Source organism: Photinus pyralis, unplaced genomic scaffold (genome assembly GCF_008802855.1).
Source record: "Photinus pyralis isolate 1611_PpyrPB1 unplaced genomic scaffold, Ppyr1.3 Ppyr1.4_LG5, whole genome shotgun sequence".
Lineage (NCBI taxonomy): Eukaryota > Metazoa > Arthropoda > Insecta > Coleoptera > Lampyridae > Photinus > Photinus pyralis.
This window is the reverse complement of record NW_022170596.1, coordinates 19249963-19321488: the sequence shown is the minus strand read 5'-3', so window position 1 is coordinate 19321488 and position 71526 is coordinate 19249963. Positions and strand designations below refer to the sequence as shown.

The 71526-nt window shown below is 36.6% G+C and overlaps 5 protein-coding genes across 7 annotated transcripts; 2 read left to right on the top strand and 3 right to left on the bottom strand.

The window, feature by feature from the left end:
* Positions 1-15136: 15136 nt before the first annotated feature.
* Positions 15137-37749, top strand: LOC116171259 (diacylglycerol kinase eta). Of its 3 annotated transcripts, XM_031487991.1 has the most exons (13): positions 15137-15214; positions 19950-20092; positions 20148-20343; positions 25027-25118; positions 25167-25369; positions 25422-25618; positions 25669-26690; positions 31341-32248; positions 32297-32683; positions 33026-33398; positions 33443-33630; positions 33678-34450; positions 35138-37749. In XM_031487991.1, exons 2-13 carry the CDS (start codon positions 20001-20003, stop codon positions 35441-35443), a joined length of 4737 nt encoding a protein of 1578 aa, XP_031343851.1. In that variant the 5' UTR covers positions 15137-15214; positions 19950-20000; the 3' UTR covers positions 35444-37749. The 3 variants fall into 3 exon arrangements, with proteins under 3 accessions (XP_031343851.1, XP_031343850.1, XP_031343848.1); XM_031487990.1 differs by having other exon boundaries at positions 31341-32683; positions 33068-33398; XM_031487988.1 differs by having other exon boundaries at positions 31341-32683.
* A 2803-nt stretch (positions 37750-40552) lies between these two features.
* LOC116172805 (cytochrome P450 6k1-like) lies at positions 40553-42771 on the top strand. Its single transcript, XM_031490085.1, has 5 exons — positions 40553-40838; positions 41007-41850; positions 41897-42109; positions 42158-42409; positions 42463-42771. Exons 1-5 carry the CDS (start codon positions 40806-40808, stop codon positions 42630-42632), a joined length of 1512 nt encoding a protein of 503 aa, XP_031345945.1. The 5' UTR covers positions 40553-40805; the 3' UTR covers positions 42633-42771.
* Positions 42772-47419: 4648 nt separating this feature from the next.
* LOC116171928 (cytochrome P450 6k1-like) lies at positions 47420-49326 on the bottom strand. The gene is made up of 5 exons (XM_031488975.1): positions 49217-49326; positions 48305-49169; positions 48047-48259; positions 47757-47999; positions 47420-47713 (listed from the first exon to the last, which is right to left on the bottom strand). Exons 2-5 carry the CDS (start codon positions 49167-49169, stop codon positions 47535-47537), a joined length of 1500 nt encoding a protein of 499 aa, XP_031344835.1. The 5' UTR covers positions 49217-49326; the 3' UTR covers positions 47420-47534.
* A 9229-nt stretch (positions 49327-58555) lies between these two features.
* LOC116171713 (cytochrome P450 6k1-like) lies at positions 58556-60504 on the bottom strand. The gene is made up of 5 exons (XM_031488693.1): positions 60474-60504; positions 59555-60425; positions 59295-59507; positions 58996-59247; positions 58556-58943 (listed from the first exon to the last, which is right to left on the bottom strand). The coding sequence occupies exons 2-5, from the start codon at positions 60423-60425 to the stop codon at positions 58771-58773; spliced, it is 1509 nt and encodes a 502-aa protein (XP_031344553.1). The 5' UTR covers positions 60474-60504; the 3' UTR covers positions 58556-58770.
* A 6134-nt stretch (positions 60505-66638) lies between these two features.
* Positions 66639-69711, bottom strand: LOC116170608 (high affinity cGMP-specific 3',5'-cyclic phosphodiesterase 9A). The gene is made up of 7 exons (XM_031487113.1): positions 69673-69711; positions 69453-69625; positions 69142-69379; positions 68697-69083; positions 68397-68648; positions 68057-68286; positions 66639-68011 (listed from the first exon to the last, which is right to left on the bottom strand). The coding sequence occupies exons 1-7, from the start codon at positions 69709-69711 to the stop codon at positions 66673-66675; spliced, it is 2658 nt and encodes an 885-aa protein (XP_031342973.1). The 3' UTR covers positions 66639-66672.
* Between the last annotated feature and the right edge of the window lie 1815 nt (positions 69712-71526).

Genomic DNA, 71526 nt, shown 5'->3' with positions numbered 1-71526 from the left:
TAATCTAATTACGCGATTGATTACTATTAATTAACAACAAATGTATAACAGTCTTGAAATGGATTAATTTATAACAGTAAATTAGTATTTATCACTCACAATTTATAACATAACATAAGCGCAATCTATTTATCACTATCGGCATCGATGTTGGAACTGCCTCAAGCACAATTCGATTTATATAGCAAACGCCAATCTTTCTCGAAAGTTATCGACCGCTTCCGAACGCTCCCGAATATTCTAAAACAAAACACATCATATCTCCCGGAAAGATTTCGTCTCATCCTCATCAGTTGCTTATCGCCGGTGATTAATGCGTCTCTACGTGTGCCTAGATTTCTAGAATAATCAGTGCATTAGTAATCCCATGAACATTCACCTTGCTGAAACAAAACTACTGAACACACGTCATATTATGTAGAAAAAAAGTCAAGTAGAAATAAGGATACAATATGACGGTAGCTCAGTACATTCAGAGTGTTCATTAGGGTGTCGAATTTTTGCATCTCGGCTTGTTCTATTATTTTAGTGTTAAAAAATAGTTTTTCTTTTGGATTTATTTAAGGAATACAGCATCCGTATTAAATTCAACAAAGGTTTACGAGCAAAATGTACCCCTATTGCGTCTCGTCGGTTTCATTGTTTACTATTTGCATTGTTGTCATAATAGCACGCCTAATTGGCGCACTGAGAATGAAACCAAACAGACATAAAAGTTCGCGTTATCCTTTGTAATCGATGGTGGTTGTATTGATCTTGTCGAAATACTGTTTCTGTTTTAATTTTTTTATTATCAAGAGCAATGCACGTAAACAAGTACGTTTATAACTCTGTCGACCGCTATCTTATAAAAGGTCTAAGTCTGCATAGGTGATACTTCCTTAGCCGTATGAGACAGCTTCCGACATAGCAGTAGTATTAAGGATGGCAATTTTGCTTGTGGCAAATTTCCTGATGGGGGAGAGAATTTTGCGAATTTTCCGGGAGCAAATAGCACGACGACTATTTCAGTACAAGCACTACGTAGTGAAATTTATACGGGGGACCAAATATCTCATGAAAATCTTTTAGGGAGCGAATTTTCCGACATAAATTTATGTACTACTATACTATACGGTTTTGTCACTGTAACCTGAGATTAGAAAATAGTTCCATCCGGTTGCAACAGAAACGAATTTCATCAGTAATAAAGGTACAACATTTCATTTCAACGGCGATAAAAGGCATATAATAATAATTAACTAATTAACGCCTACAATATGGCGAGTTCGTAACGTAAACGGACATCTTTAATCGTTAATTCATTTGCTTAATTCCCAACCTACGAATCAAACCACAGCCAGGGCAATAAATCAAATCCCGCGTACTTCTCAAACATGCCAATTTCGCGTTTTCCCCACTGCCGAGTGATCTCATTTAGCGGTTGTAATCAAATAGCCCTAACCATAGCGTAATTCTATTCTTTACACTATGCCCTAACTAAGATAACTGTATATGATAGAAATGCCCGACATCTCGTCTCCAGACATCCGAAATGCGTTAATAAGGCCATGCGCTACAGAAAGTCTATTCTATTCACAGGGCAGCACTTAGGCACACCAAAGACCCATTGTACCTGCCACAGAAATTAAACGACACAGAAAATACGAGCTTTGTTTCCACCACGGCTTACGAATACAATTCCACTAGTTTATTGGAAAATCGACCCTCGTCATTTCGATGACCAGAAATCCTTAAACTGCTCTACTCTAATGGTGGTTTCGGTGGTTAGCAACGCGCAACAAACTTTTGTTTCTATTGGCTATTTAATGATATTTGATAGTGATAAGGAACCCGAAAATTCCAAACGATTAACTTCACAAGTTATCATTAACACCTAACACAATTCATCAAACATCTGCCATCAAAACTATCCTGGTCGCACAAAGGATTACGAATAAACACACAATAAATTGATTGCCAATAACAAATATCTATTTCGAAACACATGAAATTATTGACCCGAATAGCATAAATCGTACACCCCTTTCCAACCGTCGTGAACCAGCCATCCTCGTTTTTACGTTGATTCCCACTTACGCCTAAAATAACGTGCAATTCTTCGAAACAACTTATCCATAATAGCAATAAGAGCACGTGCGCTAATTAAATCTCGTCCGATAACAAATCCTCTTATCGCAAACGACCAGATGTGTCTACATTAAAGCATATCTAAATTGAATAAATTGCGAACAATTCTAAAATGGAAAAACAACTACGCAAATACTAATTCAAATGAAATAAACTAATTATGCGCTTATTCGTAAATAATCCCCCGGGCTGCACTGAATCTCTGTGTCAATTAAACGGGAGTTCTCTGGGATATCATCTGGTTCTGATAATGAGTATGTTTAATAGATAAAGATAACACTGTACGGTTGTTTTTTATGGATAACTTGTCTACTGAAGTAGGAACAAGTTTGCCGAAATAGGCAGATAAGCAGAAATAGGTATCAAAATCCCAATGCGAATGTCACTTTGACAAATTATTTTTTGTGCAATTGGACGCGAAACAACAACTTCGCGTTCGCCATGGCGGCCGCGAAATTCACTTTCGCGGCCGCTGTCATAGCGACGGCCGTTAAAGTAAGACAATGGGCCGTATGAATAAAAGGAAGCAAATGCTTATACTTACAAAATTCAAAGTAAATACTCGTAACTGCCCCTTCATACTGGTCTGTTTAGCATGGTTTAGCAGCGCTGCACTGCGTCCTGTCCTTCTGCTTAGAAGCGCTGCTAAATCGCCCAGTGTGAAGGAGCAATTACGAGTATTTACTTTGAATTTTGCAAGTATAAGCATTTGCTTCCTTTTATTCATATGGGCCATTGTCACATATATTTTGACAATCAGCATGTAGGCAATTACAAATCTTTTGGATAAATGTTAATATTAAGCGTACAGTTCGTATTGTTACTTATACTTACTCCTGAAATAAAGTCTAAAGTGTTAGAAGCGTTATACTTTGAAACTGTAACATTTTGATTTTCATTAGAACTCAAACTGACAGGTACACTTGAAGTCCTTGTAGCATTTTTCGTACTGCCGCTTCGATTTTTCAGGTACTAACTCATAACTGCAACACAGCAGAATTCGCAACAAGTTTTATTTCCGGAGGAGTTCCGGATATCGAAGAATCACTTTCGGAGTCACACATTTTGACTTTTCTTTCACGAAAAATTATTCATTGTTTATCTCATTTCCATGGTAAAATGAAAACTGGCCGTCTTTCTATTTGCGAAGAAAATTATTATTTTTGAAATCTCATTTTTATTTATTGACGATTCTACGCAATTGCACAAAAAATGTTGTGTATACCACGGCCGCGTCATTCTTTAACGCCCTCAAAGTTGCCTTGCCTCGGCCGCAAGCGGCCTCGGCGTCAATCTTCTTTTCGGTACGTTAAAGAATGACTTCGCGGCCTAAGTATACAAATAACTATTATCAGAACGACAGTGCCACAATGTTGCCGGATCATTTCAAGAGGCGGAGAATGTGAAAACCTGAAAACCAAACAAACATACAAAACAGAATTTCGGCACACGGATACGGTAGCGATTGCCATAAAGAGAACGCAAACAATAAAGCAGAAATTAATTAGCGGTAGCTACGGGAAATTAAAAGCGGGAAAAGCAAATCAATACCCCTCTTATAATTACCGAAAGTAAAATAGCAAATGCTTACCTTTAAAGTGAACGAAACGGTGAAATGAATGGATTTAAAATGCACGCGACTGGCACAGTTCAGATTAACGATTTAAATACGGTACTGTTGCCAAAGTAAATTTCGGAGAAAACTCAAAAATTACGGTACTTATGAACGTAACTTGCAAAACTCAAAAAAAATCCCTAAATAACGGCCTTACCCTTTTGTAAAATTCCCGCCCCCTCATGGGGGTTTTTTAACTCATGACTTAATCGGATGTTGTTTACTGCAACTCTTCTAATTAGCAACGGTGGACAAGAAATGTTTAAATTCATACTTCTAATAATTAACCCCCATTGTTTCTTGGAATTTAACAGTTCAGGCAAAAGGTCTCTTGAAATTTTAAAGTATTAATTTTTCAAGTTTTCTACATGACAAAAGCTTTCGAACGCTACAAAAGCAATTTCATGATTCCCATGGGAACAGCTACAAATGAAACAATTGAATACGACCTCTTGTTTTCCTGATCGGGCGGCTCTACAATTAAACCACTACTTTCAACCTTCAATTTCTAACTCCTAAAATTGAAATAAATAGTTCCGGAACAACACTATTCGTAACGAAGCACCTCTAGATACCGGGTGTTCAATAAAGCTGGGAGCGGTCATTTATGCACGGTGTGTCATAAATTGAGGTTTGAAAGATGCCAAAAGTTGTTTCTTCAGCAAACTTGAGCAATTTAAACAGTCGAAGTCCCAAAGGCGCGTGAGAGGGAAGTTCATAAAACCTTCGGCCACCATTTCTAGTTTTCTGAAGTTAAGCAGACCTGGCGATTCGAAGGAATGCATGATCTAGCAAGCGTGTTTCATTGTGAGCAATATTTAATTGATTCCCATTTATTTTATAATCATAAACAAAAAGGGGATGAAGCGATGGGCAGCCGTGGCAACTTTACAAAAACATTCCGAATAACCCAAACCACTACATTCTAAATTAGCAAAATTCCTCGAAACGGAGCGTATATTTATTCAGTTTTGCCTTTTCCCCCATGCTGAATTTAAGATAAACATTTCGCTAACGCATTTTGAATAGTTTATCAATCGGCGGATACACTAAATTAGGTGCATGATTTGTTTTGTGCAAATTGGATTCAATTCCCCATTAAAGTCGGGTATATGTTGTTACAAAACGCCCGTCAGATTTAAGGGTTGCGAGTCGAAAACCTACAATTACGTAGAGAGGAACTTCCGCTCGCGTAGTTTTGAGAAAATTTACCTCGAACCTCGTATTTCTCGCTCATGTTCACCTCTTAAATATTACGTCAAGGGCTCTTTTAACAGTGCACGTAATTTTTCATTTCGCTATACCGTCGTATTTATCTCTCTACGTCGAAAACGCGTGCTAATATGAGCTTGCTTTATAATTTGAAAATTTCTCGTTAGCGTTTGCTTCTGAGATGTTTCTTAAACAATACAGACTCTTCTATACGTTTTTGGTCCGGAGCTTCAAGGCAGCATGTCTAGGCATTACGAAACATTACATAAAAGGCACAAGTCGCTAAACTTAAAATATAACGAGAAGGGCGTTTTCAATATAATCTCCTTTTCAAAGAGGCCCCTCTTGAAAGGAACTAATTCGAATTTACTTCTATAGGAAAAATCACTTTGGAGCGATACCTACCGCGAATAAAAGGTTACTGATTGAGCTCGAACTATTTATAAAAAAAAACGTTGCTTTGGGGATGAAATGTAGAAAATTGAATTATATCAAATGGGGCTTTTTCTTATGTCATCACAATCGATTTCGTAAAAAAATTTTAAGAACTCGATCGATGGCGTTTGGGCGAATTTAACTGAAATTGCCAGAACTGCCTCGAGTGGAATTCTTTTTAATTTTATCGGTTCGATAATTTAATATAATAAAAAAACACTTTGACAAGGAATGATATCTATTGGGATTCGTTGAACTACAATTATTCTACGTATTACTTGTTAAATGGATGCGGACACTACGCCACCCACAAAACAACTCACCAGCTAGTTCAAGACAAAACAAAATTGAAACTTACAATTCTCATCTCTCCTGGTACACATCCGGCATGTCTTTTCTCAATTTAAAAGACTTAGGGCCTCGATCAACTTCCGAAAATTCTAAAGAATTTATTACACAAATTTGAATCAAAACCTGAAATAAATCTTCGGCAACAATAAAAAAAATGTGACATGAAAACTCTATCTGGGTCGCACAAAGGATTCCAATAAACAACTAATTGATTCACAATGACAAACATTTAGTCGAAAACACGTGACACAAATAAACAAAATCCTGCAGGGAAGAAAAACTTTTCTGGACATAATACCTCGCACGCAAGCGGTCAATAAATAAAACAATCAATTTTAAAATTACTTACAGTTTTTTTTAGGAATCCAAATAATTAGGTCGTAAAAGGTTTGCGATAATCAGGTGCACTTAACAAAGACACAAAAACACTCACTGACAGCTCCCAGAAACTTTTTCATTCGTAAATTGAACTCAATAACTCGAACTGACTTTTCGGTGGCTGCTCTGACAGCAGACTTCCAGTAAGCCGACAACTGGTTTTCCTGAAAACGGACAAACCGTTTTCAAAACTTCCCACAAACATTTACTACTTCCTTGCCCAAAGGAGCGATATGAAATTACACGTTTTTTTAAAGTGCCCTAATATTACGTGTAAAATTACCAATTGTTTATGTTTTTTATGGTATTTTATGTAATTTATGTAACTTACAATTTTTTTAAAAAAATCGTAATATCACAGTAAAATTACCAGTAATTTATGTTTTTTACGTAATTTACAAATATTTTTGTAAAATTCCCTGTCATTTATGTTTTTTTTTAATATTCCATAAACCTTTTTGAATTTTATGAGTGTTTGAAAACAAAAACACTTGTTAAATGATATATTTTGGTGTATTAAATAAAATATCCAAGCAGTAGGTATTTCGCCATCTCGAATTAGATGCTGTATCATCTTCATTAAACCAAACTAGATTCAATCGTTTACGTTGGTAGTACCGTTGATGGTCTGTGGTAATACCGATCAAAATGTATCAAATAAGTATTACATTTATGTAACTTTACAAACATTACGGTTCTTTAAATAAAAAAAGTAAGTTACGTAAATTTCATAAAAGGCATAAAGGCACATCTTGTAAGTTTCGCGTAATATAACAGTTTTTTTATGTAATTTACAAATCGTTATTTTATAATCCACATCACTATGCCTAAGTATTCCCGGGCAATTTTCAGGGTACGTTTGGGCTTCGCAACCCCGAAAACCCCCGAGTAAGGAACTTGGGAAATTAAGTAATTTGGTCAATGTGTCACTTAGAGGATTGCAAATTGAAATGAAGTCCGTCTTTTCTGTATCATTTGAATTGCAGTAACTCTTTTTTATTTTATGGGTTCTAGATGCTTAGCCGACGCATCGATTGTAAGCTGTAAGCTCAAATTTCATATCTTAAATGAGAAATATGCAGGTTGCATTTGCGAGTTTGGCGCGGTTAAAAGCACTGGCTTGGTAACTGCAAAATATATAACCTTAAGTTGCGTAGGAAAGTGAATAACGACCCTAAAACCATATGAGATTGGTAGTAACAAAAACATTAACCAATAATCAACGTTAAATATTATGCAAATTCTTTTTTACATTATTTCTTAGGTATCCTATATTGCCTTTGACATCCTAAACAGCAATAAATAGAACTAACCCTTGCCTACGATTTTTTCGTTCATGGAATGGGTTGATCTTAACATCTAGCTACAGCTGAAGGGATATAATATAAATGTTATCAGGTGATTTCTTTAAGAGAAAATGCATTTGAAAACCCCGTCTTCTGGTAATGAAATTTTTTCTTGATTACAATGGGCTCGACTTCGGTCTTGGTTTTTTTACTGGTAAGTTGTTAATTTCCAAGAAGGTGATTTGCGAACACGAATTTTAATGAACTTTGTCACTATTTAGTATACCTAATTGTAGAAAATCCTCAGTAAGCATTTGCACACGAAAATATTTCCGAGACCGATTGACCTAAGTTGATTGTCGAAAATATCAACAGTTTTAGTTGTATTTTCGCCTCTCTTATGAACTATTTAATTAAAGGTCTCCGTCGATTTTGCTACGCCCCGAATCCGACGCAGTTTCTCATTGTGTAATGATGACTCATTCGATCAGAACATTTAATTTCGCATTCGAAGAGAGTTTTTCTTTTATTTAGATTTGCAACTTAACACTGAAGAATTTTAAGTTCCTCTTTGGTTTATCACGTGATACTAATCCTTTGCGTATATGAAAATTGAATTTCTCCGGTTAATCACACGATGACTTTTTCGAACTGCTCTTGTTATTCGAATTATCGTTCCAAAATCATCTACTTCCAATTTTTCACACCGAAAATTCCCTTTTTAACTGAAGTGACTTGCGATCTCTCCTCACTCGCTGAGAGATTCTATCTGGCTGATCTCTTCATTAATTACTGAGAAAACGTTTCACGTACACACACATGGCCAATTATCTTCAAAATGGCGATCTCTAAATTTTTATTGGTTAGTGTCTTTTTTACTACCAATGCTAGATGGTTCTAAAGGTCGTTAATCAATCTTGGAGACGTATTGAAACTGCGATAACTTGTTTTAACTAGAGAAAGTATTCCTCTTTACTTATTTTCTGTGGGAAAAAATTTGAATCCAAACCTAAATGTTCTCGCTACAGCTCTTAAAGTTATGAGAGGACCTTGCAATGCACGTATAGCGCGTAAAGAACCTTAATGGGTTTTCAAGTTCGTATACACCCTTAAACGCCATGAAGGTTACTAAAAGGATGTGGAAATTATTTAAAAAAACTCATGGGGAGACCATTAAAAAATAATAAGATCTCTTAGAACACTATTAAAGTTTCTTAAACAATAAATTAAGAATCGTAGAAATCCGTAAAGACTAATAAAGTCCTTAAGGTGCTCTTAATTGCCGCTTTAAAAACACCAAAATTCCAAGGGTTTTATTGAAAACTCTTAAGGCTCTTAGTCTTCAAAAGCTTTCAATACTCTCAATTTTTTTTCTTCTCTATGCAAGATTCAATACTCTCACTCTTTAATACTTAATACTTCAAGCCTCAATAGAGGAGTCTTTTGAAAAGATAAGTTTGGTAGAGAGACGAGAAATAAGAACCTATGTACCTATAAAGTTGCACATCTATTGTAATTAAACAATTAAATCAAACAAATTCTTAAAATCCCTTTAGGATAATAGTTTATTCCCTTAAAAAACTCAAAGAAATATCCCTACTGGCCAGATAATTATGTTTATTCTAGTAAACAATGTAACGAATAATTCTAGATAAACAAATCAAAATCGTCAAACAAACTTTAATTAAGACGCACGAAAATATTCGCCTAAAATGGAAATAATAAAGATATCATTCTGTACCTACCTACTTTGAATTCTTCAACGTCCAGATTTCTCATGATCTTATTCATAGACAAACGCCAGTATTAGGTACACAACGTAAGCAAAAAAAAAACACACACGCTGCAAATAAAAAATAAAACAATACGTTGCAATTTTGTGCGACCATTAATACATGGGAATTATCTGGTTAATTGTGAAAATCAGTTCTTAGTATTTGTGTAGGTACCTACTTAGTTTTTAGCACTTATTAGCGTGAGCACATTTTCACCCCAGTGTTGCCTGTTTGAAATTCCTCTTGAATATTTAGGTGTTGGTCTTTGAGGGAAATTTTATGATATCCTGGGAAAATCTTACAATTAAAAATATCCAATGCACTTTACTTATTCATCTCATCCTTAATAGCGGACTGGTATCCCACATGGATAAGAAATGCAGACTACCCTTTGTGTAACTTACGATGGAATTACTGTGGAGTTATATTTTAGAATTGCTTCAATATTGCAATAAAGAATAACAAGATCTCTAAAGAACAAAGCGTTCAAGGAGTCCATTTTCCAGCTAATTGGATTATGCTGTACGCCTAGCTGTATTGAACATGGTTTTAATTAACCGGATGTTTACGGTTATAGTTAATTAACTTAAAAATTTGGAAACTATGTATCTCTACCAAATAGGCGAACAGGGATGCCATTAAGAGGGTAGCAACCTCTCCGTAGCCATTACCTACACCCGAATAAAAAAACATCCGGAAGTATACCGAAAGCGTTCATTTCGGATTAATATTCATGTTGTTAGCTTACCCTCTCATTTCTCTGTGTACATGGGTTGATCAAATGAATGAAACTGCGTTATTACTTCCATGGGATTTCATATGAAAACCACATTCGAATAGTTTGAAGTAGAAAGGCAATATGGACAAGTGCAAACGAATTATTAGCTGCCAATCACATTTGACATTATGGGGAATTACAGTGATTAACACATTAATGAATGAAGGTATAATTTCGCTGTAATAAATAGAAACGAGCAAATTTGTTTCGTTATTTGTTGGATAATTTATATTTAAATATTCGTGCACCTGTGTTTTAAATGCTTTGTGTAAGTACGCCTGTATGCCCTGCGGTTAAATTGCTATACGAACTCGGCTTTGTTTGAAATTCGAATATTTTTGATATCTTTACATTACGAGAATTCGGAAGCATGATCAAACATAAAAATTTACCGCAAAGTTGTTATCGAACATACTTCTAAAGTTACTCAAAGGAAACCTCGTGTTTCACTTACTTCTTAAATTTCGATTTAAAAGTTTTTGCATCGCCTAAATGGGAACGAGATGAAGTACAGCTTGAGATGAGCTATGTTAGCGAAGTTAGTAAAGATTTCGATCTGCTATTACTGCGAAACTTAAAGTACCCTTAAACGTGTTTACAAGAAACTCAAATGAATTCAATTTAATTATTTTTATAAGTTAGGGGCCCAGGTAAAACCAATTTAGTTACTCCATTTTTCATTTTTATAATTCGCTCGCAACTTATCACTGGAAAATCTTTCTCGTCGTTTTTTTCTTTAAAAGTGCCAGCGGGACGTAACGTCGACCGTTTCTAATTTCCTGTTCAGTACACAGTTGCACAGTTCGAACAATAAAACTACTAGATATAATATTTAGGATAGACGTTCGAGTATGAAATAAGGGTAGAACTGTCATTAGATGTTACTTTTTAGGAAAACTTTTTATTTAAAGTTTGATAGTTTACCGTAAAGTTAAATTTTTCTGCCCAAAACTGTGGTCACTTTATTAAACTAACATCAGGCAAATAAACCTAATCTTTCTTTGAAAAAAAAAAAATGCTGAAGAGGTTTAATTTTTTCGATGTGCTTCCACTTGTTACAATAAATAAGACACTCTTGGTGTTTCCTCCTTTAACAAGCTTCCCCATTAAAATGTAATTACGTATTATATCGGTATTAGAACATGCATTTTCTCTATTTTAGTCCACTGATTCCTAGCTTAAATCTAATTTTGTTAGGATTTAAACAAAGTGAGAGAGATGAAACCACTCTTTTACAAACTCAATTGAACTTTTAAATCTAATTTTTCAACCCAATTGGAAACTTAATTAATTAAATTTACCTTCAAACTGAGCTCTTTCTAACTGAATTAATGCCCCGTTTCACAAATGATAATTAAGGTTAATCAATAATAAATAATAAATACAATAATCCATAAGATGTTTTTTATTTATATATAAAAGACCTGATCTATTAAGGATCCTCATCCTTTATAGTTTTGGCTATATTTTGAGCCGGAAAATGAATTGTCTGAAATCAACCGGAAAAACATTTTCTTATAGATTTTGGCCTGTAGAATCCATAACTTCAAACAGTTTGAAGATTGGGTGAGTAGATCAAAAGTTAAAGCCCCTTGAATGTTTTTTCGAATTTGGTTTTTTGCCTATAACTTTTGATTCAGAGGTCCAGTACGAGACGTTTTGGAATCTACGAAGCTAAATTAATAGGAAAAGTGGGCACAGAATTTTGGGATTTTATTCAATGGTCATTGTAATTGTTAGTTCTTTTTATTGCAAATTGTAAACTTTTGTCAGTAATTTAAGGGTTGTTATATGTATTCAATGAGTGAATGAAATTCAAGGAAACATTTTTTAATAAATTAAAAACGCGTAAGTACTAGACACATGTATGTGCAAAGTCTGTTATGTTATGTTAATTGAGCGGTATAACGTTTGGGCAACTTAACTCTCCCCGTATGAAAATGAGAAGATACGAGGGTTGTAACAGTAAAAGTCAATGTAGGTACCAAAAGAAATACTGGTTTATTCAAATAAATGGCAAAAATAAAAATTCTCTTCACAATGTAACACACAAATATTCAAAATACTCCCCTAAGGACTCAAAATTATAACTTGCGTTACACAAAAATCTTACTAACTTCAATATACGATTGAAATTCCCCAAGTTTAACATAGCCGACAGTCAAGAAGGATCGATTGCTGAATCTTAAAACAAGTTTCCATAAATAAATTGGAATTCCGGATAAAATGGGCCAAGTACAAATTAAACATATAAGGCAACTTTTACCTTGCATTAATTATACGGCGACGCCCAAGAAGTGACCTCAGTTCTCGCATCCAAAACTTGCAAGTAGTCAAAAGAAAAGATCCCAAGCCGCAGAGCTCGGTATAGGAATAATTGATTCTAGCTCCTCGTAATCGGAGGCAACGGTGAATTTTAGCCAAGGTTGCATAGTCGTACGTCAACAGAACGGTAAATAAAGCGTCTCTGAAGCTCGAGCTAGTCCTTACAGTGAATTAAATTTGAGTTTGAACCAAATTAATAACTAAAAGATCGAGTCGGAACTCCAACCCTAAAAAAAATCAAAGGTAACCCTCTTCGTGGATGCCATAAATGTACATACCTCTGCTTATGGGAAATCACAGATGGCGGTACTTGGCGGTACAATCAGGAAGATAACACGCAAATTAGATCGTCTCTACGGAGGTGAATATGTTCACTAATGATTCCAGAATCCACAATTTAATGAATCCAATTTGCTAGAGATTAATAAAATATGGATGATGGCAATTAAAATTCCATGCGTTCTAAGCTAACTAAAGAAAAATCAAACAAGAACGCTGGAACAAGATGAGGTATTCAGAGCGCGTTTTTACACTTACCACGCACTCAGGCGTTCGACACACAATTAAATAAGAATAATTAACAATTTTGCGGTATTCAGGCGCACCAAAAAACTGACAGCCTCAGGAAAATTCATTCTTTTTTTATTAAACTGTACTGACATGTCGAATTAGATTTTTGGATTTTCCGACGGTATAGCGAGTTACTTTGAATAACTGCCAAACCTTGTCGAAAGGCTTCACCATGCAACAATTGCCTGGTTGGCTCAACATTCGTACTAACTTTCTCTGAATACGCACAGACCGTTTTAAGATTTACTACTTCACTTGATGATGTAATAATTTAAATATTCTATTTTGCACACTTTATTTCGATACCGACGAATTGCGTTTTCACATAAACAGGCTGACTACTCTGAAATTTAAGATAAAGAAAAGGTCACGCTCTCGAACCGTCGCGAAAGAAAAGACCCCGTCTTGGATTGCTATGTTAAGCGATTTTCCAGAATCGTGTGAAATACTTTTTCTCTGGAATTTCCGCCTGAAACATTGAGGCGGCTGTCTTACCCTTTTGGTCGGAATGGTTTTAGTGGAGTTTTTAAAACAACTGGTGTTTAAAAATGACGTCTTCTGCATCGATCTTGTTGGAGGCACTGGAAATGCATGATATTCAACTATTGAATATCCACAAGTTATTTAGACCTATTCTCATAGATATTTAGATGGGCGGAGGGACAGACAGGCAAAGATTAAGGAAATTATTGAAAGATAGAAAGAGAAAAAAACGGTTTTTCATGTAAACGTACAAGGAATATTTCTTAATCTATACTGTACCTCCGTGATAATATAATCATGTGCCAATTAGCATTTAATGTGGAAGAATAATTACATTAGACACGTTCCAATGTTGTTTCCTTGTCTTCCTAAGAGGTTTGGTTATGGAGGGAGATACCTACTCCTTTTAAAAGCCCTACTAATATATTCAAGATAGTAGAGGACCAAATCGGCCTTCCGTTGTCCTATATGTCGAACATCTAATTTTCTGTTTGATAAAGGTAAAGTTTGGGAAACGCGTTCTCATCCTGGGTATCTTAAAAGTGGATTATCGAAGACTTACGGTCCTTGAAAAGGTATAAGATTATGGTAAGTTGAGTTGGGGTCGCTTGTTTTTGCGTATACTGCATTAATATTTTATCGTCCCTAGCTCTCGACGGTTTTTATTTATCCATGAAAGGGTCATCTAAATTTGTAAGTTGACACCTGTAAAATTGGCGTCGCCTTTGTTTCAGTTTATTTTCCGTGGATCGTGTTTAAAGCGTTTGAATTCTCATCACCAATTCATGAGGGAGTTCATTATTTATTAGGTCAATATAACGGCAGAATAGTAATATACTTTTGGCATCGATTATATCTAATACTTCATGTTAATAATTTATTCAGATCCTCGTTTTAGATCGTTATGGCATTTATTGTTCTTGAATTATTAATTAAAAACAGTTTACCTATTATTAATTCATATCATTTCAAAGTTTAAAAGCTCATTTTAATTGCTTCAAATTTCCAAATCGCTTTGCGTAGTTGCATTTATTACGAGTAAGTAAACTGTTAGGAACATTGTATTCGGTGCAACGGATCCAAATGGTATAATGCTTGATTGGTGCTTCAACAACCGGCCATTTTGTGGTTTGTCCATTTAAATAAGTAATAATAGTAACAGTAAAATAGGATGATCCGAAAAGGGACGATATACTAACTAACTAAATATAAGTGCATCAAAATAAGTGCACGCAGGCACATTCTTGCGTTCACCTACAACCTTAGAGCTTGGGATGCTCTATCTATATCTGTAGGATTTCCCCAATATCGTAATAGCCGTTCGGCTCCAGGAAAGATTACGGTTACTAAAGGCCGATTCACATTATCGATCACGTCAGTGTGAATCGGCCTTTATGCACAAGTTCATTTTAAATCTACAAGGTGTCATCCCGAATCGCAGTGTGATCGTATGATCGATGTTTTTTTTCCAAAAAATTATCTTTGAGTTTAGCGAATTGGTAAATTCTGCTATGATTACATTACCATTACCATTCATCAAGGCGATGAAGTCACTTTTGTTTTTAGGTTAATTTTTACCAATCCAACGCATTAGGTTAAAACATAGCGGATCTTCTAACTACAAATAGAAAATAACACCACTGTATCATACGGTCTTTATAGAGCCCATTCAGCAATGGCACCGTCTTCTTCTCAATAATTGAAATCCTTGCGAAAAAAATAAATGTAACTGTTTTTTTTGTAAATGACTGTGCTACCTTTTCATACATTGCCTAATCTCGTTTTTCTTTTACAGGCTGTGATATTCGATGAAATCGAACTCACCGACCTGTGCCTAGCCGAGTGCTCTATTAAAAACGTTAACCATAGCTTCCAGGTAAGATTCTTAATAAATAAGGTATCCTTATTTCTCATTCGTTTTTTAGCAGTTGTTTTTTCTCTAAATGCAGTGCAGTGCAGTGACGGGCACCCGATTTCACTAAAAGGCTACGATCTCCAATGTCAATATTTAGATTTAAATTAATTTTTAGTAAAAAGCGGATCAGCACGTAGTCAGAGAAAAAATTACTATCAAAACAGGCTTCCGCTGAAAACAACAGGACTATAACTGTCCAATGAATCTTCCGCAATCAAAAACCAGTATGTAATCAAGAGTTAAATCAAGGAGTCGTCGAAAATAACAAAATTTACTTCTGAATTCTGGACGTAGCGGCCCTCTGAATTCAAAAAAGCGCGTTCTGCAAATCTGTAACAGACAATAACATACACAAACAAATGAAAGAGGTAGTGAATCGCGCAGGACATAAAATATTGCAAAACAGCAACTAACGTCTGACACGGAGGCCATCGGATATCAAAGCTGCAATTAATACTCACTAGGAATCAATAATTTGAATGATTTAATCAATTCAAAACATAAACAATATAAATGAGCTAGTTCTTCGGAGTAAACACATAAATAAATAAGTAAAAATTATAGATATAGATCTCGGATCAAGTGTCGGTAACTTCAATAACTTTTTTACAAAGCAACAGTAGCAAATATCGGTAAACCAAGGATATGAAACGTGGAAATGCCTATGAATTTTCGGAGTCACACAAAAGTAATCGTCAGTAATGTAGCTCAAACCGGATCTCGATAAATATATTCTTCAGCAACGACACAGCTAATGTGAGTAAAATCAGACATATCGAAGAAATTTACAACAAGGTTTCGTATATTGCAGTTATTGGAACTATCTTGAAATCTCCAGGTATAAACTTAAAGTAGGCCGTGTAGGTAGAATATGCTGTTTGGTTTCACTGAAATGGCGCTGAAATTTGCCAAGTCGGCAATGTAGAAACAGCTACCGCGTTATTCGCCACTGTCAATCTTGTTAAAATGACGCGTTCAAGTAAAAATTGCAATTCGAAAAAACTTTGAGGGATTGAGTTGTTTATTTCCTGTATAAAAATTGCAATCTAATCCACGTACTGCATGGGTTGTAAGTAAAATCCAGGTAGGTCAACGTAAAAGGTAATCGTAAGGGAAACAAGGAGAAACCTTTAAGGTTTGACTACTGAGTGAAGGTATAGCCCTAAAAAAATAATATACGTAATAATAATAATGCTGCATAATAATAATGTAACATACTTCTTATTGTTCATACATACTGCTGTGTTATTTCGTCTGGCAGGACGAAATTTTGGGATTCTTAACTAGGATGGACAAGGGCGGTTTCCTAATTTAAATTTTTGTTTTGTGTCGTTGGTTAAGTACTTCAACAGAAATTATTGTTAAGAGAAAGAGGTCAAGGCTTTCTTGTTTACATTTTAATCTCATCTTTAATTTTATTGTGTGTTAATTTAATTTAAAACGCATTTCACAAATAATTTCAATAACAATATTTAAAGTAAATAAAAAATTTCTTCTAGCCTGAAAGAATTGTTGAAAGTTCCCATAATGCAACTTGCATTCCCTCTTTGAATTGCAATACTAATTTTCTGTTTTAAGAAAAATGTTCATTTCTGAGAATTTTATAAGTGATATCATTGTAAACGCTTGATTTAATTGACAGGTGGATGTTATTTATCGCCTTTTTTTGTATTTAAAAGACAGAAAATTCTATTTTTCCTAGTATTTTAATTTTGTGTTATCTCTTAATGTCGGTTAAAAATTGATTATAAAAATAATTTCTATACCTCTGGTTTAACGTGCGTTAGGGGGGAAATTTTCTATTGTCAACTGCTTATCATTGGCTGTTTTAATTTGTAATTTGGAAGAAGGGTTTCCACCTTAAATAGAACGGACTGAGAAGTGGAAGGGCTTTTTGCCACGGTCAACGCAGAACTACGTTTGTTTGAAATTTAAATCGCCTTTTGCCAAGTTGAGAGCAGATCCACGTCTGCAGAAGTTTGAAATTTGATTGGAGTTGTGAAGTTTTAATCGTCAGTTTTGTTGCCAGTTAGGGCAGTTTTTGAGTTGAGTGAAGATTGTTTATTTCGCTTCGGCGAGTTACCGCAGTAGTTTGGATTGTGTAGAGGCCAGCCAGTTTTGGAAGTTGGTGGAGTTTCCGTTTTACGGAGTGGCAAGCCGCGTTGCGGCAGGTTTGTGTTTCGGCAGTTTTGGAAGTTTGGACCTTCAGTAAACTGCGTCACTTAGGGGTGGTCGGCGCCGACTTAAGTGTTTTTTTTTGTGTAATTTTGAATTTTGTTGTTTTTTTCTTTGTGTACCGTATTTGGGATTAGCAGTTTTGGACTTGTACCGAATGTAAGTAAAATTAAGTCTTAATTTTAGTTTTTTTTCTTTGTAATAATTGTTTGTGTCTCTTGTAATATTTTCATTGTGTGTGGGACAATTAAATTTGAATTTTGTAATTTTCACAATAATTGCTGTGTATGTCATTCGAACGATTTCATTTCCTTTAATTTACTGTTTTATTTGGATACTGGCCCAAGGTCCATTTTATTTAATCAAAATTCTTAAGATCGATTTGGAATTTAAGGTATTTGGTCTAACCCACTATCTGGTAGAAATTAATGGTTTAACTGAGAAAAGAGTCGAATTCCTCCTCTATGCTGGGGAGAAGTTTTGTTCCGAGGAAGATAAAGGTTTGAGCTAGCTAGGTTTGTATAGGTGTTTTGTGTACGGTCTTTTTGGCCTACGGACACAGCATTTTTAATTGGCGCCCAACGTGGGGCCACAGCAATACAGATCCGTAAAAACGTTTCAATGGAGTCACCACAGACATCAGAGAAAGAAAGAGAAACCACTCCAAAGATGGATATGGTAAAGTCAAAACAATAAATCACTTACGGTAGACACGAAATCACAAAAGTAATAGCGTCTCGAGATGATTTGCGTGTACTCAGTGCGAAAGCTAAAACTTCACTGCCTGGAAAAGAAATATAACTGCGCGAACAAGATAAAAAAGGTACAAGGCGTGACTCTAATGACAAGACAAAGAACTATGTAAAAGAAACCTCTAACACTAGAACGGCCTCTAACGGCAAAAGAATTAACTAAACGAAAGATACCTATACTAAGATAATAATACATTTTCTACAGAAATTAACTTACATCTAAACTAGTGGATTACAACTTAAATACCTAGATGGCCTAAGAATATCAAATAAGCGCACAATTCAAATAGTTACTTAAGCGGGACAAATCGGTAATATCAATTCGTAATAAAATAACGTTACATATGTTATTTATTTATTGGTCTACCAACAAACTATCTTCGCCCTTTTTCATCCTTGAGGTCAACTCAGCACAGTACATTACATTATTAACGATAAACTAAATTTATAACTGTGCTTAAATAGATTTATTTACAACAATTTAATATTTATCCCTTACTTGCGGTGACAGGTAAGTTTATGACACATTTATAACACGAGCACGGATTTCACTATTTATTACTTCGACATCAACGTTAGGATTGAAACTAAAGACAATTCATTTTGCTATTTATTCTCTTTTGCTCTGAGATCTCGAATTTTAATATCATATTCTTTATCGCCGGTTATTAATTTTTGATTTACTTGATGGTGACGTGATGTCGCCTTGATATCGCTCTAGAAAATTTTCTAAAGTTTATAAATGTAGCACACCTGAAAATGGTGGCTTTATCAACTGAGTTTGGAGCTACTTATGAGATTATTACGACACTCTCTCTGAATACAATTAGTGTCTCCTTTATTAATAATGCGTATTACAAACGGATGCATTAATAGATACGAATTTTGCTGAAACATTTAAAGTATTTATACCCGAATAAATTATAAGTTTGAGATTAAAGCCGTATCAGCCCCAAACTCAATATAAATGTAAATTCCCTCTCAATATGTATAGGTACTTACCACAAACTCACTACCTTCCGCCGATTTGGTGTTATTGGATAGGTATTAATTTCGTAAAATGTACCTACTCTGAAACGAAAGTGCTCGTCTTTATAAAGAAACAAAATTGAAAACTGGAATTGCACCTCAACATACTATAATCATCGAGCTGCCAAACGCATGTTTCCCTTTCCGATCGTTTTTCTTTTCGGCCTGAAAATAGATAGATAAAAAATATACCTATATCACATTCGCCCTGACGTTCGCCGTAAAATCAATTATTTATATTGGAAAATAAAAATGTTCCATGTTACTTTTCATTAGTGAATTACTATCTATCAGTATATAATTATAATGGTTAATGCGGAGTAGTACGCACTGTTACGAAAACGGAAAGTTGAGATAGATAGTCATTGGGATAATGGATGGGGTAATGAAAGCATCGTAGGCTGAGACAAATTCTCGTCATTTATAAATGTGGCACTGCATTTTAGAAATTGATTATTCTTCGGCGTTACTTTTTGTTTTGATGTTTCGTACTGACTGAAATAGAGAAATTACCAGCTTCCCAAGTTTCCTTCGCAATTGATGTGTTACCTCTCCCGGGACGTCAGACAGTTATATTAAACATTCATAAATCCTGCTCGACCCTCGTTTGGTTTCAAACCGTTCTCAAACACCAGGTTCGATTTCCAACTTGGTGATTCATTAATAATTTTGACATGTACCGTTTAAAGACCAGCTTGATTATCTCCCTGCATTTTCAACAACAATTGCTTTTCTTTCAGGTGATAACTCCATTTCGTTCGTTGGTGCTTTGTGCCGAATCGCGTAGGGAAATGGAGGAATGGCTCGCCGCACTCACTGCCGCTTCGCAACGTCGCTTTCACGAGCCGGATCAGCCGGATTTTTTATCCGGCTATCACCATTGGTAAAACTTTCCGTTTGCGCAAGGAAGATAGTGCCATAACCGTTTCTACTTGCAGGTATGCCACCTCCCACGCACGCCCTACGTATTGTAACGTATGTAGAGAAGCACTGCACGGCGTAACTAGTCACGGATTAAGCTGCGAAGTATGCAAATGCAAGGTTCATAAGAGATGTGCTGCGAAAGCAATCAACAACTGCAAGTGGACCACACTGTCGTCGGTAGGGAAAGATATAATCGAAGAAGCAGATGGGGTAAGTAAGGTTATGGATGTTTTGGCTTCGGTAGGTCAGACGTGGGGCCATAAATAATATTATTTTGACGAGTTGTACTTGACCAAAAGTGTTTATTGGGAAATACGCAGTAGAAGTTCAGTGAAAAGCTTTAAAAAAAAGCAGGGTTGCACATTTAAAGCAGATTATGGCCCTGTATATCCGGTAATTCGTTAGGTCTGCCATTTATGGGTGTCAATTTAACTAGAAAAGATATACAGGAATGAACTCGGAATGGGACCAAAAGTGGTTCAAAGCATAAGTAGATTTGTTTGGTATTTGGTTTTGGGCCGCATTTAGAACTCAAGTGTGCGTCGAACAAGAATTAGTATGTAACGTAAAACGTGTCTGGAACTTGAACCCCAAACGAAATCAAAGGTGACCCCCCTTCTTTCATGACATAAAATTTTCCTACCTCTTCGATAAGAGGTGGATCCTTCGCGAAAAAATACATTAATTCTGTTTTCCTAGGGTGCGTTCTCCCTGGGAAACACGGTATATCAAAAGAAGGTACACGTTCAATAAACGAAATGCAATGTAGCGGTACTTAGATCTAAAGGGAAGAACGCATATAATCTCCACTAGGCAAGATCCCGTGCAAACTATTACTTCGGGATTCTCAAATTAAGGATTCAATCGCCAGAGATCAATTTAATTCGGACGACGGCAATTAGAATTCCATGCGTTCTATTTTACGCTTTCAGCTGTTTTTTAAATCAACATGTATTTGGATGCGGTTTACGAAGGACACGGACATGCAATCGACACTCAAAAATCAAGGCACTGACGGTTCTGCCCCGCGAAATTGCGTGGTTAAATTCCATCCATAGGTGGACCCATCTATCAAAACGTAATGCCTTAAATAATAATAATGCTTGGTAATGGAGAAAATAAATCGTTACATACGGTAGAAAGAAAGAAAAGTAAACCACGGCGAATTAATAAGTATTAAACGGTACTAATTCGTGTAAATTGTCTCATAAAAGCTTTAGGGTACCCTGTAAAAAAATGTTATTATTGACGAACCCATTGACAAGAATGTTTTTTTTTCTCATTTAATTCCCGTTCAAATTTCGATTTACATAGTCAGTGAGATTGCCCATGTAAATTTTAGTAGGTTAAAGTATTTTCTTGTGAGACAAAGTCAAGTGTATCTTTCACTTCTTCTTGGGAGTTGGGTGGGTGAATAAGGGTCATTAGGAAACTACGTAGCCACGATTTCTTTTGGGATAGAAAATCAAGTTAGGAAAAATGTAAGTGATATGGATCTCAATATATTCGTGTTTTTTTATCACGTTGAAGTATTTATTGCCTTACTATCGAAGGAATTGGAAATCAAATTCAAGTGTAAGTCTCAATTAAAAAGGAAAGGAACATTTCTCATTAAGATTAGCATTTGAAAACACGAAATATGTTTATGTCCGTGGGTCAGTAAATAATTTTGGTAAAACAATCTTGGTTCAAATTAACGTTAGGAAGTTCGAGAGTTTAATTAAAAAAAAGTATTAGTAATGATTAATCTTTAGCTCAAAGGATTCCAAAGCATCAGTTTTTAAACGTGTTCTTTAACAGTAAAGAATCCGAGTGCCAAAAACAGCCTACTCTCAAATGGATTTGTTCGCGGCGACCGTCGTGTGTAATCCTTCTTAATCGAAGACTTAATCTCCTAAACTCCGGAGCAATCCCTACCTATGGTTTTTGAATTAATTACGTCCTTTCAAAACGGCGCCTAGTAGTTAAGTGGTAACTAAGTAAAGCATTTTTAAGAGCAAATCGGAACTCGCTGTACTCCCCGAATTACACTTGTAAGCTTATATTTGTCACCCAGTCACTGCGCATATCAACCCCAGTGACGCTAAACTAGAAACTACACACTTCTTCACACATGTAAATTTACTAAAATATTTTGAATTATCAAGACTATTCTTTGAGCACCCTGTATAGACTCTACCTTCAAACATATAACAATGGGCATCCTTAGCGAAATTTAAGTTTAAATCGTAAAGAACCTGTGTTATCTCGCCCAACCCTTTCGAGTTTAGAGTTCCATGAAAAGGATCTCGTTTTAACTTGAAAAGGGGGGGGGGATATTGTACTAATACACATAGTGGTGATGAATAGATCCTGCTGCGACTTTTCAGTACACTTAGAGTTTGGGTACCCTTTAAACGGCGTTTGATACACATGTAATTAGGGCATGATTTTCTTTCTCTTTCCTGCAGTACGTCCTTTGTAGAATCAAACGGAAACAAACATGCCGCACGCCAAGCTATAGTGGAAGAGTGGCCCTGCATTCCGATAAGGCCTAAAACTATAACCAGAGACACTTTCTTGGAGTTTTGAAAGGCGGAATTAATTCTCCCAATCATTCAAGGGTTTACTGACCTACACAGCACATCTGGATGGCTCCATATCATTCAACAGTTTATTGGTCTTCAAACTAGTACATTCAGACAGAGTAGTTAGCCTTAGCAGAGCCATCATGCTAAGAACACAACATCGTGGAATCGCCTATCGTCCTAAGAAAACCGTTAGAAATGTTATTATTTACGCCCAGTACCACAAACCTCCCTAACTTCCACCTCATTTTGAGCTTTAGGGAGCACACATATGGTTTTTGGCAATCAAAGTGTCTCACAGGCATTTTACTCAGTGTGATAATGCCTTTCCAAAGCCCGCAACTGCCGTCCCACAGCGGTTTAGATCCCTTCCACTACTCTTTAGCTCAAAGCTTTTGATTCGCTTGTCATAGCTTTTAAGTAATTTCTAGGGTTTGATATGAACCTATTCAACCTATTAATTTCTAGAAATGGCTCTCTAAACTCCTTTAGACTTAAGAGTGTTCTCAACCTTTTCCAACGCTTCTAGGGATTTTTTTAACTCTAGCCCTATTGTAGCGCCTTCTGTTTTTTTCGCAGAACGCTTTACGTCATGTTTTTTGGACCATTGATCAAATTTACCGTACTGTAACCTCGCGCGCAACCCGGAGTTGTTTCCTGACCAAGGTCAGCGGTTTCGGAACAGTTGCAACAAGTTAATCAAATAGAAAACGATCACGCTCACTGGCAAACAGTCTAAAACAGAATTACGGCAAACGGAAGATCCTTTTATAAAATTTCCAAGATGCGGAAAGAGAAGGTTGGAAAATCCTAGGGAAAATCCGGCTCGCCTAACGAACTAGTATGAAAGCGCTCGAACACTAAAATTCTTTAATGAATTGCTTAACTCCTTGACGGGATAAAAATCCAGAAAACGAATTAGCGCGCTTCCAATAACATTAAACACAGCCTAATCAGACACCGTTTGTTGCAACGTATCTAATTAGCTACCGGTAATTATGTTTACGTAATTGGCAGGGTTGAAATTCAAAATTCAGTAGTCCAGATAATATCCATTGTTGATTGCAATTTTCGGATCAAGCGAAAGGTCTCTTATAAAGGATGAATTTTTTCCGATATTTAGTATGGGTATCTCGTAAACCGTAAAAGATAAAAGGTCCCTTAAATGGGCAAAGAATTGGAGATTTTATGTAGATTAAGTTTGCCTTTCAGAGTTTCTTGTAGCTCTACAAACGAAGTTATGGTGAAAAAATCGAAAAATGTCATATTCAAAAATGAGCCGGGGTGCATTTATTTTCAAAGATTTTGTAATTTTTTCTCAGCTTTTTAATGATGCTAAAATAAAATTTTTATCACTTGTGAGTTCCGAGTAAGTTACATCGACTTTCTTATTTCTTATGGACGCCATATTGTATTTTTATGTCATTCGAGACAAATTCATTTGTTTATTGTCTCGCATAGTCACCATCGACACGGCCATAAGAAATACACTGCAAAATTCGAAGCAAAAATGCAAGGTTGATTCCCAAATGAAATATTAAGTGTTTAGTATCGCTGATTTTGTAATTTTTTCTCTACCGAATGACATAAAATCCAATATGGCGCCCATAAGAAATAAGAAAGTGATAAAAAATGTTGTTTTAGTACAACTATCAGAAAGCTGAGAAAAAATCACTAAGGGTTTGTTAAAACTATTTGTTGATATCTTTTAAAATACATAAATGAACGCCAGTGCATTTTCAAAAATGACATTTTTCGGTTTTTTGACCATAGGTAACGCAGTTATTTGTGCAGTTAGAAGAAACCCCGAAAGGAGAACTTAATCGACATAAAATTCTGCTATTCTTTGCCCATTTAAGCGACTTTGTATCTCTTACGATTTACGAGATCCGCATAGGTACTAAACATCGGATAAAACTCACCCTGTATATTTACACGACGGCGACCTCGTCGTTTCAATCCTCATTTTCAACATTGGGAAAGTCATGACTCATGAGAAATAAACGGAATAGAAATCACAAAATATTAATGTTCTCTCGTCTTCCAATGATAGCTTTCGTGTGGTGTAGCAATAATATAAATATCCCCACGGGAACGGTTACAAAACTGATAAATTGTTTTTGTTTACTATCGGCGGTTGTTACGCATTAAAACAATTCCTTCTAAACTTCCTTGTCACCTGTAATATAAATTAGGTGTAGAAGTTACGGTTTTTGGTAATGAATCGCCCGATTAATTTCATCCATATACCGTGCGTTCAATAAAGCTAATCCACGTACTATTTTTCTGTTTTAATTCGTAATAAACAATAACACTTAAATTTCAGAATATCACAATGCCACACCAGTGGATGGAAGGAAATTTACCAGTGTCAGCCAAATGTATAGTGTGTGATAAAACCTGCGGATCTGTTTTGAGGTACTACTACTACTAAAGGAAGTACCTATACTATACAACTATTTTCAGACTACAAGACTGGAGGTGCTTATGGTGTCGGGCAACCGTGCATACGCAATGCAGACCTACCCTAGCTTCCACGTGCCCATTAGGTCCCGCTAGAGTTAGTGTAGTTCCACCTACGTCGTTACATTCTGTGTCGGATGAAGCGTGGGAAGTAGTACGACCTCAAGCCTCCTCCCCGCTATTAGTTTTCGTTAATTCCAAATCGGGTAAGTCACCCGCACCACTTGTTCGCGATGGTGCTAACGCCCAATTATTCAGGTGATAATCAAGGTGTAAAGTTTTTACGTCGTTTTAAACAATTATTAAATCCTGCACAAGTTTTTGATCTCATTTCAACGGGGCCAAGATTGGGTTTACGACTTTTTAGACATTTCGATCCATTCCGTATATTAGTTTGTAGTGGAGATGGTTCAGTAGGTTGGGTGTTATCCGAAATAGATAAGTTAGATATGCATGTAAGTCGACCACGAGCTCCACGCGGCTTTTTTGATTTGAGTAATTGCAGAAACAATGCCAAGTCGCCGTCTTACCATTAGGAACCGGAAACGATTTAGCACGAGTACTTGGTTGGGGATCATCTTGCGACGATGATACCCATCTACCGCAACTTTTAGAGAAATACGAGAAGGCTAGTACAAAGATATTGGATCGTTGGAGCGTTATGACGTTTGAACGCACAATCGCCATGCCTAAATTATCCTTAGATATGACTCAACCGGAAGGTCAATTGCATAGCCAAATATCTCAGTACGAAGACAATTTAATTCTACACTTACAAAACATTTTACAATCAGATGATACATCGACGGTGTTAAATTCGGCGAAAAGGCTTTGCGAAACCGTAAAAGACTTTGCAACTCAAGTATCGGAAAGCTCCTTGATCAAGGGGGACGAGCAGTTAAGCAAAAAATGTGATATTTTACAACAAAAACTAGAACAGTTATTACAAACCTTAACGAGCGAACAATTAGATATTACTAGATTAGAGCTTGATGACGATCCGCAGAAGACTTCGAAGGACGACACCGAAAGCGAAATATCCTTTGACAAGGCAAAGGTGGAAAAGGAACTGAGCAATTTCAACTTTCGTAAGCACAGGCGAACTTCAAGATTTGTGGAACGCGAAAAAGAGGCACTTTTGATGAGGGCAAACAGCTTAAAACGTGCAATACGAAGTTTAGTGGAACACACCGAGCAAGCAGTTGACGAACAAAATAAGCAAACTCTACTGACAACTACAAGTATCGAAGTTTCAGTCACGAGCGAGCTTGATAAGACAGATAATGGGAATAAGATGGATTGTTTGAAAGTTTTGTCAACTATCGAATCGGCCTCAAGTTCGGAAGTGAGTTTGTGTCCCACGCCGTCAAGCCAGACCTCGTCAATTATAACAACACGTTTGGCGACGCTTTCGCCTATGCCTGATTTCCGACGAGATTCCACGTGTGACGATCCGGAGTTAATGCAAACTTTACCCGTTCCTCCCGACTTTGCAGATAGCAGACGTGCCAGTCAAGTACATCAAAGGTATCTCTCACCCTTACCCAGTATCACGCAGTATATTAACGAGAAGTGTTTAAAGTTGCTAATTAATTACACCCTCTATACTGTAATGGCACCAAATAACTCTGTAGGGTGGGAAATGTTACGGTTTGTGGTTCAGCTGTTTTTCCCACGTCTAATTGTACAGCACTTCAATGAATTAATGATTCAGTCAGAATAAAACACATTACGAATCGTGAAATTTTTTTGACTAGTCGAAAGCGTGGATTCGCCGATTTGTAGCTTTGTATTTAACAATCGATATCATTTTATGTATGCTCAGAGAGCTTTGGCTAATGGCCTTTGCTTTGAGAGGTATCGATCGGTAATGTTACGCGATACGCGTGCTTCCTTCTTTAGTAGCAGACGTGTTTAGGGGGATTTTCAATCTCTTGACAAAATAAAACGTCCCTTATAAAAATCGGTAATGTTATCATTTTCACCAAGGTAAGGTATTGCCAAAGAGTAATATTCTTTGGTATTGCATTGGCGTAAAAAATGCCCCCCCCCCCAAATCCCCACCTTTATGACGGAAATCACGTTTTGAGGCACCAGGAATCCGAATCAAACAAAATCTTGATGATGTAGGTCTGCCAGTTTGTTGGTCTGTTTGTCAGTCCGTCTGTACTCTCGTTTCCTGCTAAATTGCTAGTCGGTGCATAGACTAGCTCAATCAAAAAAATATATTTGAATTAACTCTCGGGTCTTGGCATCCTCGTAAAGATCAAACTAATTTTTATTTTTAAGATGCTCCTTGGCCCAAAGAAGCCGGTTTCAATTAACCTCCCTTAACACAGGATCTGGTTGATAATAGATCTCAAAATACAACAGACTACGTATTTTACCAATCAGCTGTGTAGCATTACTCGCTATGGGGTTAACGAAAATTCTCAACTGGAGATCTGCGAAAGAAACGGTTACAACATAGTACTTTATACATACTTTGCAATAAATCATTATTTTTTAAAACACTGTCTTTACAGAATCGTAAATTCCATGAAGAATGTTACCTTTCCAGAATATGTAACGGGTAGTGGCTTTAGAATTTCAAAAGTTTTACTTACAAATTTGAATTTTGTGAAGATAGTGAAATTTCCACATGTACCGCTTCATAGTAAACTTGAACTAAAGTAAGTTTGGCGAAACAAGGATAAGACACGTATTGGGGAAAGCGGGCACGATTGCCACGATCTCTTCGGACCTGAAAGTAGCATTTATTCCATGTCAGTTGAAATCCGAAATACAGGTTTTCGATTGGAGGTTAGAGTACGCCATTCGAGACTAATGCGTTGTGAAAAGAAGGCTTGTTTTGGTTTTTATGTCTTTATCAGACATGATCTTGCCCACTTAGCGTCACTTTCGCCACAGTTTGCTATTAATTGACATGAAAATCAGCACATATCATTTACAGGTTAGTTCTTTAGAAAAACGAAGTCGAGTTTATATTACTAACGCCGTCTGTGTGTTGGTCCCGATACTTATTGAACGATGTGTTACTATTCTTCTTGGCTTGTTTCAAGTAAAATCGAAAGGTTTCCCTTCAACTTCAAGAGCGACCGAGTACATACCAGTGTGTGGAAAAATTGATTCACGGTCGACATTTTTAGCTGCGCTCTGATAAAGGAGTTCTTTTAGGATTGCTAACAAAGGCAAGTTCCTCAAAGTTGAGTGACGTCATTGGAAATGTTGTATACAACGGCATACTCCAGAGAATTGAAAGATAATTAATCGATGCATTTACCCGCAACAAAACCTAGTTAATAAATTGAGCAAAATTAATATCAACACAGCGGAATATTGACATTTTATCCTTGTGCGTAACCGCCATCTCGAGTATTAGTTTCCAACCCGGTTTGCTTGTATTCTCGACTCATAGTGACTTTTCTTCCTCCAAACTTTGCATTCATTATTAAGATAACGTTACCAAGATCGCGCAAAAAGTCAACTGTATCATCATGTTTCCATATTCCTAAACGAAATGGCATTTTCCAAGAAGAAGGATTATCAATTTGTTACTAGAAGAGACAATAACTGCCTTTGTGGTCGATTATTTCTAGAAATTTAGATATTAAATTTATTTAAAGTAATTTTAATATTCCTAAAGGAATCGCACCTAAAAATTATTTGCGTGAAACCGATTTTGTATCGTATTTATCGAATCCAAGTAATATTTCCTTGATTGGAAAATTGCATTTAATTTCAGTGATACCATTCCTTTGGTTGGATTGAAATTTTGTTTACCGTTCAGAGGTATCTTGAACAGGACATTTTACCAATAATTTATTATGTGGTCAAGATGAATTTTAGATAAGGATTTAATTTAGCATTGACACGAGATCGCGAAACAGGTATTGTATCTTTTTGTATATCTTTTATAAGCCAAATGAATAGTTGAAGTCGAATAACTCGGAAAGAAAAATGGAATTAACATATTCAATAAGACTCATATGCGTATTTATTCGAGTCAATCAGACCAGGACATTAGGTTTTGAATTTAAGGTTTTCAGAGGAGATACACTTTTAATACTGAGCTAGCCGTGAGTCAAATATAAACTATCATCTTAACATTTTTGCCAGTGCCGAGAGGTTCAATTTTATGTTACGCAAGACATTTTCAATCATATCTTTTATAGGCCCGCTTCGTCGTATTTGACCCGTACTTCAGTTTTGTTCTGAAACTTGACATTTCACTTCGATAACAAAATTTGGACCTACTGAATCTGGAGATGATCCAAGTATTGCATATACCGGACTTAATCGCTTTCCTCTCTCCATCCCAGCACTATTTATTATTATGTACCGTAATAATGTAAGGTTTTTTTAATTAAAAAAGTACAAAAAAAACACAATACCTTTTTACTCCCAATTTGAAAATGTCGTCGATTTACACAGAATGATAATCCAAAATTCCCCTAGGGCATGGTCGGCGCTATTTGGTGCGGTTTCTCTACGGGAAAACACCCCACCATTATGTTAATAATTTAAAGTCGCAGTTCGTCCCAAGTTAAGTAGATCGTAATTGGTAACTCACTCATCCAGCAATCGCACCATTCCACTGGATCACAGATCTCGGTGAACGGGTTTGAAATTTCTAGATGAACAATTCCACCTATTAAATGGATGCTCTTTCTGGGCAAGCTCTAAGGAACTCGTTACGCGTACGACCCCAGCGCAACAGGACGGTTCGATTCCACCCGCAGAATTTCGATACATCCCGCTGCGGATTGTTAACCAATCGCAAGCCCCTATTTTTATGTAATCTGGTGCTCAGCTTAACACTCGCCACGGCCCCAACGCAATTTTTGCGACTAGCTGTCACCATTACTCGTCACTATTCGTGATTAGAGATGGTGCGTCGCTGGTGTAGGCAATTCTCCGAAGGCAGTCCAAGTAGTCGAAGCAGTACGCACACCTCTGGCGAGAGAAAGTATAGAGCTGCCATTGTGGACTACTGCTGCAATGCTACTGGCACCGGTCGGTCCCGGTCCCGGATAAATACCTTTACGTTAAAAGAAAAAAAATCAGGAGACTTTCTGGATGCGCTACTTACAAATTCGAATAATTTAAATGGCCTAGCGACCTTCCGCTACGATGCAGGACCTTCAAAGGGTGTTGCAATCAAATAGTTAGCAAAGGGCCCTCGTCGAACTACCATCTTATCAATCTAAGAGACCAGATCTGTCCATCTGCCCGTCTATTCCTCGTCTTACTCGAGAATGAAAATGAAGAGCGATGTTAAACGTTCACCAATCGATTTCTACTGGAGTTCTATTGAATATAAGCCGGATTAGAAGTCGTGTTTCCGAATGCGAGCTGAGTGTCAAAAAATTCTGCTACTGAAAATCGTATGCAATTCTTCGTATCTTGTTTACCACGTAGGTAACCTTCTTTAACGTCTTTTTTTGCTAAGTGAAATTGATGCTTTCTTTCGATCACTTGCTAATTTTCGGATTGATAACTAGAAAAAGAAAAATGAAACATCATTTACTTCACACCTTGTTTGCGGCCCTATTCCACTTCTCAATCCTTTCCTATAAATCTACTCCACTCATTTTCCACGTGTGCTATATGTCTTTTCTATGCCTTCTATTTTCTGTTTTTTACGCTTCATGTCCCTTGGGTTTCCTTACGTCTATATCCGTTATTGCATTCGTTCCTTTTCTTACTTCTTTTATTTATTGTTCAAGTGTCCTTCTTTCCTTTACTTATTCTCTTTGCCTTGCCCCTCCATCATTCTTTTTCTTCCCAGATTCTCTGCTTTCTTCGTTTATCTTTTGAAGAACAAACGATTGTAAAAATATTGCATTGCTTAGGAACCGTCTTTGGACTTCCTGTTAAATTTATATCTCAGTTAGTTTTCATAGAAACAAACCCTAGAACAAACCCGTTTACCTAGATACATAGGAAGGTATCTATAAGATAAAGTTAAATCAAATATGAAAGGTTCGTTCTAAATGAGCAAATCAGATTGTCTATAATAATTACCGAGGTTAATTGTTTGAGTAAATAACAAAAAAAAATGTATGAATTTAAGTTAAGTTGCACTCGCAGTTTAGAGGGATACCTTCAACAAAAATCTTTAAGCAGTTCTCATGTTGTTCCAAATTTACATTTCTGAATTACTTCAAATTTTAGCTCAGAATCAGATATGACAACAGCAACATTAATAGCCACTTGTTCCACTCTTGCAACAATCCAAGACACAATCAACGATTCCAGATTAACCAAAATTTTAGAAGTAGAAACGGTACAACAAATTAAAAAATATGAAAAACAACGACGCGATAGTACAAAATCTTATGAACTGAAGGAGCACGACCATGAACATAAAGTATCGGACGACGACAAGGAGTGCGGTAGCATAATTTCGACAGAAGAAATGCCTTCCGAGGTGGTAGAATCGAAATCGTTCTGTCCGCGAAAGGGCAGCGATGGGGAAGACGTAAATGGGCACATCTACCATATAGACTCACCAGAAACCGACACGTATCCAAACTCAGAGGCCTTGCACGGAGAATCTTTGCTGGAAGACATGAGCTCCGTGTTAGGTCAGGACTTTTGCGGATTGGACCAAGACAGCATAGAAAATAGTTACACGGACGATACTACACTTTTCAATAGCGACCTGAGCGATTTGAAACTCGACAAACAAATAGAAAGGAAGAAGAGTTTAAAACGTAATTCTATCGACAAAATGCGACGAACTTCTATAACTAAAATTGACGAAGAATTTGGTTTCGAAAATCGAGCTTTCACGACTCAAAATATGTTGTTGGATAATCGATACGAAACTGAACCGGTGAAATACTGCAGCTTAGCACAATTTGAAGGTAACGACATATCGAGAAGGTCGTTCAAAAAAGTCAGAACAACATCGAAAGTTTCAAAGACCGAGGCAAACGTTAATCGACAGAGTACCCTAACCGAAGAATCGGAAAGTAGCGTTTGGGGATCAAGAACGAGCCTAAATAAAGCCGACAAGGATATGACAAACAGCTCGACGATAGCTCTTCAAGTACCCGAACCTGCGGAGAAGGAGATTGGTGAGCAAAAAACTGAAGACAGACCCCCAATTCCCATATTCCCACAAGTTATTGTAGAACCACCTTCGCCTGTGATAGACGAGCAAATTCGAGCCGATCGAATTGAAAAACTCGAAGTTACGTTAAGTTCAGATTACGACTTACAAAATTTGTGTTCAAAAAATGATCACCTGTCGAGTCCGAACAGTTCAAACTCTAATCTCCTCGGTGGCGAAGATCAAGTGCAATATTTGAGCTGTTCCCCCGCGGCTACACGAAGAATATCCTGCTGCAGTTTATTAAATCCGGCAGAATCCGCAGCATTGGCTGCTACTGCCGCGGCTACCAGTAGGTTCTACTCGGATATGGAAAAGAAAGAGAAAAGGGAGGAAAATTCAAAGAAAAATAGGAAACTTCCTATAATTAATCCCTTGGTGCGATTGCCGGCATGGCCTAGTAAGTATAATTGTATTTTCTAACATAAAGCACCTCAATCATTAACTAAAATTTTAACCGAATACACACACATCAATAAACTGTAAGTTGTAGATGTCCCTTAGTGTAAATTGCTAGTGTCCGTCTGGTCACAACCCTTAGCCTGGTTGCCTAATAGATCCTCCCTAACAATAGAACATTTAAAAAGCATGAGAAACTGCGCGTAGGCTACCAATGTCTGCATGAATTTCACCAATCAAAATCGCTTAGATTCGCGCTTTGTAAACTTACAATAGCATTCCCATGTAAAAACAGAACTTATTAAAGTCATAGTTGGCAAATTTACAATAAAACTTTTTTCAGACGTTAGCACTGGTGCGGGTTTTATAAGTAAATGTCTTCTAGCCAATGCGGATACGTTATGTGCCGCTGTCGGCCCTCTTATGGATCCGGACGAGTCGCTAATGGAAGGGTTTTTCGAACGTTGCGTGATGAATAACTATTTTGGAATAGGCATCGACGCTAAAATTTCGTTAGATTTTCATCATAAGCGCGAGGAGCACCCGGAAAAATGTCGATCTAGAGCTAAAAACTATATGTGGTACGGTGTGCTGGGCAGCAAACAGTTTTTGCAAAAGACGTACAAAAATTTGGGACAAAGAGTTCAATTAGAGTGCGATGGTCAAAGAATTCCGCTGCCCAGTTTGCAAGGGATTGTTATTTTGAATATTCCTAGGTAAAGGTGAGCTTTTGTGTCATTTTATTTATTCCGCTTTGCAGTTTTATGGGGGGAACCAATTTTTGGGGGGGCTCCAAAGAGGATGACATTTTCTTGGCGCCTTCGTTTGATGACAAAATACTGGAGGTGGTAGCAGTGTTTGGGTCCGTGCAAATGGCTGCCTCTCGTTTGATCAACCTCCAACATCATCGCATTGCGCAGTGTCAAAGTATTCAAATCAACATATTAGGTGAGTTGTTAAGTGTACACTGTTGCCAAACTTAATTTCCACTGTAGGTGACGAAGGGGTGCCAATTCAAGTTGATGGAGAGGCATGGGTGCAACCGCCTGGTATAATAAGAATTTTGCATAAAAATCGCATGCAAATGTTATGTCGTAATCGGGCTCTTGAATCCTCACTAAAAACCTGGGAGGAGAAGCAGAGACAGAGCATTGCAATTCAAGAAAAACGTAACTCAATATCTCACGACAAAGGCCGATACAGCCTCACACGTCAAAGTATGCCTGTGCACGAGAATAAATCTCTGCTAACAGTTCCCCGTGATAAACGGCAGCACTCATTTAGTGGTGTGGTACCCGTGCTTGAAAGGTCCCCATCCATACTCATGGAAAAGCGTCCCAGTATGATCGAGCCGGAAATTCTGTTCACCGACGAAGAAAGATTCCTACTGATCAGTTTTATAGAATGCGCCACTAATCTGACGAAGTGGATTAAGCTTCTCGCCATCAGTTATACGTTGGAGGTTGATTTATACTCGCATGCCACCAAAACGGACTTGTGCCTCGAGAAAATTCATCCAAACGGAAAGATCATAGAAGGGCCCAGTTTAAGGGTCCAGTTTACCAAACTAGTTGGTGTAGTAAAAGAATTGTATGAAGAAAGCTGCTGTCTTTTGCACGATCGCGGTCACAAGTTAAAATTAAGGGAGGATTTAGAAAATAAGCTTAGTATGAGCTTGGCCAATATGGAAATGGAATTAAGAAAATGTTTTATGTATGAATCAACTACTGGAAGTATGGTTTATTTGCAGGTCATTCAGGAAGATCATGTAAGTATGCATCTTTATATACGAAAGTGCCAAAAATATGACTTTTTCATTCGGCGCGCAAAAATATACAGAAATGAGATTTTTTTATTTATAACAAGCACTCACCAATTCCATCCAATCCATTAGCGATTAAGGTAAATTTGATCTTCTTTCAGAAAAACCTCAAATTAATGCCATTTAGTTGTTTCATAATCGGTTAGTAATATCTGAATCTGAATTTCTCGTCGCTGCTTTGTCGTCGCCTTCAAAATTAACATTTACATATACGTTCCCGCACCTCCTTTACATCTTCATTAATTATTCCACGTTTCCTTAGCGACTCTTTCACGCTTCTTTTTCCTTTCGGTGCAATCTCCCTCCTACACGGTTTTTTCGTACTTTTTCTTTCGACTTCGAAATTAGGAAATATGATCAAAATCAATAAAATTAATCAAAATCAAAAAGTGTATTACGATGATCATATGTTTCAAGTTCATTAAAAAAATTCCTGCACTGTAATTATGATTTTTCCATATCCAAATGACCGAAATCAACAATTCAAGGTTAGTGTCTATATTTTTGTTTTACAAAATCTAGGGATATTATCATTTATTATTTAGTACGTTTTAGATAAGAATAGGAGCAGTGGAAAGAGGATTTAGGTTTCCAACGTTTACGAAAAAAATTAATCGAGACAATTACTTTCAGGGCGAAAGGAAACGAAAAGGTTTGTTCTGGTTGAAATTCCGTACCAGAGGAGTTGGATCGTTCGGCCAGCAGCAGTCATCGTGTAAAACTGCCAGAGATGTGGCCTCGTGGGGAACGCAGGAGGTAGCAACGTGGCTAGAAACCTTGCAATTATCGGAGTACATTGACAGTTTTGTTAAGAATGATATTAGGGGTAGAGAATTGCTGGGTCTTGCTCGAAGAGATCTAAAAGATTTAGGGGTAACAAAAGTAGGTCACGTGAAGAGAATCCTACAAGCCATTAAGGATTTGACACAAAGTAATTAACTCTCCATTCCCCGCGTACACACTTAATCAGATTATTTTCCTACAACCCAATGGTCCTACGGCCACACCATTATACGTTATCCATTTTAAGAGTTTAAAATTTGCTGTGATTTTAAATTATATAATATATAAGAAGGATTTAGATAGTTACATGTGTTAAACCTCTTATCAATTAATCTTATTAACTTCAGTTAATTGAATACGCTTATACGTGAAGCCTTCAAGGCGCTAAATTAATAGTATTACTATCAATAAACTCTTCTTAAGAAGTGAATATTTTAACTCATATTCTAAACTCAAAGCAATTGTCTATTCCTAGCAATACCTTTACCTAACTGTTTTTTCTAACTTGTTCATCACGTCACTAATTTTGTCTTCGTCTCGTTTAATATTTAAAAAAACTACATGCCCAAACAAAGTATGAGTACGCATACTTAGGTACACATTCACTGCACTTTTCAAACGGGTGTACGTCACAAACAATTCGGGAGTATCAATGGCTCCTTGAACATTCAAAAATTGTACAGTCATAAGAACCCTACATTTGTTCATTAGTACTGCCAAGCTTTGCCATTTTTCCATACTTTCTTGCGTTTGAAAGAGAATTCCAAATGTATGGTGTCAGTAGGTGTCTACCCCTAAATCACTGGACTGTCTGACAATCTTTAACACATAATATCGATGCAAATGTAGTATACAAAGTATACTGCGACCAAAGTGACCTTACTACTACTGCTTTATTTTGCATTACGTAAAAGTGCCGTCATTCAACTTTTTCGTTACATCAGCGTTAATTGTAGAATGTGTACTTAATTGCCATTGCTACTCGGGGGGGGTACAAAATTATAGTAGCTAAATAATCAAGTTAGTAACCACAATTTTCATTCTTCTCTCTGATAAATTTCAGGCAATGTGTCTATTACACATCTTCAATAAGACATTTGCTAGTCCCATTGTTGATGAAAGGAAGAGATTTGAATCGAACTTACTGAGCAGCAACTACACCTATGAACTAAGTATTATTCGTTTAAAAAAGTGTGGCTAATATCCTGTTGGGCATCCAAAATCTGAAATGGGTTTAAATTGTAAAAAAAAGCTGTTTATTTTCTTCATATGTAGAAGAGCTACAATTGGAAAACACTCCAAACTGGATGGTAACATTTGTGGCAATCCTTTTGAATCGCAAATCAATGAAGTGATTTTTCGTTTTAAGCCAATACTTAACTGTCATTAGACTCTGAGGCGTCCTCGTATTCCTAACTCGGAGTTAGCTAAAACGTAAGACATGCCGCTTTATCCCAACCTTTGTAGTTAAGCCTACAAGGTATAATGGAATTCTACATCTATCAAATTGTGAAACTTCATTACTTGATTGGGTAACACTGTACTGATTATACATTTTGGCTATGTTGAAAAGGATGCCTCTTAACAAACTCTTATACTGGAAAAGTTCTGGCAGTATTCTGCATAACATAACTACCATCCTCCCCAAAAATTCTAAATGTATCATACCAATACACACAATGAAGTACTGGCATTGATAATCATTGTACATTGCCTTCTAGACGTTAGCCATTACCAATCATTTGCTTGCTTAGTAAGTAGATAAAAGTATAGAGGTATTAGTATTAGTGATATTATTAAACTGTTTTAACGTTGGTAATAGATCGTAGTCAATTATTGCGTGTTGTTTTGTAAAAATTCAATATCAATTATCATCATTTTATCCCCACAGTTATTTCGTAATTCTGTGATAAGTACAATTACGTCATTCTCCAGTTGGCTTGGTAATACGCAGGATTATCCTGGTAATACTGAAACATATCCATATTAATCGTGGTCATACTTCCTTCTTTCTTCTTTCGGCATCTTTCTTGACACATGTCTCATGCAACTAGATTAAAATCATCCACTCGTTGTAAGCATATATCTTATGAAAACCATTCAAAGGTTTTTATATTTGTTATACCTATGAATAAAATACAAATATATAAACTGTTAATTGTTTGATATTATTTCGGAATCTCTTTATCTAAGATATTGTTGACACTTTTCATTGTTGTAACAATGTTTATATTATCAGAGTAATATATTATATTTAGTATATGCACGTACTCGTGAAACATATTTGTAGTTATAGGAAACATCAAGATTAGTTGTAAGTTAACATTTAGCACCCTCATTGATTATACAGGGCGTTATATCTTAGATTCATTCTTTTCGGAAAAAAAAACGACCATATGCGACCAAAAATACCCGTAAATACCTACATACAAAGAATGTACATGATATTGGCTATGAAAAAAGATGAATCTTAGATAAGATTACCTACCTTTACCTTGCTATCTAACTTTGGTTGATTAAGTTTGAACTGACAACTTATTTGAAAAATGTGTACACCCGAGGACCAACGCTTAAAAAATTCGTATTAGAAATAAAATACTTTGGAGCAATTGTGTAAGCATTGAGATATTTATATAGACTATTGTACACAAATAAAAACAAATGAAAAGTTTAAACAAAATTCTTATTGGAATTACAATCAAACCTGTGATATACAGATTAGTTTGAATGGAACGAGAGCAATATTATTTTATATTTCACCATTTTCTTTTCCCGAACAGAGTAAATGTTACGTACTTCTTTTTACTTACGGGTCCAATTTATAATTTTTACTACAAATGTTACCGGTTTAGTTAGTGTAGGTTTTAGATTTAGATACTGTAATCTAACTATTGTTTATGATATTTGTTAATGTATGTTTGCGAGTGTAACAAGCAACTCCTCGATATTTATAAGTCATTTCTGCCACACACTTGGACCTTCCTGAAATAAAATAATTTCTCATAGCCGATTTAATTTATTTGAGCAGCTTTATCTTGCCGGTCTAGAAAATCTGCTTGTATTCCTTTTAAACACTACTACACTACACTACTTAAAATTCCCGTCAAGTTCCTCATAAGCTTCCCTCAAGTCTCTAACATCAAGTTCCTCTCACGTTTAGGTACCTCTTAAATCCGTCACCTTAAGCGCCCTCAAGATTATCTGTTTTCTAATTCCATTTTTAGTTCCGTTTTCAGTTCTTCAGTTCATGATGACCAGATCAAAAAAAAGATCGAAAGAGTTTACTTTTCAGAACCAATACCTACCGTAATTCCTTTCATTCAAAAAAGTTACCGAGAACCGAAACCTGTAATTTCTGGGGTAGGTTATCGAATGATCGCGATTGTGTCCGAAAGGTAGGTACCACCTTTTAGTCGTTAGAAAAGGTTTCATGTGTGATCCCTAATTGAAAATTGAGATGGTCAACATCCGAAGCATTCGAATTGATATTATGCTAAATAAACTACAGCTAACATTATATTTTTCGGAACCTTTGGAAACCATAATTGCCTTGGCTGAAATAGAGCAGCCTTGGCGGAAACCCCGCCCACACAAACAAAGGCAAAAACAAACAAAATATTTCTCTCTGATTTCTTGACGCATTTCTTCTTCTCTGCTGGCGTCTCGTTGTTCTTTTCTTGTTTCTTCTCATGTTCCTTTAATCATTGCCTTCATTATGTTTGCTAGTTGCTGTATTTCTCCTTGAATGTTACTGACTTCTCTCTAGATGTTTCCTTTTTTTGCCTTTATTACTGCTTCTTAATTTACTCGGGTTTGCACCTGTTGCATTACTTCACCCCCTCTCAAATTTTGTTTTTGAATTTCCAAGCTTTCAAAAATGTTTTGACGTTCTTGAGATACGTTGTCATTGGATTTTTCGGAATTTTTGGCGTTCTTTCTTTTTCAATTAATTTCCTTAAAGGCTTCTTGCGACCTGACCATTATTCTATATACGATTTACAAGACCGACCCTCGTATCTCTCTCAATTAAAATTATTAAAGTAATTCATCAATATCCGTGCAAAAAGGAACCGCTGTATATGTTTCTTCTTTCATCTCAAACAGCCTGCAGAACTTCCCTCTAGCAATGCGAGAAAGGAGTGGGGGGCCCTCTAATGTGATGTTTCCATGTATCAGTATGGTTCCACTGTCTTCGTGGAGTACGTACCTAATACAACCCGCTGTATCTGTTGCCTGTTCGTTTCGTGCGGATTGCATACCTTGCATCTTAGCAATAGTTGCTATTGGCATTATCACGTATGATCTGCGTGTTTAATTAGGCCGAAGTAGAGCCCCGCCATTTTGATGTTTTCTCATGCACATGCAATTTATCATTTTACGAATTGTGTATGTGTTTAGTACTAAATTGATTTCATGTTTTCCACTTACATTTATGATGTCTCCTGTGTTTTGTTTTTATGAATGTATCTAACCGCATTTGATTCGTACAATTTGAGATGATTTATGAGTGTATTTTCTCTTGCATTTTGTAGCTGCAGTTGATTTATTTCTCGTATTTGTGTAGGTTATGCCAGGTTAACTGAATCGATTACAAAACGTAGGAGTCCAATTCCTGCCAGCCAAACCCTACCAAGATTCAAAGTGGCGCGAAACGTCGTCGTTTCGACTTGAAAGGTAGGTGGCTCTGCTCGTAGTTTCTTTCCAGAGTTGCTAACTGTTAAGTATAGAAGAAGTCATAATTTTCAGTGTCGGCTTGGGGCACCCCTAGGATCATTACAACTCTTACGGCGTCTTTACCTTGCTTCTGCGCTACTCCAAATACGAGAATCGACAGACAACGACCTATAAAACTGTAACTTATTAATACTACAAGACAACGTAAAAATTTAGGGTCCTAACACTATCAGCGAGGAGGTCTGAGTCTGAAAAAAGTGAGTGCTATGCTAATCAGTTAGTTAAACCCTGTCTCACCACAGTACCTTGTCAAAAATGTGTGCCTATTCCATAAAGGTGAACAAAGCTCACCCTTTTACGTGGAATGTAAATGGGTTTTACACAACCGGCCCTGTACAACCACACTTACTGGAGATTCATCTACGAATGATTTTTGTTTAAGAATAAATAATATTACATAACTAAAACTTGTTAATGCGACCGAAAAAAATTTTTAAAATGGGCTAATAGAACGAATGAATGTACTGACAGATAACGAACAAACCGAAACCTAATAATAATACATAAAACAGAACAAGGAATGGTTACGCTTGTGTAAGAATTTCCAAATCACTACATGGCCTTATCAAAAGTATTGCCAAATTGTTTGTTTTTATATTTTTCAACGATTATTTTCGTTGGGTCTACGGATTTATGTACGAAAATAACATTGATGTCGTAATTGTTAAATCAGTAACGAAACGACTTTTTTACGATTATCTTTGAACTTTAAAAATAAACATCATTTACACATATCTCAAACTTAAACAACGGTACCGAATCATATTCAGTATTGTATCTGAAAATGACCAAAACAGACGACTGGTATTTAACAATGGTGAGACCTTGCTTATCCAGCAGTAATATTGAACATAAAACGCTCCAATTAGCTTGCTCGTACTTTTTGTTTTCTTTCCTAATACGTTCATACCCTCGGCTGCTCTATTACATAGATTGGTCACCGAGGGGGTATGGCAATATTTCCTAATTTGTTGTCCTGTTCCAGGTGCATGTTTTTATGCTGATTGTCTTGGTACTAGTAGTTCTATTGTACGCGTATCTTACAAGGAATAAGAATTACTGGAAAAACCTGGGTGTCCCATTTGACAAACCAGTTCCACTCTTTGGAAGCTTATTACCACTAGCAAAACAAGCGATATCAGTTGGAGACTTCTTCTGTAAACTGTACAGGTCCACTGACCACCCATACTATGGGCTATTCATACTGGGCCAGCCATCACTTCTCTTGAGGGATCCTCGGCTGATACAAGATATGCTCATAGGAGATTTCGAGTGCTTTCAAGAACGAATGGGTGGCAAATGCGATCACGACCAAATAGGAACAAATATACTGTTTTATATGAAGGCGTCAAGTTGGAAAGTAATGAGGGGCAATCTGTCACCTTTTTTTTCGTCGAGCAAATTAAGTCGAATGTTGGAGTTGATCAATTCAGTGGGAGAGAATCTTGTAAGTCACATTAGAAAAAAAACTTCAGTCGGATTAGCAGTGAATAGCCTGGACGCTAGCACCATGTACGTTACCGATATAGTAGCGTCGTGTTTTTTTGGATTTATATCGGATTCCTTAAGTAAAGGAGTGACTGAATTCTTGCAAATATCAGAGCTGTGGACCAAATTAACATTTATGAGAGTAGTCCAAACTTCGTGTTTCGTCTTCGTTCCTACTCTCGCGAAGATGTTTAAGATAAAGTTGTTCGATCAGACGTCGGAGAAGTACCTTCAGGATGTATTTCTACAAGTAATGGGCGAAAGAAAACGGAGCGGCCAAGAGCGGAGAGATTTAGTTGACCTACTAATAAAAATCGAAAAGGAGCAGAGTCATCTTTTTAGTGAGTACCTATCTGACTTATCGTTTGATTTATTAGCCAAATTTAGAAAGGGAAGAAATAATTGCTCAGACCCTTCAACTTCATTTTGGATCATACGACACCACATCTTATTCTACCTCATTTGCGTTGTACGAACTATGTGCTAATGTTGGCATTCAGAAGAAGCTGAGGGGCGAAATTAACTCCGTATTATCCCAACACGAAATCGTCTCACTTGAAGCTATCAAAAAAATGTCTTATTTGCACATGGTGGTATCAGGTAGATACGGTCCTTGTGTTTGTTACAAATTTTATCATGCTTTAACAGAATCTCTTCGCAAGCACCCAATAATTCCAATTATGGATCGCGTCTGCTCCAAACCGTATACGATACCAAACTCCAGTGTGACAATTAAAGCTGGCACACCATGCTTTGTGTCCATTTACGGGTTACACTACGACAGCAGATATTTTCCAAACCCCGAAACCTTTGATCCGGAACGATTTTCCCCAGAAAACAAAGCCAATATTATACCGGGAACGTATATTCCATTCGGCGTTGGACCACGCAATTGTATAGGTCTGCATATTATTTGCAAAACTGCCACGATTTGTAAATATTTTGTTTTGCAGGTTCTAGGTTTGCTGTACTTGCCGTAAAAGTGGCCCTAATTTGTATAATTCGCAATTTCGAATTTGAACTGGCGGAAGATGCGGGGTCATTCCTTGGATATGATCGAAAGGCGTTTCTGCTGACGCCAAGAAATAAATCTCTGAATATTAAGTACAAACCAATAAGTTAAGGCACTAGTGAGTAACGAATTGAAATTATTTGACTCTTCGTTGAACGATATAGTGTTTGAATTGCAACTATTTATTACAGATGTGCGGATATAAAGATTTGTAAACAATTTAGTGATTACCATATTATTTTATATGAATTGTGAAATTAAAAAATTTTAGAATTTTTGGAGTCGTCATCAAAAACCTCGTTTGAACTGCTTGGTGGGGATTTCACACTGTAAGATACCTAACGTGAAACGTTTCTTCTTATCAACATTTGATGGAACTGTTAACTTCCATGGAATTTTTCTATATTTCAGAGGATAAGTAACCGCGCATAAACTTTGATGTAATCTTTTAGCCTGTAAAGACGAGCGAAATAAGATCGTTTGTAAAAGGTGGTCACTAGCCCGTCTCAAAAATTTCATTTTGCAAATTTTGAATTCATGTGTTGGTCAACATAGGCAAATTTCCACATGTACCGTTTAATAGCGAACATGAACGAAAGTATGGCTGGCGATAACCAGAAACAGAAACGTATTTCGGAAAGCGAGCGCGGTTGCCACGATCTCGTGGGATCTAAAAGTTTCATTCCATTCTGTTTAAATCCGAGCACGTGCAGACATGTGGGTTGTTCGGGCACGCCAGTCGAGATCATTTGGGTTTTCGGTTTTTCTCGTGGACCCGAAGTGGGAGGGCTAAGGTTCGAAGGCAAATTCGCGAACGATCACGTGCGCTGTTTTGTGGGTGAATTTTTGTACCGTTGAAAAGTCATTCTAAGTTGATTTTCGAAACGATCGCGTGCCATTTTAAATGTGCTGAAATTCAATTCTTAGCGAGGTTATAAAAGCAGGCGCGTGCCATGTTGTGTACGAGACATTTTATTTCATGTAATTGCGAGGATTCACGGTGACAATTCAACTCATGTATAAAAAATCGCATAAGCCGCAGTGCAATTGTCACTTTGGCAGCGGCAAAAGTTACCTGCAACTTTTCCAGCGACAAATGCAGTAGTGGTTTTTTCTACAATCAATATACAAAGTAGGCATTTGCGCTCGTATTTGACAACGCAAACGTCATCTTTTTCGAGGAATGTCACTTTGTCGCTTATAAGCGACAAAATAGAAAAAAACGCTCGCTCTCCCAATTATTAAGTATAAATCAAATATGCATTGCTCAGAGTATCCAATGACAACGAGTAAATGACATCTTTCATTTGGGCATAAGATTAATATGATTTGAGTGAAAAATTTAAATTTCTGGAAATATGTGAACTGATCGATTGTAGAAAAAATCTTGTGTGTAATTCGAGCGCAAATTGATTGTCGATTTCAAGAGATTGCCGCGCTCCTTCGTCGCGCGTCAACTGTCTCTTTCAATCGACAATATATCATTTTGCGCTCTTAATACACAAATAGCTATTTTCACTTATTTATTATCGAACCAATTATCGCATTGTCCTTTCCCATACGACTAGTTTGACGTCTGTCAATAATTGATTAGTTTGGTGAATTTCTGTTCGTTAAATTGTCCTGCCGAATTACACTCGAGGTTTGTATTTAAACCGAGTAAATTTGTGTTGTTGCCATTCAAATCTGTTTCCTTTTAGCAATTGAACTCGAAAAACTGTCAACCTAAAAATGCTCCACCTTCGGTGTCGCATTTTTATTAGTTAACAGTTTTTCTCGTCTAATTGCTAGGCAACAGATTTTCATTACCTTAACAACCCAAATTTACTCGGTAAAATACAAACCTCTTGTGCAATTATAAGTGATAAAAAACTTCAAGAGCCACGACGCACAATTCTTTCGTGCGAATTGATTTGACTTGAGTGACAATACAAAAAAAAGCTATTTGTGCTCAATTTCAATCATGTCGTATAGCGTATATGTACATTGTACAATCAGATGAGACGGTTGTTTAAACGTAATTTGTAGCAAAACCTTTCATTCACGAGTGATAAAATTTACGCGAAGGAACATTTTCGAGTAGGGGCGCTTTTAAAATCAAACCGCGAATAAATAAACTGATATTAATCCTTTTTTGAATTGCTAACAGTAACTGCTGGTTAAAACAAAGTTCTTTAAAGTTGAGTAACGTCAATTTGATAGCGCTTTGTGCGATAATTAAAATTTTTGTATACAGGAGCGCACGTTAGGCAATTAATCGGTGCATTTACCCGCAACAAAAACGAGTTAATAAATTGAGCAACATATTTACACAGCGGAATATTAGCATGGCGTAGATGAGGGGGTAAATCCCCTTTCCTGGCCCTGGCGGCGTCTTTTACTTTATCAGATCTGTCAAGAAAATCCCTACTTTTCTTTGGAGGTATAGAAACGCCTCCGCCTTCCTCATTGGCTTGAGAAGTTCAGGGGATAGGACGGGGGCATTAGCTGCGCTCCTGTTTGAGAATAAAAAGCGTGTGTGGTAAGTATGGTTGGACGTAGATAGAAAAGCGATATGGTATGGTACGATACTCAGGAGTGGTGGGGGTAGTGGAGAAGGGCTGCCCTGCTCATTTTCCTGCTCTTCTCGCCTTGAGCTTGCTGGGTTTTCTGAGGCTTTTGTTAGGTCGTGCTTGACTTTCCAGCCGTGGCCCTAGCCTCGTCTGGGTTATGCTCAGCAGCTATTAGTTTTTTGAATCGCTTTAGAGCAATTCCACAAAGCTTTACATTTGGGGTGGGGTTAATTGCATGCCCTCCACAAATTTGTTTAGTTTATTTGTCGCCCCTGAGGCTGTTGAGGCGTTGTTGCTCGAAATTCGGAGTCCTCTGGTGTTCTTTTGGAGAGAGAGGTGGTAACACTGTCTAGGCTAGGCTAGTATAGTGCCTTAGTTAGAGGCCAATAAGGTCCTATAAATGTCGGACATGCTTTGATGAGTGGTGGATGAAGGTAACGACTCCTCCGTTACAGCTTGGATGGTTTTAGTATTTAAGTTGAACATGGAGGTCCCACGAGTATTGGGATTTCAAACGGCCAAGGGCAGCTTACTCCTACTACCAGAAAGCTACTTAAAGCTGGGGGGGGGGGGGGCACCTGGTACCCAAATTTCGCTGATAACAGATCAAGATCTCCCTTGGCCATGCCGTCATCGGCGCGACCTGTTCCACCTTGACTTGGATTTGATTCGCCTTACTGTCATTCGGCAATCTCAGAATTCTATTAGGAGCGTTACGATTGTAACCAGGGTTAGTGAGGTACCACTAAACGCTAAAAAAGTTTTTATTTCGGCTTATGGTGGTCAGAACCAATGCTGCCGAGCCTTTCTCTCTAGGTTACTACGCTTGGGCAGCACCATATCTGCTTACTCCAGAACCTACGCCCGCCGCTAACCCCTGACCTATACCCTCCACCTCGGTTTAATTATTTCATCCCGAGTCCACACACGTAACGTAATTAATTTACTCCATTTACATCTGAAATAACATTGCATTCGAAAATTGAGTTTTTTCCTAATGTTTTTTCTCAACAACTATAATCTGTAGAAATAATCTTGATCAAATTTTTTTTTAAATTCTTACTCCCTAAACGGGAATGTAAAACTATTCAAAGCATTATTATTGTGCTTGGTTGCGGTTTATTACTTGTTGAAACATCCCCGTAACTTTTGTAGCGTCTTGATAAATGGCTCCACCAATGGTTAGAATTTGACAACACCTTTTTTGGCACATTTGACGACGCATTATCTTGCTTTGATTAGTGCCTGTCAATTTTCAACTTTATTTTCTTTCGTAAACCGTCTCTAGTTATACTTCGTTTAAACAAACAGCTGAAACGTGAGTTTGAACACATGGAATTTTAATTGCTATAATCTATAATTCCATATATATTGATGTTTAGCAATTGGATTCATAATTCGGAGATTCCGAATTAATTAATTGGACTGGATTCACCTATAACCCCTATTAGTAAGGATATAATTTGTGTTCTTCTCTTTTTTAGCTGATATTCGTGTACCGTAATTTCCATCGACAATGCTTCATCTACAATTAACTTCCTTATTTAGGTTATCAAAGAAAGGGGTTACTTTTGTTTTCTTTTAGGGGTTTAAGGACCAGTTCAATTTTAATTGTAAGTACCAGTTTCAGGACCAGTTAGATTTTAATTTTAAGTACCAGTTTAAGTTACGGATACGTTTTACTGTACCTTGTTCTACATACAAGGTGAGGGTGTGGTAACCTTGGATTAAGTCCGCCATTGCCTGCGAGTGCCGACACCTTTGACATATTTTTCCACATGCTGATAAACAGCGAACATTTTGCTGTAAAATGGGTCAACAGGTCATGGAGGAGATTTAATTTCGATTCGATCTTTAACAAAGAATCAACCCTTTAACGTTTTAGATAATATCTATTTTGCCCCTACAGGGTTTAATGCGAGCAATTTGTTAACATCAGTACCTATTCAGAACTTCTGTTAAGTTATGATCGAGTTTGAAACGCGAATGTTGGAGCCCACCACTTCCTTCTGAAGAGGTTAGCCATTTAAGTACCGTACCTGGTGTAGAAGCAGATTACGAGTGGAGTGAGGCCCTCCAGGCATTAATCAACCAATTATACACCGAGCACTGTTTAATTACTGATTGCGGGTTTTGGATACGAGAACTGAGCTCACTCACTGGCGACAACATCCACTGTTATTCGAGGTAAAAGTTAACTTATATGTTTTACTTGTTGGTACTTGGTCCTATGCGACTTTTTGTTCGGAATGTCAATTTTGCTAATCGATCATTTTTGATTGGGAGAATTTTAAGTGTACAGTGAAAAAATGGATATTTAATTAACAACTCAATAGTTTTCGGTTTAATCTAGTTTTATCAATCCATTGATTAGCATATAAGGCTGTTTATCGCCCATATTTCTTTGACAAACACGTTTGTCCTTAGACATATACGTTATTAAGACAATTAAAACCTGGAACTAATCAACTACCCTATTCGCCTTGAACTTCAGATATATTCCTGTGGAAGGAGAAAGAAAGACACTATACGGCGAAAAGCGTATCTTGGTAGGAGTCCTTGACGGCGACGGTTTAACTTCAAATTCTCTCAAAATGTACAGTAGTGCAACTTTAACTGCCATCAACGAAAACCTCGCGCCTTAAAACAGATTCAGATGCGCGTACAAGAAACAGTACATTACCTATGCATCCACGAGGGCCATCACCAAAAGGTAAATAGAAGGTTTTGTCCACTTTTTTATCGGCAAATCTTTCTGGGTCGAAGTTGTCTGGGTTTTTGAAGTATTTGGGATCATAGTGTAAACCTAAAAGAGGAATGTATATGGGAGTTCCTGCATCAATTATAAGATTCTTTTCTGGAATTGAATAAGTTTTGGCGCATTTTCGTTCTAGAAAAGGCAGTATTGGATACTTTCGCAGAGTTTCTACAATGCAAAATTGTGCGTGAGCCAAAATTGGAGTACTCACTTACCCTGAACTACCATGTGTAAGTATCGCATGTGTTTTATTACTAGATAATCGAAACTGCCGTATTGTAGAAAAGTGCTGTTAATTTCCGATCTGAGCTTCTCTTGAATGTCACGCTGAATACTTAGTTCGTATAAAGCAAACGATACCGTCGAACCAATCGTCTCAAATCCGGCGGTAAAAACTTGTACGGCAATTGACAATATTCGATCGCCCTCTAAAAGATAGTCAACCCATCAACGAATACCCTAAATGTGCTTACCAAACTGGAAACTTTCGGTTAGGTTGGGACTATTTTTGAAACCTATCATCGCATCTATCAGGTCGTGTCTGACAATTTTTGTGCGCTCTCTTTCATTCAGCGTATCCCAAAAAACCTTCCTTAGTAAATTTGAGGTCTGGTAATCAAAAAATCGCAACTTAAAGGTCTTAACTAATCCGTGCGCTATGAAATATGCAACTTGACTAAAACCAGTTTTCCAATCGAATTCAAGTATCTCTTTGCACATCGGATAAAACGATACTTTGTCCGATTTAAAGCTATTCGTTTTTATGCCAAAAGTGCAGCTGTTTATAGCATCCGTTGCGTATCTTCCGCCAAGTTCTTTGGCATCAATACAGTTCGTAGTGTCGTAGCTGCGCAGATACGATACCATATCGTTTGCGACTTCTTTACACAAATCCATCATGTTCTTCAGTTTTCCCGTTGTAAATAAGGGAGTTACTTTATATCGAATTAATTTCCATTCAGGACTTTTGGAAAAGAAGAGCATATTCGAAGCTATCGCGTCGCACTGTTCATCGTAGAGTACGCTACGGTCATGAAAGTGGTGAAAATCTTTTACAAGTACCTTTTTTATTAACTCGGGGTCCCTTATTACTAGCACTGGTTTGTGAAGCATATACATTCCAAAGAATGCGGCGTCAAATTGCTTATACAGGTTACCCAATAGCTCCCCAATGGTCACTTGAGATGTAAATATTTGAAACGAATTTCCAAAAAATGGCACAGGTTTGACGTACTGTACATTTAACTTCTGCCAATATTTAAAGCATCCATTTAGATACTTCCACGCGAGATACGCCAACAATAAACATAAAATCAATGGTACATAAAGTGCATACATCTGTAACCATAAAGCGTCGTGTCAAAATTCTATAAAGTAGTCGTTACCTTTCGCTGCTTCCTATCTCAAAAACACTGCTACCGGTACCTATCCCAACAACAATATTCGTTGAATGGTGTATAATTCTTCAATAAGTAATAAGTGCGCACTCAAAATGAGAACAAAGGCGAAGTATTTTTGTCTTATCTGTAAGATAGATAGATAGATAGGAAATGTACAAAATCATTAAGTGGCGCATTCAAAGAGGCGAAAGGGACCTGGCTCAACCCATAGCCAAAGTCTATTTCATAACATTTTACTCGCAACCGAACCCCGAGTCTTTGACTAATAATAGTATAGTAGTTATTTCTTATAGCCGACGATCCCGAGAATCATTAAACCATGCCCTAGTGAAAATACATATGGAATATGAGCTAATAGAGCTCAAATGTTTTACAGATCTCAGAAATTCGATAGATTAGCGTTTAGATTATAACATTTAATTAACAGACAAAGCTTGAATCAATTGCAAATCATTCTTATGTTTATGTAATGTTGGCAGTTCTTTAAACACTTTTTACGATCCGCCCGCGGTGTCTTAAAACAAGTGCAATGAAAACTGATATCAATATCAAACAACTTTATCTTTATTTGACAGCAAAAATACCATTATTTTTGATAGTTTACTTCAACGGCTAATGGCGGACCTGGAACGCTGATTCAAAAAATCTAATCTATTTAAATAGGTATGTAATCACATTTTCGTATTTTATCAGAATTTTCATATGCCCTTCAACACTAGAAGCAATTGTTGGGGTTTACATGCATCATAATTAAACAAAAATAGGAACTTACCCTTAGCCTTACCAGTGTGGTCTCTTCTGGAGAATAGGCATTTCACCATTGTAACTACGCTACATACACCGCACCATTTAAACCTTCACCATCTAATGAACGGCATACTGCTGGGCGAGGTAGCGTCAGTGTCGGTACGACCTCCTTATCCTTTGAAACATATACCTAAATTGAAAAAAGAAATCTTTTTAAATAAAAAAAACTGTCGCCGATGACTAGTGAATTTTTCAATCTCACCGTCTTTCAGTTTCCACACGTGGCATTTTATCAAAAATCACAGTAATAAAGTCATTACAAAGTAAAATATAAATCTGTATATCAAGACACATTGTTGGTGCATTGACATAGTTCTGAATTTTTTTACAATAAGTACACGATCCCTTCACGATTAAGACATATCAAGGTTTGAATACTACTACCGGTAGGGTGTGAGGCTTAAAATGATTTCCTTGTTTATCTTAATGAAAGTCCTGCTGCTGTTTAGTAGACAATTTTGCCGATCTGTTGGGTTATCTTACTCGCCATATTGGAATTCGTACTTATGTGCCTCCATAACACATATAATTTTGCAAACCGATAACTAAACATTCGTGGACTAGGAGATTTAAAAAAAACCTGTAGAGGAGAAGAAGTAAAGATGGTTACATCCGTCTTGTGCTATTGGGATGCTAAAATATTTTTTTTCTGCAGTGAGGATGCGCACAAAATTGATATCCCTTAGTTCTATAAACACCACTAAAATTTTAAGTAGTACAATGGGGAAGTCATGCACAGATTCAATTCTCTGATTCGAGGAGCGATTTCCCTGGACCATTCTAACGCTGAGAGGGTTGAGAGTTTGTGGTTTTTTAAAAGATTTAAAAGAGTGAAATGAGTGATTTTTAAGTTCAGAAAGCACATCAAGATTTTCATGTCTCCATTGCGTTTTGAGTGCCCCGTCAGTCACATTGCAAAGAGAGCATTTTTATTTGAATTTATTTGGGGATCTTTTCACGCGGAAATACGCGGTAATAGAAAGTTTTAATTTGTAAAAGTGGAGGATCGGAAAACATTTTCCTCAAAGAAACATTGTTCATGGTAGCTTCAAGTTTATTCTATTTTGACGATCGAAATACAAATGAGCGTTATGAATGAGCTAATTGTCCCAAAGCGTGAGTTCTCACCTCATTGCCTGGATCTGGTTTTGAATTACACTCTGTACATTGGCTTCTTTGGTTATTTCTGCAGCTAATTTCGAAAGCAAATGGTGAGAAAATGCGGATTCAGGAAAATTGAGAGTCACCCATAGCCCTAAAAGCCGCAATAATGGTGGGAAGAAAAAGACTAACAATTGAAAATTCATGAATGCCCGCCGCCATTGTTTTGGGTGTTAGAACCACTCAGTAACTAAAGGGGGTTACTCCGAAAAAGAAGAACGTAAAGAAAAATAATAGGTACATTTGTTAATGATGCAGCCGAAGCCAGTCGCTGACATTAGGAGGTTCAAATGGTTGGCGTTTCATTCAAATTTTCACCATTCTGCCTTCTGGTGTATCTTACGTAGTAGTTTCGGACCTTGGGAGGTCTATACTGCATTCCCTCGATTTTGGGTGGATATCTTCTTGGTAGAAATTCTCCAAAATTTAATGTTGGCCGATGAAAAATAACCGCGAACTGGTTAAGACAATCGCATGCTGGTTAAAAAATAGGCGGGTGAAAACACCGCGATACAATTGCAAAGTTCATACGCCGATCTTTACGTGACCGCGGTTACAGAACGAATGAATAATGCTTTCTTTACATACTTACCTACTTCATGACTCACAATTTGTGGTGACATATTATATATAGTTTATTGCTGACCATGCTAAATAACATTACTTACGTACCTAGGTACTTTAATAACATACACCGTTAATGAAATTTAACCTTTAAGTAACACTGTCAAACTCAAATACTACCCCACTGTAGAAGGTAAATAGAAACTAATTGTTTAATAGGCCATTACTGTGAAATTTGATCGCAGGTCTAAAATATATAAACCGAATTTGTCCAGTAGACATGTTAACGCCGGAAAATTAACAGCGTATAGAGTTCATAAATAAACACCATTATTGTTTGGGCGAGGAAAATACCTACGTGAAAGAAAGAAGTATCTTAATATATCGCGCAAAGCAAAACATTCGTCAGCATTCCGTGAGTGTTAAATTACGAAACGAGAATTGTATTAGCTCTGCCGTGATCAAGTAAAATGTGAATAGACTGTCACAATTAAAAAATACAGAGAACGAAAAAACTCTCCTGTGAATCTTTACTCAAATTCAATGAAATTACAAAAAACTGCTTGATGTACTCCGTTATGAGAGTGAATTCAAAGTCTATAAAGTAGGTACAGAATGATATCTCTACTATTTCCAATTTAGGCCAATATTTTCGTGCGTCTTAATTAAAGTTTATTTTACTTTTGATTGATTTTTTTATCTAGAATTATTCCTTACATTGTTTACTAGAATAAATATAATTATCTGGCCAGTAGAGATATTTCTTTGAGTTTTTTATGGGAATAATTAAACTATTATCCTTTTAAAGGGATTGTAACAATTTGTTTGATTTAATTGTTTAATTACAATAGATGTGCAACTTTATAGATACATAGGTTCTTATTTCTTCGAAAAGGAGTATATTGTTTTGATTTCAAAGTTCAAATAAATTATCTAAATCCGAAAATATACGAATGCTTTCCAAAAAAATACGTACGCCTTATAAAGTGGATTAGTGGACCTAAATAAGTGAAGAAAACGTTAATTGGTAGAGGACAGGAAAACCAGTATGTTTAATAATAAATCGAAGGTCTGAATTTTTAATAGCCTGTGAGCATTCTAGCGCCCTCAGTCTACAGTGTTATAGAGCTTTTAAGTATCTTTAATGGTCACTAAGGACTTTTTAGAAAGTCTCTCTACGAACCTCTATTGAGCCTTGAAGTATTAAGTATTAAAAAGTGAGAGTATTGAATCTTGCATAGAGAAGAAAGTGAGAAAGAATATTGAGAGTATTGAAAGCTTTTGAAGACTAAGAGCCTTAAAAGTTTTCAATAAAACCCTTGGAATTTTTGTGTTTTTGAAGCCATTAAGAACACGTAAAGAACTTTATTAGTCTTTACGCATTTCTACGATTCTTTAGTTGTTTAAGAAACTTTAATAGTTTGGACTTTTTCCCACAGAAATAAGTAAAGAGGCACACCTTTCTATAGTTAACAAAAGTTATCGCCGTTTCAATACGTCTCCAAGATTGATTAACGACCTTTAAAACCATCTAGCATTGGTAGTAAAAGGACACTAACCAATAAAAATTTAGACATCACCATTTTGAAGATAATTCGCCATGTATGGGCGTGAAACGTTTTCTCAGTAAGAGATCAGCCAGAGGAACAATTAAACGGAGACGTTTAATTAAATAGTCCATAAGAGTAGCGAAAATACAACTAAAACTGTTGCAAATGCTTACTGAGGATTTTTTACAATTATACTAAATAGTGACAAAGTTCATTAAACTTCGTGTTCGCAAATCCTTTTCTTGGAAATTAAATTTCGAGCCCAATGTATTCAAGAAAAAATTCTCTGAAAGAAATCACCTGATAACATCTGTTTTATATCCCTTCAGCTGTATCTAGATGTTAAGATCAACCCATTTCATGAAGGAAAAAATCGTAGGCCAGGGTTAGTTCTATTTATTTCTGTTTAGGATGTCAAAGGCACTGTGGGATACCTAAGAAATAATGTAAAAAAGAATTTGCATAATATTTAACGTAAAGCTTTGATTATTGGTTAATGTTATTTGCTTGTTAATGAAAGTAGGTAAACCCCGCGACTAGAGTCAGAAGGAATTTACATTAAATTCATCATCATCTGCCGTTTCTCGACGTATTGCTACGACCGATGTCTATCGCCACTCCATGTAATTAAGAACTAATTCATCAATATCATGGATTGCAATTGTTCATCAATGAGAAGATCCATTGTTTAATGTTAATCGATAGGGTGATTTCGAGTCATTACCCGTGATTTATCATGGACACTCAAGATTTCAAGTGTTTTGGTTTAAACAATAAATGCGCCTAGTGCATTTTTTTATTTTGGTCACAGTTAATGACTAGTGTCTTTGACGTGAAAAACGTGCTATAATAGTAAAAAATTTAAATATTTAGATTTTGGAGCATTTTCCATGTTTTTAATTTCGATTTCGAGATTGCCTAGGTATACGGATCTAAATATTATTGAAGTAGAATTCGGTAATTACTAATCTTATCATAACCACTCAAGATTTAAAAGGTTTTGCACTATAATCATGTTCCATGTAAACAATAGCACCGTCTCACCTTGACTTTACAGTACAAAGAGCATAGAGCAATCGAATCCTTACAAGAGTTTCTATGGCAGCCGACTACAAATACGCCCATTTTTTTAAACGAAATTCTCATGACATTTAGCATGTGTTGTTGGCCGCAAGAGCCTGTCCGGTAAGATCAAGGTGTGACGGGTTATAGCACATATTTTTAGCGCATTTCCACAAAAATAAAAAAAAATGCACTATTATGGCCACTTTGTCCGTCCGTCCGTCCGTCCGTTCGCTAACTTTGCGACGCTACTAGTTCTTTATCTTAAGAGCTATTGTTCTACTTTTTTCGCTATTTGGTTCGTTATGGTGTCGAGTCTTGTACCAAGGAAGGAATTTTTCTGTACCGCTTACAAAAAAAGTTATTGTAAAAAAAACAAAAAACCGTTTTTTACATGTTCCATAATTTTACACTTTTGCCGTTTATTAACGATCCTAGAGATCGTTTATAACTTTGCATTGCTATCTGTCGTCTGCCTGTTGGTCTGTCCGTCTGTTCCTTTGTCTGTCTGTCCATCTATCTGTCCGTGTGAACGATAACTTTGTTTAGAAATGTTCGATCGTTTTTACATCTCCGTTAGTTATGAACTGAATTGCATGAAATTCAATATGGGCATAGCTTTAGCCATATAATACGCAATGCCAAAAGTTGAATCAAATCGATTCAAAATTCACAGTGCCCTTTTCGCATCTCGACCATTTATAAGCCGAATTGCAAACTTGTTTACTTATAAAAGTATTTGAATGAAATTTGATACATAGGCACTTGGAATAAAGGAAAATCAAACGCCAATTTCAAAATTTGGTTTTGCGCATGCGCAGTGCCAACTTTTTATTTATGGAAGAATTTAAATGAAATTTGATACATAGGCACTTGGAATAAAGGAAAATCTAGCGCCAGTTTCAAAATTTTATTTTGCGCATGCGCAGTGCCAACTTTTTTTATCTATGGAACTATTTAAGTGAAATTTGATACTTAGGCGCTTGGAACAAAGGAAAATCTTAGTTTATTAGTTAGTTATAGTAAATTAGTTTTAAAATTTAGGTTTGCGCATGCGCAGTTCCAACTTTCTTATTTAGAAAAGCATTGAAATGAAATTCTTCTCATAAACTGAAATTGCAGTAGCACGTCAACAATGGATTGTCCATGTGCAACGCTATCTTTCATATTATTTTGTGGCCGGATTTTTACGATTTTAACAGAAGTGGCATCTTACAAATGGGAAATGAATGCAAGTGGAAATGCGCTTTATGTAAATCGTTTACGATTACTTTTTAACTTGTTGATATTAAAGCTACATCTACAGATTACTGCCATTGACGGTAAGCGGTGTGCCCCCCCCCCCCTTTGTGCGTCTGAAAAGTTTCCAACACATTCTACATACATAGGCGTATTTGGCGATAGCACAACTAACGATGGGCATTTATCGCAATCTCACTCTTAAAAAAACGAGGATCCAGAATTGGCGTCTCTTTTTTATTTTTCGTTTTCCTAATTGAAGATGGACTGCAAAAAATTCCAATCTCGACCAGATTTCATTCTTTTAGCATGAAAATAACGGACCAAAATAAATTTTAAAAAATAAAAATTAGATCTGCCAATCTTGCTTGAATTAGAATTTCATGAAATTTACTGAATACGCTCTTAATATACTTTTTGTAAGAGTTTTACGTGTCAAAATGGTTTCAAAAATCAGGGTTTGTTATTGCCGTGCCAAGAATTTCAAGTTGAAACATTTTTCCCAATAATGCAAGACTAACTTTGGTTTTGCTATTTTCACTTTCAAAGAAAAAAATAGTAATAGGTAATAAGGATAAGAAGTTTGGAAGAATAGTTGCAAAATGAGATACCCAAAAATCTATCCAAAGCTGTTCTGTAAATCAATACACTACAACTCTAGTGCAATTATCTAACTAGGCTATCAACAACAAATGCTAATCAGAATAAAATTGTTTTTCCTCCAACTGCGTTCTGCACGCACCGACTATAGAATTCTCAGATACTGTTTCTTCGATTTGGAATTGAAATTGACCCTCCAGCTGCGTTCTTCACGGCGTGACACAGTCAGACGCTTAACGCCGCTGTCCTGCTTCGACATCTTCAACGGCGACGCCCGCGGTCCTTACGTGCGTCGCCACGAGAGACTTTGAAGATCGTGTGTGATATTCGTGTTTGTGTTCTGGACTTCGGGAAACCTTATGTAGTTATAGTGTGCATATATTTGTTATAGGATCATTGTTTATAAGCATTTTTGTTATTTAAAATTAAAGGTAAGTAGAAATGCCTATGTCTACTTCTAAATGAATAGCACTCTATATTGCACAACGAAGTCAAGGTGTTAAGAACATCAGTGAAGACGAATCCTCCGATAGAATATCGGCGCAAATGAGTAACGGCGCAGATAAATCATTTATTTGTTACTCAGTTGTAAACGTTGATTAACAAGACAAAACGCAAACGGGTAAACGTCATGTTTAAACGCTACTGACTTGTAAAACTGACAGCAGACCTGTAAAGCTGACAGCAGACCTGTAAAAATTTTACAAGTTAGTAATCTAGTAATTTCATTGGCCAGAATTAATGCGAAGTCTCTGTTACATGGATAACATGATATTTTAGACATTTCTTCAAGATTAATTTAAGAACTAATTATTTACATTTACTATTGTTTACAAATGAGTAACAAATAAAATATTGTACATTATACGCCAGGTAATAGTTTTTACTGGCTCTAGGAGATGACAAGCTCGCCTAACGGCTCGCTAGTCAACTTCTCCTACCGCCAGTAAAAACTCACTTACCTGGCTAATAATGTAAAATACTATAATTACCATTACCATCACTCCCAGCTTCTTGATACTGAAAATTGTAATCACTTCATCTTTTAGCAAAATAGCTCACTATCCTATAGATACTCCTCAAAAGTACCACATTATTCCCCGCTGATCCATTATAAATTTTCGTGACACATATTTATATGACACATACTAGTATATACAGCCTTTCAGAGTGTTCTTCGTTTTCCTCGAAATTTTTAGTAGGTACCATTAAGAGTAGTCTTCCAGGATACTTGTTTGTTAGTTTTTTCACATTTTTGAATTGAAAATCAACAGGGTAACCTGCGTGATCGAATGTAGACCTACAATCATTTTTTTATTATACCTGAATCACAATCTCCGTTTTAAACACTCAAATGCGTGCGAAAAAGGGCCTTTAAAACACACGTGCTTTAAAGTTGCTAAGAAACGATACTTCAAGTATGACTTTTGAAACTGTCATCTGGATGAAATAAAAAATCCTCTTAGGTCGCTTTCTGTAAATGCCGAACATTTCTTTGGCTTTTGTACCTATCCTTTGGTTGAAGCTTTCACAAACGCGCGTAATTTAGGGTATGCTTCCAAATCTGTTCCACTTTTTAATCGCAGCACTGTTTTAAAGTTTTGAATGAATGCACCAAAATATAGAAGATTTAAATACCTTTGACATTTCCTTCATATATGCCAGCATTATGGATGCATTTAAGGCTGTATTCGTAAGTAACTTCCTATTCATCCATGGAAACGACTTTTCATATTCTTTATAATAGGCTTTACTGGAGTTGGATTTTACACCTACCAACGTTTGTTTAGATTTTACAACAATCGATTTAATGGACGGTGTATTATCTTTTTCAACGGAAATCGTTTAATTCACAAAGACGATGATTTTTATAAGCAAACGTCAAATGACATTTCCATGGCAATCGTGAAATTACGAACACCCAGCCCACTTAATTAGACATGTATTCGAGTATAACGTCAATATGACTTCATTGTATTTCCTATTTTTAAATTATACTGCAGGTATAATAAAAAAATACTATAAGATACACGTGTATAATTGGTCTTTAAAGCACTTGCAACGTTAAAGGCACTCCGCTTTGCGTCGTGCCCTTAAACTCGTTGCGCGTGCTTTAAAGACTTGATTATACACTTGTATCTTAATATACTATTATTCTAATTGTAGCATAAGGAACGTGCTATATTATCATAGCGAGGTCAACAAGAAATCACTACAGCTACACCAAATAAACACTAGTTTCTTGAGGAGTGAAGAAAACCAGTTTCCGAATAACAATATTTTAATTTCATGGCCCAAACTGAACTGAAGAGTTTAGAATCTCTTCAAAGAATTACCCCTGTCACTATACCTTCTCCTAAATTTAATTGGGAACACAATTTTGAATGTATTCTAAAACCCAATTTATTTCCTTGTTTTGGTTTTGTTGTAACACACAACTTATATTTAGCGAGAATTTTCATTGGACCACTAAAACCCATTGCAATCATAATTATTATTAGAACATAATCAGAGAAAACATTACAAGCATAATTCATGTACCTACACGCAACGTGATCAATGCGTTTCAATTTTTCTAAACTTCATCGGCAGTCCAATATCAGAGGCCAGTAGGAAAGTCTTTGTTTCAAACTTAATTGGGACCGGCGTATCTGAGCTTCGTTCCACTTGAAATTCGGAAAGTAGCTGAACGAGTCCCATTTTTGTTGTAATTAATCCAAACCGTTCACCTGAAAGGTGCGAGCGTTTAAGTGCATATTGTTACCAAATCAATTCGCTTACCAATACAATTTCTCGGGCCATCTCCGAATGGTATGTAGACGAAGTTCTGTAATTTGCTTTTATTTTCGCTCGAAAACCTCTCCGGATCGAACAAGTCGGGATTGGGGAAGTATTCCGGGTCGCAGTGCAAGGCGAAGAGTGGAATATAGACTGGGGTGCCCTTCTCAATTATTGTCTTACTGTTTGGGATTTTGTAGTCGCTCATAGTCATCCTATCAAGGAATGGTAGGACGGGGTATTTTCGCAGGGTCTCTAATGTTCATCATTAAAGATTTGTAATGTAAAGCACGTCTACGTACCACACACTACCATATGCAAGTATTTCATACTCTGAATCGCTTCGTAGGACATAGTTTCATATTGCATCATGGTCGACTGGATTTCTTCACGTAGTTTGTTCTGAATTTCGTGGTTGAGGCACAGCTCGTACAGCGTGAAAGACATCGTGGCACTTACAGTTTCAAAACCGGCAGCAAAGAACTGAGCTGCTTGGGCCACAACCTTATCACCCTCTAAGAAAGTTAATTGCAAAAAGACTTCTCCTTCAGACTGCACCTACCCAGTTTAAACTCCCCCGATGACTTTTTCAGCTCTCTGACAATGTCTATAAGATCATTCCTTTTGTAAGTTCCAACTTCTCTGTCTTCAATGGTGCGCCAAAACACGCTCCGCAGAAAATCTGTAGTGGCACGGTCAAGAAATGGCATACGAAATAGCTTTACAAGAGCAGGTGTTAGAAAGTATGATGTCTGCCGAATTGCCGTTGACAACTTAAAATCAAACATCTGCCTGCCAACTTTTCTAAATGGAGCGTCTTCATTGTTGAACGAATCTCCTTCAAGGCCAAAAGCACAGCTGGTGATGACATCCGTTGAGTATTTGGCGCACACCTCCTTGCACTCGATTGAAGGTCGATCGATATTTCTCCGTATATACTTGTTAAGCGATTCAGCCGCTTCATGTATCAGATGAAACATGCTCTTTATTTTTCCTGAAGTGAACGCCGGTGTCATTTTATTGCGAATGTACTTCCATTCGGGGTTCTTCGTGAAAAATAACATACTAGACGATAGCGAATCGCATTTTTCATCCGATAGTACGGTTCTATCGTAAAAGTAGTTAAAATCCTTAATCAATATTGATCGTATCAGTTCTGGACCTTTGACTATTAAATGCGGCTTATCCAAAATGAACATTCCAAAGTAAGGCTCTTTGAACTGATTGTAATACTTAGTTAGGAGGCCTCCAATCGATATGCGAAAGGTTAGCACGTCCCAGAAGTTTCCTATTATTGGGGTCGGTTTAACGTACGGCACCCCCTTTTTCTTCCAATGATCATTATTTCGTATCGCATAATTGTACAGAAATAGGGATACTGTTACGAATATTAGAACTACATTGAGACTAAAAGATAGGAACGCTGGTATCATCTGCAAGAGAGACTGTTCTAGTTTAAATAGTAGCCAGGCTATTCTTACCTTTTTTGATGGAAGAGCACTCAACAAACGATGAATAAAACAAATGGTTTGCATGTGCCATTTTTATACGCAAGGTAGAATATGTCACAGTGGTACTATTAACTTAATAAACTGATATTACTCAAATTTTGATAATTATGGGTTGTGGTCAGTTACATGTTTCATTTAAGTATGAAACAATTAATGTAATTATTTAAAAAAAAAAAACGTCTTGTCGATGTCCATAATCGGGGCCCATTTTAGGCGACCTTTGTAACTGCCCCATACTGAAGAAACGCATAGCACCTTCCTTTACCTTGTCAGAATTGGTTCTTCTAATGAAAAATAGAATCAGTGACGATCATAATTTGATGTTAAACAATTTTAATGAATGCTGTCATAACCCATCATTATGCAAAAAAAAACATGAAATAGTTCGTAGAAATATTTTTGTATGGCCATCGCTTTAACCACAAGCGAAAACACAAACAGTTTTGTGGTAATTACAAGGTATAATAGTAACATCAGGGATGAACATTTAGAAGAAATATTGAATCATCTGAACGATCTAAAAAGAAACGTAAATCGCAGAATAACCCAAATACACTGTGTATGGGACCTTTGCTTCTTTTTAATCGAGGTTCAAATATTTTTATTAATTACACGTTATCTGGTTATGGTTACACGACTAGCCCAATTGGTTCTGATAAATTGGGCAACAGTTTTCAGGAGACTGGATCACAATTTTCTTACCTGAGGGGTCTTGCTCTCGTCGTTCCTCTTGTTTTGGTTTCGTCTTGGTCTCGTCCTGATATCGTCCTGATCCCGCGCTGATCTCGTCTTGATCTCGTCCTGATCTTGTCCTGATCTTGTCCTGATCTTGTCCTGATCTTGTCCTGATCTTGTCTCAATCTCGTCAAGATCTCGTCTTGATCTCATTTCGATCGAAAGGGAAATTTCCGATGGAAAGTACTTGGACCCACCCTAACCATAAATTCAACCACGTATTTAACAAGGTTGGAAGAAAATGGCAACGACGAGAAGGAAAAGACACTGTTACTTAAGGTGACCTTCCTTCAAACCACTTGGTGCCGTATTTGAAACTGACCAAGGGTTTCTTAAAACCATTTTTTGATATCTTTCAAAATAAATTAACGCTGGTGCATTTTCGGAAATTACATTTCTCGGTATTTTGACCATAACTTCGTTGTTTGTAGAGCTACAATAAACTCTGAAAGGGAGACTTACTCTACATAAAATTCTTTGCCCATTTAAGCGACGTTGTATCTCTTACAGTTTACGAGATCCCCATACTAAACATCGGAAAAAACTAACCCTGAATATAGTCCGGAAAAAAGGACATGCTCTATTGAATAGCATTTTTTATTACGAATGGAATGATTTATGGCCCAATATGATTTTTGATTAGGTATGTCCTATAAAGGAACCACTATATTATATATATATATATATATATATATATATCTTCAAAATTTAATACAATCCTTTTTTCTGATTTAAATAATAAGCTTTTTTGTAACATTTTGATATAGTAGACGTTGACAAAATGTCAAAATAATTCATTGATGGTCCCTTTAAACTAAATAAGGAATCCTATTGTGCCACACTTTGTTGTATTTGTAATAAAAAATCCTACTCACTACAGTATGTACATACTTTTTTATGTGTGAGCACCATCTCGTAGAGCTTAAAAAGTTCCTATAAGGAAGTGCCATTTTTTTTGGCATTTTTTCAAACAGGGCCAGAAGAAAATAAAAACGGATATAGCTTAAGTTCGATTTTCATATTCGAAACTGATCGGAATTTCCGAATTTTTAAACCATCATTTTACTAAGCCCTAAAATTCGCAACTTATTTCTAATTTAACGGATAATGTATCTCTTATGGTTTCCAATTACCCCATGCTGTCCATTCTTATATTGGACACACTGTATATATATATATATATATACACAGTGTGTCTATATATATACATACATACACATGAATCATGTACGAGTGAGCAGTTCATAATGAATTCATAAATTAATAGTAGTAATTCCAATATCAAGGCCATTAAGATGCGAGCGACTTCCGGAATAGGACCGTGTCAATACTGAACGAAACGTCAACGCAAAAATAACATCTTAATCTCGCATTAGTAGTAATTTTACTAAGTAATACAGTATTTATACCGCGCCAAATAATACCATATTGCCAAGGAATTACTACGGCTATAAAATATGTCGATTTAAAACAGGAGTTGGAATCGGAACTGAAAAGAACCGGTACCGGAACCGATTTTTAAAAAGTTATGAAAACCAAAACCGGTACCTGTAACGATATTATTAGTATAATAATCGGTATCATTCGGTTCTCTCTTTTGGAGGCACCTGGAGTAGAGGAATATCAGTTGCTTTAACATTTCGTTCTGGAAGTATTGGTGTAAAAACGTTTCTTAGTTTTATCAGTAGTAGTTAGGATTACTGCTTATTATTAAAAACGGTAAAATAAAGTCGGCATGTAAACTTTGCCATGCTGACATTCAGGTAACATCTTGGGTAACATTGTTTAGTATTAAGTTAATGTGGCAACCCTCCATCAATCAAAATTCTCTTTTATTCGGACTGATACTGTCATTTTAGTTAACGACAATCTTATTTTCTTTAAATAGCCTATTGATAGTTTCTAGAACATTAAGGAAGAGTATTTTAGAGTTAGTTCATGAACTCCATTGGAGGTGAATAATGTAAATTTACTTACGGGTCAATTGACATATTATTGAATTAAAAGGGTCCTTAAACCGATTGATTTATAACAGTTATTAACATATTCATCAGTTAAGTGTACTCAAATAACAATTTATAGCACCAGCGCGAATTTCACTATCACTTCGGCGTTGATATTGGAACTTCGATTAAACACAATTCAATTTAGTTATATAGCAAACAAAAATCTTTTAGAGAATATCATACTTGCGGGAAAGAACACCTCGCATCTGCTATCATTTTTTATAGCCAGTCACTAATCCTTTATTGACTTGATGGCGCCTTGGTGACGCCCCAGAAAATTCGCAGGTGAACGCACACGGACCGACCAAACTAGGCGTGGCGTATCGTTGACTTGATGTGAAAATGGAATTGACTTCCCAAGGGGTCATTCCACGGACCGTTAGCGAAACAAAATCTAGAGCACCTCGTGCTCAAGATGCCCCTGGAACTTCCGAACGTACGGTTTGGCTGGGCGAAACAACTAGCAGTTCCGCGTCTGATGCCAGTGGAAATAGAATCACTTAACTTTTACAGTTTACACTTGTGGTTACTTATATTTACACCCCTTCTCTTAGTATCTACTGTAATTAAGTTCCGCCTATCTTATTACGACGAAGCGTTTATAAGTTCTGCGCGCCTCGCTTCTACAAACTTTTGGCAATCGACCTCGATAGTGAACGAAATCTCTTATTATAATGACTCATTTAATTTACCTCAGTCTGAATATAAACGTATGTAAAGCAGTATTTATGATCCTATTCTATTTACATGTGAAATAAATATGCATTTCTAACCGCGATTAATTAGTACCTACTTAATCTTGCTAATTCCTTTTCAGTCTTATTATACGGTTAAATATAAACTTATCCCAATTTGAGTAAAGGAAATAAATATAACTAATTCCTTCCAATGCTAAAATGCAGACATTCGTAGGTTAAAGGTTACATACATTCCTAAATATAGCTTACGCATTTTTATCAATTAAAAAAATTTCCGGTATAGGGAAATCCCGTTGCAACTGATGTCTGATTTACATGGTATTTTTTAAGAAAGGAATTGGCAATTGATGAACAGGCGAACAGCCATAGTGAAAATAATACAGTTAAAAACTTACCTATATTGTACCTAGTTAAACTAATTTGTAGATGATCATAAAGAATTTACTACAAAGATATGGCATCGAATACAATTGAAGGTGCCGAAAAAAAGCGATATCTATCTGAGTTGGTCCAATAAATCCAGAAAAATTTATGAGAAATTATTTTATTAGTTTCTGAGGTGATGTCGTGGAAATGAAACCGAAAAAACTGAAAAAGGTAGTCTTAAGCTTATTGGCACACTTTTTTGATACAATTAAAGATTACTAAATCTTCTATCCTCCATGTTGAAGATAATGGCTAGAAATTAAAAAAATTTCTTGCGTGGAAAAGAAAAAAATGATGATTATAAGCCGAAGAAATCGAAAATGTTGACTCCATAGATAGAGCAGGTGAATGAATTATTGTCAAGCAAGGCGCTCTTAATGGTTAAGGGGAGATATCCCTAAATAATGTCTGCTAACTTTGAATATATTTACTTTATAATCAAAGCTGCTATTAAAGAAATATTTTAGGTTGGTCCTTGGAGTAGCGAGAGATTGCAGAATCATATTATTCCATTTACCTACTTACAATCGATGAACAGAACTTGACTGAACTGGTATTTCCCTCGGGAATAATGCGGGCAGGTAATAATTTAATGAGTAGTACCTCCGTACATAGTTTCAACGCCTATTCTATTTCAAGCATATTTTCTTCTTAAAGAAGAGCAGCCGGATGGGCTGGATTTGGAATTATAATTAGTAGGTATTTCTTGGAGTCGGAGTGATAAAAAAATTAATTGACCATATCCTCACATATCCATTTACAAGGTTTTCATACAATTTATACTGTTTATTATTAGGTTTAAATTTACAAAATTTTTTTCGTGCAGAAATAACAACAATTAACATATCGATTCAAAGGAACTGGTGGATAATAATTCACACCATCAACATCAAGCAAAATAATAGCCAAAAACGTGAGGTGGTAGGCGTTAGTTAGTTAGTTAGACAGAGTTGAGACACAAGACTTTCTTTATATACAGTGCAATAAATCCTTCCCTAGCTCAAAATAAAAAATGGACGACAGTCATAAATATATTTATGCATTTTTTCGCATTTCGCATATACTTTACAAACAAGTTGTACAATCATTAAAATAGATTTACATCAGTAAAAGGAAGAATTGTTTAGCTTAGCTGCAGATATAAACAAAAGAATTTTGTATAATGTTGTATTCATATTAGGTGGTCCACACTTTAAGAATATACCCATTTTCCAATTAGAATATTTGTAACAGAGAGTACCTAGTTTAGCACCAATTTTGTTAATAAGAAGTTTTAAGGCGTTTCGCGTCCACCTCAATCCCAACACTCAAGATCATTTTCATATTCTGCATTCAAGGCATGTTTTACACTACCAATGATATGGCAACTCTGACAGAAACTTACCGGAAAAGAAAGGTATAATTGGAAGCAGGAAAGATTGACGTAATATATAAGTATTAGCTTATTGTAAGTTTGAACTAATTTTTAAGAGATTGGTACACATAATCCAATTCTTACTTAACAATAGGACTAGAATCGCGTATGTTTAAATTAATAAATTATCTTATTTGGTACAATTATCGACACTACCTAAATAAAATTTGATTTAAAAAAATATTATCTGAAGGTATTATCTAATACTAGGCAATTATCTCTTACATTAAAACCCTATACATTTGTACAGAGATAATATTATTTACAGAATTTTGGTTAACAACTACATACAAGCACAAATATGACACGTAATCAGACGCCAGATTTGTCTAATTGAAAATTAGCCTGGATTGTTCAAGTATTCTGAAATACAGATATAGATTTCTAATTCCTAAAATAATATGTCTTTTGCCGTCTATCTCTATACCTACGTCTAGCAATTTCACTAATCTCAGGCTTGATAATTGTGGATAATTCGAAATTCCTGAAATTTGGGTTGCTCCATCCTGAGCAACTTTAATTCAAATTGGTACTTGGTCTAGTTTTACAAACGAAAGCACCTTACAGAAAACAACTGGCACAAAGAGTCTGATAGGGGAAAAAAGCTAAATTTCCATCAAGAACACAAATCGCTACAAATGCTTTGATCGAACTAATTATACTTTGGGACAACGCATAGAAGACAGTACTTCTTTAGTATAATTCAGATCTATAATAAAAACACAATAATTTACATTCGTATAAAATAAATATACAGTTTTAAATAAATATAGAAACCGCACTTATTCGAATGAAATCTAGACATTGTCTCTAACTGACGGTTTGTATTTACAGCATCGACAAAAAATGTATCTGGTTAATCCCTCCCTTTCGGGAGGATTAATCTCCTGTCAAATTAAGGTTGAACTATTTTGCTCGCATGCTAATAAAACTTGATCGACACGTAACTCCTGTAACTTAGACGTCACGTTTTTTTCGGTGTCAATTTCGGCGACGTCGCCAGAGGAACGATTTTCTCGGTTCTCCTGCTTTGGACTGTTAGTACAATTCGCTTGGGTGTGTGAGGTAGATGGCAACGATTGATTGTCTGGTTCCACATTGAGGGTTGACAGTTTCATGTCGGCTTCGGAAGCCCATACGTCCAGGTCCGACTTCTCCTTGCCGATCGCGAATAACTTCCAACTTTTTTTCGCGAATCCTGACTTTTTGACTTTGGGAAGCGTACTAGCTCGACGATCATCCACGTTCTCCATACTGTTACAGCAGGGGGACTCCAGCTTTTTCTTGCCTCTGGATAGACTCTTCGTGCTGTTGTTGTTTTTGGCTATCGTCGACCTGTTCCGATCTTTCTCGACGGACAAACCAAACCGGTCGGTTAGCTGTTTCAATCGAGCTAAAATTGATTTAGCGTTTTTATTTTCTACATTCGTTGTATCTATATCACTAAACACAGAGACCGTATTTACATCTGATTTTTCGGCGGAAATGGAGTCTGTATTCTCAATACTTTTGGATAAACTAGTGTGTCTCACTAAATTTTTAAAAAGAGAACTTCGCCTGTCTTTCAACGGAATGTCACCAGATTGAAGTTTGATTTGTTCGTCTTTCTTTGGAGATTCACTTTTTATATATTTACAATCGCCACTGGACACGTTTTGTATGTTTGTCTTTTCGGGACACTTGAGTATACTTTTCTTTTCTTCGCTTGCTGCGACTTTAACGGAATGTTCCGAATTTCTCTTGTTGAGGTTTAAAGTTTCCTTTGATAGTACGCATTCGTCCGTGCTAAATTTGTAAGTTTCGCTATCCAGTTCGATAGTGGGATCTGAAATGTGTTCACTTCGTTTATTAAAAGTAATAGCATACTCGTCTAAGAACTCTGGTTTATCAAACGACAATTTTTTACCAACTAAGCACCGTTGATCAAAACTAAGTGCACCCGTTTTTAGTTTACCCTTTTGAATGACCCTATTAAATTCGGACGAGTTGAAATTATGAACACGTTCTCTGCTACCTTTTCGGGATCCGGGATAGCTCTTCCTTCCCGTCGAGACGTTACCTTCGGTCGCTATTTTAAACTTAAGCGCCTTCTCTGAGACTTCCACCTCAGTTGCCGTCTCCGAATCGCCACTTTCCGGATCCTCCATTAGGTCTTCCAGGTTTTGATCATCGACGTCGTGAATCACTGTGCCGTCGTCGTTCTCCATCTCCTCCTCTGTGGACCGCGATCTGCAATTGATAGTTTAGTATACGCGATGATCTGATTCGAATCACCTGGATCGGCTTTGTTGGAAACTTAGACTTTTTCGTAATCGGACGCTGGTGCTCGAGTTCGATTTAGGTACGTAAACTGCTGTAGCGCTGTCGGGGCTAGACGAAGACAATTGGCCTTGCTCAGATAACTCAGAGACGATACTCTTACGATGGAGACGCTCTTCCTTTGTTGCCTCGTTTAATCTACGGTAGTAGTCGAGCGCGTCTCTGACTGGTTGAACTATTAGATCCTGTAAATTAAAATTTAAACGATTACTTTACCTTCGTTTTTTAAAATGTGCAAAAATTTCAGTTAATAAACGATGTCAAAATTTGTTTAAAAATTTTCAAAGCACTCTACCTGTAATTCGACAAACAAATCCCCAAGTGCCTCGAATAGTGGTAGCAACACAAAGCTTATAAATGAACACTGGGAGGAAGGTTTTGTGATTTTATCTCTGTCCATAAAGGGCGTAACAGGCAACCCCTCTAATTTTTCGGCATCACTTTGCTTAAAAAATTCTTGTAAAAGTCGATCTAGCCACGGTTCAGCTACATCCATTGGTCGAGCTTCGTTTGATATGTCTGACACTTTTATTAATACCATGCTTAACTAGAAAATTGCGTTACTGGAAGGTGATGGGTGATGGATGGTACTTACTAAGTTAGTGTGGGTTTTATTAGTAAAATCGAATTCTGGGGTCAACTCTTTGAATTGTGACAAAATTTCGTTATGCCTCGCCATATCCGTTGCCAAAATACTTCGAATCATCCCCTCTCTCACTTGCTTGAAAGCTTCGCTTGTAAACGAGTTAAATATGTTACAGTCTTCATTCTCTAATATTCGGAATGCTACACTACAGTGGTGATTTTCTAAGGGTGATATATCATTGTACCGAAGGGCCAGTTCGGTTTTGGCGTTGATTTGGTAAATGTTGTTATAGCCCGGATGATCGAGGTCATGGCAGACGCAAGATGTAAGCAAAATTAGTATTTCCAAATCTCCAATTTTCGACGGTAAGTCAACGGACCATGTGATCGCATAGAGCTACAAAATACACTCAGAAGAGTAATACCAACCTGTAAGTAGGTATAGGTACACTCACCATTTGTGCAACGCAAAAGCAATGCCTGAAGTTATGAAACGGCACCTCGTTGTAGTTTTTATACACCTCGTATAAAAAAGTGCGCAGCGTGTTTATGTTGATGGCGAACTTGGAGCAGAAATCCAAATCGAGATACATTTGTTGCAACAATAAAAGCAATTCCTCATCCTCCCACTGTCTGCTATCGAAGGTCGGCATCCTCAGCCATTCTCGTACGGAATCGGAAACTTGAGCATCACTAAAAGACGAAAAAAGTTCCTAGTCTAAAAAATTATTAAAAACACAAATAAAATAACGTTTATGAAACTCACCAAATACTTAGGAAATTCTGCTTGACACGCTGCTTGATTGAATCACTTTTCCGACGATACTGAAGGCGGCGGCAGTCTTCTGTCGATAAGGGTTCGGGTAATTGTTTGTAAAAACCTGTAAGAAATAGGATTTTACTAATGGAACCGGACAAACAAAGAATAGATCCCAAACACTAACAGTGAAAGAAAAAATCTCCAGAATGATACCTAATCGGAAAACATCCTGAGAATGCTTTTTAATGGCGGCAGTATTAAGCATATTTTTATAAAGCTTTTCCCCGTATGGGGCTTTTACGATTTATGACAAGCATTAGGTTTGATAGAATATTCCATACACTGACAAAAAGCGTCTCCAATTCAATTTATTGTCAAGCATTTTAGATGAGGGATAAAATTTATTAAAAGCAATCATCCAGGTAATTCGGAAGCTTGAAAACTAAATTAATTTGAGAATGAGCGCAATGTCCTAATTGGCCGCGCTTCAGTTGCCCTAAATTAGTGATCGATACTTATTATTATTATTTAAATTCGCCTCGGTGTCGTTTCGACTTGACGACTTTCCTAAGCAAATATTTGCGGTGATGGAAATGTTTCCAAGTTTCAAGACTTAAAAAGTAAGAACACGCCTGGCGAACTGAATAAATTTATCGCTTGAAGTCTGATCGCATTTAGAGATATTTTGTTGGAGAGCAAATAGGTTTTAAACGAGATTCGCTTTAAAAGTTTTAATTAAAACGTTTTCAGATACGCGGTTGCAGTTTAATGTGGAATTGCAATAACGCAAACAATATCGCATGCATTCGCGCCGAGCTTCCGAATAACAACTGGTTCTTTAGAAATTTTGCGCCGTTTTAACCACAAGCCCACACCCTTAATGGGTTACCTACTTCCCGAGTAGTTGTTCTAAATGGTTATACACACAACCCTCTAATTTGTATAATGCGGCAAAAAGGCCATTTAAATACCTACTTTGGGTTGGGCAGGAGGGAGAAAGTTTTCAAGTAATGATTAAAAGGCGAAATAGGTAGCTATACCGAAATTAGTGTTGCTCAGAAATAATTACCCAAAGCTCGTTCAAATTCACTAAAGTTCTTGACGTAAAAAAGTGCTGAAAGAAAGCATTGGATTGGAAATTTACCATTCCAGGTCGATAAAGCCAAGGTGTGCCAGACCCATTTCTAAACAATCTGGCCCACCTATGTTTATGTCCATATCAAATTGTGTAAATGTGTCGAGGGCCTTTTTGAATTCATCGTATAAAAGCTTTGACGGCTTCCTGTTAAATTCAAACCTCAAAACGTCACTTGGACCACCCTATATAAATCTCTGGATACGTCCGCATTCTTCCTGCACAGTAGTTTAAAGCACTGTTGGAATACACACTTTCTGCTGTTGTGGTTTTTGAGTTCAATTTTTTAGAAGGAATAGGAACCATATGTTATTTTGTGCCGTATGATATACATTTCGTGATCTTATAGTTTCTGACTTATTTGGCTTCGGCACCTGCAGTACTGATAGGTCATCCTATATATGCATTCCAAATTATTATTAACGTTAAATGTGGTGGTTTATTGGAGATTAAATGTAATGTCGATCATTTTATTTGATTTGCAGGTCAATTGTTTTGTATCAGAATTACTTGATGTTTGGTTTTGTTTGAATAATTGTGTTGTTTATTTTGTTTTGGTAATTGTACATTTAAATTACGTGTTATAAGATTAAGTTTATTCATCTGGAACTATTTCCGTTGTATTTGTAAAAGTTTATCTCATGCTTTTCTCCGGTTTTTGATAAGACGAAAGGGAACAAATTTTAAATAAGCGAGCTGGACGTTAATCGTCACTCTTTTTGGTAGAAGACGTGAATCGATTTTTTAACGATGAAACGTAGCCATATTTGTGCGTATTTTGGAAGACAGTCCCTCTTGCCAGTTATAAAGTTAGTTATGTGTTACAAAAGAGTTAATCTTTACGTGGTATAACAGTGAACGTTAAGTCGAGTAAGCGGAAGCGTGTTTTACGTTTACGAAGGGCTTTCCTAGTACCCCTTAAAGTTTTGCCTCCCATCAAAGGCC

What these genes read in the sequence shown, in the direction of transcription:
- LOC116170608 (XM_031487113.1), bottom strand. Translation starts at nt 69,711, where the DNA reads ATGCTTAATACTGCCGCCATTAAAAAGCATTCTCAGGAT. An exon ending in ATTTGTTTGTCGAATTACAG is followed by an intron (nt 68,287 to 68,396) that starts GTAGAGTGCTTT and finishes TTTAATTTACAG; the next exon opens with GATCTAATAGTTCAACCAGT. An exon ending in TTCCAACAAAGCCGATCCAG is followed by an intron (nt 68,012 to 68,056) that starts GTGATTCGAATC and finishes TATCAATTGCAG; the next exon opens with ATCGCGGTCCACAGAGGAGG.
- LOC116172805 (XM_031490085.1), top strand. Translation starts at nt 40,806, where the DNA reads ATGACCAAAACAGACGACTGGTATTTAACAATG. An exon ending in TTTGCACATGGTGGTATCAG is followed by an intron (nt 42,110 to 42,157) that starts GTAGATACGGTC and finishes ATGCTTTAACAG; the next exon opens with AATCTCTTCGCAAGCACCCA. An exon ending in TGGACCACGCAATTGTATAG is followed by an intron (nt 42,410 to 42,462) that starts GTCTGCATATTA and finishes TTTGTTTTGCAG; the next exon opens with GTTCTAGGTTTGCTGTACTT.
- LOC116171928 (XM_031488975.1), bottom strand. Translation starts at nt 49,169, where the DNA reads ATGTATGCACTTTATGTACCATTGATTTTATGTTTATTGTTGGCGTAT. An exon ending in AACCGAAAGTTTCCAGTTTG is followed by an intron (nt 48,260 to 48,304) that starts GTAAGCACATTT and finishes ACTATCTTTTAG; the next exon opens with AGGGCGATCGAATATTGTCA. An exon ending in CTTACACATGGTAGTTCAGG is followed by an intron (nt 48,000 to 48,046) that starts GTAAGTGAGTAC and finishes TTTGCATTGTAG; the next exon opens with AAACTCTGCGAAAGTATCCA.
- LOC116171713 (XM_031488693.1), bottom strand. Translation starts at nt 60,425, where the DNA reads ATGATACCAGCGTTCCTATCTTTTAGTCTCAATGTAGTTCTAATATTC. An exon ending in CTTGCATATGGTAGTGTGTG is followed by an intron (nt 59,248 to 59,294) that starts GTACGTAGACGT and finishes GATGAACATTAG; the next exon opens with AGACCCTGCGAAAATACCCC. An exon ending in TGGCCCGAGAAATTGTATTG is followed by an intron (nt 58,944 to 58,995) that starts GTAAGCGAATTG and finishes CGCACCTTTCAG; the next exon opens with GTGAACGGTTTGGATTAATT.
- LOC116171259 (XM_031487988.1), top strand. Translation starts at nt 20,001, where the DNA reads ATGGAGGAATGGCTCGCCGCACTCACTGCCGCTTCGCAACGTCGCTTT. An exon ending in TTTCGTTAATTCCAAATCGG is followed by an intron (nt 25,370 to 25,421) that starts GTAAGTCACCCG and finishes CCAATTATTCAG; the next exon opens with GTGATAATCAAGGTGTAAAG. An exon ending in GCGATTGCCGGCATGGCCTA is followed by an intron (nt 32,684 to 33,025) that starts GTAAGTATAATT and finishes AACTTTTTTCAG; the next exon opens with ACGTTAGCACTGGTGCGGGT.